General features: G+C 37.7%; 2 protein-coding genes across 7 annotated transcripts; one reads left to right on the top strand and one right to left on the bottom strand.

The window, feature by feature from the left end:
- The first annotated feature begins 21,462 nt into the window (after positions 1 to 21,462).
- Positions 21,463 to 61,143, top strand: LOC114282848 (putative LRR receptor-like serine/threonine-protein kinase RFK1). Of its 6 annotated transcripts, XM_082887590.1 has the most exons (25): positions 21,467 to 21,855; positions 23,574 to 23,748; positions 24,642 to 24,713; positions 24,834 to 24,902; positions 25,011 to 25,082; positions 25,369 to 25,440; positions 25,550 to 25,621; positions 25,708 to 25,779; positions 26,036 to 26,107; positions 26,215 to 26,286; positions 26,380 to 26,451; positions 49,538 to 49,606; positions 50,069 to 50,134; positions 51,906 to 51,968; positions 52,073 to 52,120; positions 52,284 to 52,327; positions 54,518 to 54,906; positions 55,024 to 55,219; positions 58,958 to 59,104; positions 59,341 to 59,459; positions 59,539 to 59,749; positions 59,874 to 60,105; positions 60,212 to 60,362; positions 60,495 to 60,810; positions 61,045 to 61,143. In XM_082887590.1, exons 1-25 carry the CDS (start codon positions 21,708 to 21,710, stop codon positions 61,053 to 61,055), a joined length of 3,030 nt encoding a protein of 1,009 aa, XP_082743716.1. In that variant the 5' UTR covers positions 21,467 to 21,707; the 3' UTR covers positions 61,056 to 61,143. The 6 variants fall into 6 exon arrangements, with proteins under 6 accessions (XP_028081408.2, XP_082743714.1, XP_082743716.1 ...); XM_028225607.2 differs by having other exon boundaries at positions 21,463 to 21,855; positions 60,495 to 61,143; XM_082887588.1 differs by having other exon boundaries at positions 21,466 to 21,855; positions 25,711 to 25,779; positions 60,495 to 61,143.
- LOC145798744 (short-chain dehydrogenase RED1-like) lies at positions 37,350 to 38,244 on the bottom strand. The gene has a single exon (XM_082887593.1). The coding sequence runs from the start codon at positions 38,068 to 38,070 to the stop codon at positions 37,369 to 37,371; it is 702 nt and encodes a 233-aa protein (XP_082743719.1). The 5' UTR covers positions 38,071 to 38,244; the 3' UTR covers positions 37,350 to 37,368.
- Positions 61,144 to 72,089: the final 10,946 nt, after the last annotated feature.

The raw sequence follows: 72,089 nt of genomic DNA, 5'->3' as shown, positions 1-72,089 counted from the left end.
TGGGCAAATCAGTTTCAAAACCTCCGATTCGGAGCAGGCCGTAGAGCCAGTAGCCACGGATATCACCGAACAACCGAGCCAATCTGATTTGGAAGTCGAAGTCGACGAGGCTTTTCACTCAGCGTTTGAAGCAGCTGGCCTTAATCAATCCGATCCTCCCACCATTTCAAGTCGGGGGGAAATCCCCTTCGAAGATATCTTTACTGATTTAGGAGATCTCCTCGGCTCTTATCCTGAGAACATGGCGGGGGAATCGCTTACGTAATTGACACGAAGGAAAAATGTCGAACGGATGGCCGCACGGCACAGAGTCGAGATCATCCGTTCTGAACCTACCATGGCTCAATCCTCTGAGCCTGTTGTCATAGAAGAAACGATGCAGGTTGAGACGGCCGAGACTGAACTAGTAGTCGAACGGCCGATCTCAGAAGATCAGAGGGAGGGAAAACTCCCGCCGACAGCGAGGCCGGCTCTAAGGAAAACCCTATTGATAAACGGCCACGCTTAGAGGAGTCGGATTTGGTTGCTCCTTTTGTTGTTCAACCAAAGATAAAAAAACATGTCGATCTCCTCTAAAGCGTCGGCCTTGAAAGATCTAGCCGTGGCGTTGAGCTTGGCTTCCTCGGTCTTATTGCCGGCTGACAAGGCAACCTTTCGGGCAGAGCTGGACTTGGTGGCAATAGCTTTAGCCGCTCAGTCAGCCTTTCTGGTATGTGACTTGATCCTAACTTCCGCTTTCTACGTATATTGTTTTGGTTTTGTTTTGGTTTTAACTCCCTGTTTTGCAGACGGCCGGAAGGATAGTTGAAATAGGCCACCGCCAGCATGACGCCATTGAAAGAATTGGCTGTTTGAAATCGGAAGTTGAGGGTGAGAGGAGCAGGGCCGAGTTCGAGGCAGCGAGAGCGACAATGGAAAGTGCAAGGGCCAAAGCCGAGGCGGAAAGGGCGCGGAGTTCTAACCAACTCAGATTGGCCACTAAGGAGAAGGCAAACGTGAGCAAAAATTCGCTCAAGTTAGCCAAGGAGGTGATTGCCAAGTTACAGGCCGAATTGGAAGAGTCGAAAAAGGCGAAGGAAATAGTCGACTTCGAGGCTTCCAAGGCGTTCGAGGCTGGAAAGGGTGCCGCCCTTGAAAATTATGTAGAAGAAGTCCCCAAATTCGAGAATCAGGGATTCAAACACGGCTGGCTCAAAGCCCTTGTTGTCGTTGATGTGACATTGGCCATGCCGATTCCATACGAGCAAGTGGATGTTGAGCCGCTTGAGTCTGACCCCGAAGATTCATTTGGGCGATACTTTAGTTTTGTTAGGAATTTTGAATGTATGTTCTTGCAAACATGTTTTGTTTTTTAGTAGACTTCTATTCACTTAGGGTAATCTTCATGTATAAAATGATGACTATCTGTATTCACTTTATAAATGAAAATTTCCCTTGCTTTGCGTTATTGCCTATACTCAATTGTTGTTAATAAAAAGTTTTTCTTTTCACTACTTTGGATAAGATGGTTACTATCTGTTGTGCATGCTAACCATCGATCCGATAGGATGTAGGAACATAAGATGAATAACTTAAACATCCCAAAGAATAGCTGCCGAATACAATTAGTTCATGAAGTGGCTGTGGCACATAAGTAGATCGGTTCCAGGCTTAGATATTGGGCCAATTAGATTAGCGAATCTGCCCTTACCCCAGTCAATACTTGAACTGGAAGGTCGGATGCAACTAGTTCGTGGAGTAGCTGCGGTTCATAAGTAGATCAGCGCCAAGCTTAGATATTGGGCCGATTAGATTAGCGAATCTGCCCTTGCCCCAGCCAATGCTTGAACTGGAAAGCCGGATGCAACTAGTTCGTGGAGTGGCTGTGGCTCATAAGTAGATCGGCGCTAGGCTTAGATATTGGGCTGATTATAATAGCGAATCTGCCCTTGCCCCAGCCAATGCTTGAACTGGAAGGCCAGATGCAGCTGATCGACGCCAGGCTTAGATATGGGGTCTATTAGATCCCTGAGGCTTTTGAAGTCTAGCAGTAATGAGGTTGCCTCGGGGGTGATGCGCCCGTAAGAAATAAATGGGGTGAGTGTCTCGTGCGCGTAGGTTCCATCAGTGTGCTTAAACTCAATAACTCGAACCAGCTTGTTGAGGAAGGTTAGACAAGTGCGGATGTCAAGTAGACTATTTTTCAACAGTAGAGAAGAAAGGAGGACATTGGCTGAGCTGGATACTGAGATGAATCGAAGTGGCGAGCCCATGCGCACGGGAAGTAGGACCTCGAAGGAGCGGGAAAAACGTCAGTCCCCACATCGTTGCAGTAGGTCTCCCCGAAGGGAAAAACAGCAACGGGGCAACTCCCCTCGACCACGACCGAGAGGTGAATCCGGTGCAACACCGCGCTCGTTGAGTTTTGCAGTGATTGTGGGGAATAAACCGATGACTAAAGCGGATTCAATTGTTCACGATCCAAACGTGGCAGTCGAGTTCGCTTGACAGATTTTTCCACCAGAAGTTCAACAGTCGATGGTCGGTTGACAGGACTTCGAAGTGTTTCGGGAGGGCATTGTAGACGTCCCCGAACGTCCCGGGAGGGAATCCCGTTTTGTTCATTGGGCTCACTACAGTTCGGACTCCGTGTCACGGTTCTGAATCTAATCTCACAAAGTGCAATGCAAGATTGATAAATCACCAAAGAGTCCAAATCCGGCAAATCGTTTTGAAAAACAGATTTTTAGAAAGAAGTGCCAAACATGGACTGCTTTGCCAGATACAGAGTCGCCATCCAAATATTTTGTTTTGGGGGGATTTAGGAAACCCTAACTCGTGCCTAAGGCCACATGTTCGTCATCAACAAAGTTGCCTCGACTTGGGAACTTGGGTACGATTGGGGAAGGTCATTTATGAGCACCCCGCTCGCCCGATCAAATATCGGCCTGTACTAAACATGATATCTTCTTTTTGAAAACACATGTGCTCTTATTCCGGTTTATTAGCCTAGAATTACTATGTGATGCGCACAGTATACAAGTATAGACTGGATTGCCTAAGTTGGAACAAAGCATCGCATATCCGTTTGTTTTGAAAATGGATTGAAGTTTGCTACTCGCAAGTAGGCTAAAACACAGGTTTCGATGAATTATTCCAACTCAAGCAACCCAGCCTTCATCCACAGGCATTCAGGCAGTTATATCACATAAGAACATAGCCTCATGGTAAGCATGCTACCATGGCAGTCACTCACACACATGCAAGGATGCTAAAGCATAAACACTTACCGAGTACTCCGAGCCAAAGAAAGAAGCTAATTAGAAATCATGCATGAATCCTAACTATGCTAAGAATGCCTAATGCAACACATGCAAAAATGAAACTACAATAGGCTCGGCTATTCTAAGATGGCATATGAGATGCGACAATCGATACATGTATTCAACTTGGAATTGAAATACAATGCAGTTAGCATGATGCGCCGAGCCCGGTGCATGCAATACAGATGAATGAATGCAAACATGCGAACATATAGATGCTAATTGAAATGTGCCCTAAAACTAACCATCGAAAGTAAGTAAGTAAAAGGGAGAAAGACGTGGGGTTGGAAGACATACATCACACGCACGCACACTTATTACAACATTGCCCTCCTCGGAGGGTTCGAATAAATAATGCACAACCGAATGAATAACGAATTACAGCTAATTATTACACAACCCTAATTAATTAACAAATTAAATAAAATAAATAAGCTAGCATGCAAAACATATGAAATGGACTGCCTCAGCTCGGTCTTGAATGACAAGGAATGCATGCATGCTCGAGTTGCCTTGCCGAAAAATCCATCACAATGCCCCGATTTGCCTCTGTTTGCAACTGGTCCCAGAACACTGTACAAAACTCCAGAAGGCTGAAACTCCACCATGCTGTAGGGATACTACCGACCAGTTTTTGCTGCTGGCTTCCGATTTGCTGCAACAGAGAGCAAGAAAGGGGCATGGCAAAGTATTTTCAACATATGTGTGCACGACCACTCTCCCCGTCATTGCGTAAGCTTTAGGGAGTGTAGTCCTCAATCCTCGTGCCACCAATCACGCATCTCAATGCATGATGGCCGAGGAGTCGAATTGCATGTCTCAATGTCAAATGGATGCACAAATGAACACAATAAGGCCTAAACTCCACCATGGGTAATTAAGAGTGTCGACGACCGGAAATCGAAGCACGTTTCGTCACTTTGAGTACGAAATGTCCCTCATTTCCCGTGTTTGGACTAAACCCTACTTCAAACACTATGCAACAACTAGAATGTCATGGCATGCAAACACAATGTAACAACTAGCATGCAATCCTAAACGAAAATGCAACTAAGACATGCAAATAAAAAAAAAATGACATGCAAAGGTGCAACTACCATACACAATGCTATAAACTACGAATGGCATACTCAATGCACATGACGCTACATGGCATACACAACGCACATATGACGATGGACATACACAAAAGCACAATGCGACGATCAAGCATGCGACAACATGGACATGGCATACACAATGCAAGATGGACTTAAACTAAAATGAATGGGCCTCAGCCACACTCAAATCAGTGGCCAAACATGATGAAATTAGGCAACAAAACACATGCAAACATGCACAAATGCAAGGGACCAAACCTAAGGCACCAAATGCAACTCTATCAAAGCATGGCAAGGGATGAAATATGGCATACAAACACACATTTTCCAGCTCTGAAATGACATGCAAGATGGTCCCGAATCATGCAAACACGTCACACAATGCATGTTAGATGGCCCGAATACCGAAACTAGTGAAGCACATTACACTAGAGGTACATAAAGCAATGCACAAATGGAAAAACCAACCCCAAACAGACCCTAGGCAGGTCCAAGACAGTGGGAAAATGGTCTAAAATGATGGCTCGAAAGGCATGAAAATGAAGCTCATGCAATGGTCTAAAAACGAGGCATACAAGCATGACTCTCAAACGCATTTAAAGAGTAGAAAACATGGGAATATGGCATACATGTAAGCTCTGAAATATGATGCACAATGGTCCCAAAACATGGAAACACCTCAACATAAGCATGCAATAGACTCCAAAACTCAAGGCTAGGCAAGATATTGAACTACAACCATACATAGCAAGCATCATTCGACCATGAGGCCCAAAAACAGAGCTAAGGCAGCCCAAAACATGTACAAAATCAGTTTAAGGCATGGGCAAAAAGTGCTAGAATCAAAGACCAAAATAGCATGCAATACAAGCTAGTGAAGAGGCTTTACACTACAAGTATATGAAGCATTCAAGAGGTCACTAAACCAGCAAAAGTCAGAGGTATGACATGCCAAATAAAGCCTAAAAACTCATTGAAACATGGTCAATGCATGCAAGAATGACATGCTCCTTTGATAGGCTATGAAGAGGGTTATTCTACACATGCAAGAGAGACATCCAAGGTGACAAAACCAACTCTGGACAGAGCTTATGTAGGCCCTAAAAGTCACAGAAAAGGGCCTGAAACAAGCCTTGGAAGCATGCAAACATAGGCTCCTTTGTAAGGCCAAAAATGCTTTTGGCACTCAAAACAGCATGCTAGCCACTGAAAATCCACTGGATTTCAGTGGCTAGAAGGCCAAACAAAGGTCAATGCAAAGGCCCTAATGCATGGCTCAAAATAAGGCAAAATGAAGCATGCAAGGGGGTATATGACCCCCAACAGAAAAATGATCTTAAATAAACATGTTAAGGACCTCAAAATAAGACTTTTTTCTGTTGATGACAAAGCTCAAATATGCTTGCAAATAAGGCTAAGAAATTGATCAAAATAAAGCTCAAAAGAGGGAATAAGTGGGTTACCCTTGTAGCTCAGCAAGACAGCAGTTTTGAGACCAAAAATCCAAACCTTCAACCTCTGAAAATGACCTCCAAGGACCTCAAAGCAATGGTGGAGGTGTTAGGCTAGGAGGTGGTGTGCAAAGGTGCAAGAACCAAGCACTTTCTAAGCCTAAGTGCAGAGATATAGAGAGGGAGATATACTTTTCCTTCAACAAATTTATGAACCCTTGCAAAGGAAGATGAGGCCTTCCTTTATAGACAAGAGGGACTAAAGCTTCTCCAAGAATCTTCAAACCAAGGTGGAAGATCCTCCATATACGTGTATAGAGGATCCAGTCTGTGCCTCCCAGCTGGCACAGCTGGAATCAACTCACTGAGACAAGACAGGAGGAAAGGGGCCGACCAGTTCAGGTGGTCGGCTAGCCAGTTCAAAAGGGTCAACTCAACAAAAAGTGGTCGGCAGCCCCATTTGGTGGTCTCCCAACAGAATGCAAGCTAGTGGTGTAGTGGGAGACCAGTAATTGTGGCCCAAAAATGAGGGAGACCAGTTACCTGACAAGAAAATCGGCCAGCGGGGAAAAGTGGTCTCTAAGGCGAAAAGGTGGTCTCCCACCCTTGTACCACCTTCTAAACAATGAAAATAGGGTCCATACCAAAAATGAACCAAGACGGATGCAAAACGAGGGTTCGGGGGCCACAACGTGCAGCCGGGTGCCTCGAAAACTTACTGTTAAGCATCAAAAGTGGCGTGCGACCACGAAGGTGGTCTCCTGGGCCACAGTGTCCCTCTAGAGAGAGGAAACAAGGTGTGTGCCAAAAATCGGAGCAAACGGAGAAAGTTAAGCGGTCCCGAACCGAGGCGCACGACCGACGGTTCTGAAAATCGAAAACTGGTCTCCAAACGGGAACAGTGGTCTACGACCACGAAAAGTAGCCTACGGCCACTGAGAGATGGTCTACGAGGCCTCTCCCTCCCTTCGGGAAGAGAAAACAGAACCTGGTTCGCAAACTGAGGCAAAACACAAAAGAGTCCTGAAGTCTGGAGACAAGGCTCTCAGCCGAGACTTCGTAACCTCAGAACGAGCACAACATGCACCATCACCGAGCGCTCAATCGATGACGTCTGAGTCTTAAGGTCGGTCAAACATGGGTGTCTACAGGCATCCACGGAGCAGTGAAAAGGCTGTATACTGCCTGTAAAATCGGCATGCGTCTACGTGCCACGCAGCGGGAGATAGAGCAGAAGAACGAACAAATTCGAAACTTGGAGGCTCGCGCAGAGAAAACCGAGTGTGAGCTAAGGAAGGCCAAAACTGCCGAGTCGCGTGCTGCCCACCAATCTAACCCAGTCGTGGAGGAAAGGGTGAGCCAACGGCTGATAAGTCATGCGATTGCCGATCGAGATACGGCAAACATGTTTGCAGTAGAGACCGCGAGGTCTAGTGGTTATGAGAAAGGCTTCCACGACGGCCGGAAGGTGGGGATAGATAAGACCAAGGAGAAACTCGCCGAGGAAGTATGCCGATGCGAGAATCGGGGTTTCAGGCACGGGTGGATTAAGGCTCTACAAGCTGCAGAGGCTCTCTGTGAAACAGGCGTTGAATCGGCGTCGCCGTTATACCAACGTTAGCACTTTCCCTTTGGCGCTTTTGAAATCGAGAAAAGCGACGATGAGGGTGATGCCAAATAAAATTGAACATTTTGTTAACGCTCCAACATAGATTGGATGCAAATTATGTACGTATTGGTCAATTTAATAAAACATCTTGTTTTAAATATTTGCATGTCTCAGCTTAAGCTTATACATTTTGAGCCAATCGGTCAATGTAATGAATCATTTCATTTTAGCTTCATTTTAGATGCTTGCATGTTTCATCTTTTGTCAACAACGCGCGCTTTTTAATCATAACATTCATGAGAAGTACACCGAATCCGGATTACTATTCGGCCTAAGCACATTATGTGCGGATGGGCGCTCCGAATTCGAAGACTTAATCAGCCCAAAAGTCTTACACTTATGGGGCTCCAAGTTCGGAGACTTAAATATTAGCCAATCGTGATATCCACGAAGGGCACTCCAAATCCGGAATATTTATTCGGCCCAAACGTGACGTGCACGGATGGGGCTCCGAATTTGGAGGCTTATCTTGGCCAATCATGATACACAAAGGGCACTCCGAATCCGGAGGCTTAATCGGCCCAAAAGTGTCATGCACTAATGGGGCTCCGAATTCGGAGGCTTTTTTGTCTTGGCCAATCGTGATACACGATGGGCGCTTCAAATCCGGAGGCTTAATCGGCCCAAAAGTGTTCTGTACTAATGGGGCTCCAAATTCAGAGGCTTTTTTATCTTAGCCAATCGTGATACACGAATGGTGCTCCGAATCCGGAGGCTTAATCGGCCCAAAAGTGTCTTGCACTAATGGGGCTCCAAATTCAAAGGCTTTTTTGTCTTGGCCAATCGCGATACACGAAGGGCGCTCTGAATCTGGAGGCTTAATTGGCCCAAAAGTGTCATGCACTAATGGGGCTCAGAATTCAAAGGCTTATCTTGGCCAATTGTGATACACGAAGGGCGCTCTGAATCCGAAGACTTAATCGGCCCAAAAGTGTCATGCACTAATAGAGCTCCAAATTCGGAGACTTATCTTGGCCAATCGTGATACATGAAGGGCGCTCCGAATCTGGAGGCTTAATCGGCCCAAAAGTGTCCTGCACTAATGGGGCTCCGAATTCAGAGGCTTTTTGTCTTGGCCAATCGTGATACACGAAGGGTGCTCCGAATTCGAAGGCTTAATCGGCTCAAAAGTGTCCTGCACTAATGGGGCTCCGAATTTGGAGGCTTTTTTGTCTTGGCCAATTGTGATACACAAAGGGCACTCCGAATCCGAAGGCTTAATCGGCCCAAAAGTGTCATGCACTAATGGGGCTCCGAATTCGGAGGCTTATCTTGGCCAATCGTGATCCACGAAGGGCGCTCCGAATCCAGAGGCTTAATCGGAAGACTTTTGAACTGAATTTCGCAATGAGAAAACAGGAAACTTTGCATTGCAAAAGTGAAATATGTACATGGTGAACCATTCAAAACAAGTATCATGCCCCACATGTCGGGTTTAATGATAAAATTTACGCAAGTGCGTTGAATTCCAAGGCCGTGGCAGACTTCTCCCAGACATATCTTTGAGCCCGATATGCCCCTACTCCCGCGATTAAGTCGATCTGATAGGGGCCGTTCCAGTTACGACCCAATTTTTCATCAGCCGGATTCCTGGCAGCTGGAAGTACTTTCTTTAGGACCAACTCTCCTGGTGTATAGCGGCGCAGCTGAACACGTTGATTATATGACTTAGCAAGCTGCTGCTGGTACCGTGCCATAGATGCAAGGGCACGGTCTCTTCATTTTTCAATCAGAATCAAATCCAAGGCCAGCATCATGTCGTTTCGGCCTATATCAAAAACTTTTGATTTCAAGGTTGGGAGGCCGATCTTTAAGGGGATGATTGCCTGTGTTCCGAAGCACAAAGCAAATAGTGTCTCCCTAGTAGACCGCCTTGGAGTAGTGCAATGGGCCCATAACACACTCGGCAATTCGTCGACCCATCTGTCTTTAGTTTTCTTCAACCCCTTCTTGATGCTGTCCAATAGATTTGTTGGAGGCTTTAGCTTGGCCATCACTCTGAGGATAAGCCAGGGTGGAAAAATAGGGCTGAATACCATACTTGCTGCACAGTTCTCGGTAGACACCGTAGTCAAACTAGGTGTCGTTGTTTGAAATAAGTGCTCTCAGAATGTCGAATCATGTTATGATATTTCTCCATACAAAACGCTTCACATCAGTATCCCGAATGTGCGTTAGTGCCTCCACTTCCACCCATTTTGTGAAATAATCTGTTGCGACAATCAAAAATCGTTTGTTGCCCGGGGCGCGAGGCAATGGTCCGACGATGTCAAGTCCCCATTGGACGAACGGCCAAGGACTGGTTATAAAGCTTAACTCTTCAGCAGGCTGATGGGTTAAGGGAGAAAACTTCTGGCACTGTTCACATTTTTTCACATAACATTCGGCAGCAGCTCTCATTGTCGGCCAATAATACCCCTATGTCACAGCTTGATGGGCCAAAGAGTGCCCACTAGAATGGGCACCAAAGCTACCTTCATGTATTTCAGTTAGGAGTTCCTCGACTTTATCCGGATGAACGCATTCTAGGTATGGGCCAGAAATGGATTTTTTGTAAAGCTTTCCTTACGGATCCAAGTAGTATCATAGGGCTTTGTTTCGCAGCTTGTGTGCTTCTTTCTTATCCGACGAGAGTTGTTCGAAAGATAAGAATGCAGTAATGGAGTCCATTTAATTCGAACCTAACTCTATGACATTGATCTGGACTTTTTCTAAAGGGCCAATGCTCGGCTTAGGGATGAAACCCACTTCAATTGTCCGTTTAATCTCTGAGTTAATGGCGGAGACTAGGCAAGCCAAGGCATCTGCATGTGTGTTTTGATCATAACACGATTCGACATTTCAAGAGCACTTATTTCAAACGCCGAGCACCCAGGAGATGTGCATTCCGCAAGCTAGTTAGCAGGGCTTCGTATTCGGCCTCATTGTTCGATGTTTTGAAGCCGAGTTTGACAGCCTGCTCAATTATTGCTCCGTCGGGAGCCATGATCACTACTCTGGCTCCGCTGCCGCATTGGTTGGACGATCCATCATAGTACAATTGCCAAATGTCCCCAACATAAATTCTTCAGTTTGGCTTAGGTTGAATTTGATCAAACTTCAAGTCGGCAATACCCCCAGTGAATTCGGCTACAAAGTCGGCAAACACTTGCCCCTTGATTGAGGTTCTAGGCAGGAACTGTATATCGTACTGGCTGAGTTCAAGAGCCCACTTTGAAATGCGCCATGATGCCTCTGCACTGCGGAGTACTGCCCGGAGGGGGTAGTCCGTTAGTACCCCGATGGTATGCCCCTAAAAGTAATGCATCAATTTTCTTGCTGCCATGATGAAGGCTAGGATAAGTTTTTCCAACGGAAGGTAACGTGTTTCGGTGTCAACCTTTGCCTTGCTCACATAATACACTGGCCATTGCTCCCCGAGCTCTTCCTTTAACAGTACAGCGCTGACAGCCCGGTCGGAGACTGCCAGATATAAAATGAGCGGGTCACCTGTCGAAGGTGTTGTCAAGAGTGGAACTGATCGGAGGTAGGTCTTCAGACCGTTGAAAGCGACTTCGTACTTAGAGGTCCATTCAAAAGCCTTACCCTACCGTAGGGTGTGAAAGAATTGTCGGCAGCGATCTGTGGAACGACTGATGAACCTGTTGAGTGTGGCGGCCATCCCCATCAACTTTTGAACCTTCTTCACCGATCGAGGGGAGCCGAGTTCCAAGATTACTGTGATTTGCCTCAGGTTGGCTTCGATTCCTCGGTGGTTGACAATATAGCCAAGGAATTTGCCGGATCCGATCCCAAATGCACACTTGAAAGCGTTTAGCTTCATTTTGTACTTTCGCAAAATGCTGAATGTCTCCTCCAGATCGGCTAGATGAGTTTGCTCTTCTTTGGACTTAGCCACCATATCGTCAATGTACACTTCCATAGTATGACCGAGTTGCTCCTTGAACATGGCGGTGACTAGTCTTTGGTAAGTTATCCCTGCATTCTTCAGCCCAAAAGGCATAACCTTATAGCAATAGGTTCCTCTTGGGGTGAGGAATACAGTTTTGTCTTGGTCCTCTGGATGCATGGCGATTTGATGGTAGCTTCTGTAGGCATCGAGGAAGCTGATACGTTGATGACGCGCCGTGGCATCTACAAGTTGGTCTATTATGGGGAGAGGAAAACAATCATTGGAACAAACTTTGTTTAAGTCCGTGAATCCACACAAACACGCCAAGTCCCATTTTTCTTCTTGACAACCACAGTGTTCTACAGCCATGTAGGGTAGGTAACTTCCTGGATTGCCCCAGCATCAAGCAACCGGTCAACTTCCTCAACAACGGCAACAGTGTGTTCTGCGGCTGACCGCCGGCTTTTCTGAATAATCGGCTTGCATTTAGGGTCAACGTTTAAACGGTGCTGCGAAACAAACGGATCCACACCCGGCATCTCATATGGTGTCCACGCAAATACATCAAAGTTACCGAGCAAGAAGGAAATTAGCTGCTGCCTGTCGGCTTCATTCAGGGAGGTGTCGACCATGAAGAACTTGTCTAGATTCCCGTCAATTTCAACTCGATCCAGGGCTTCTGTGGCCTTTTCACTTGGGAGCCGCCCAACATCGTTGAGGCTCTCTCAATCTAGCACCTCAATAGAATTCACTTCCAACTCTTTTGGTGTCTTTGCAACAAGGAGATAACATGCTTGTGTCGATTTCTGGGAACCACAGATTTGCTCAATGCTGCGTTCTATCGAGAAGCGGAGCAGTTGATGATAGGTGCTTGGCACGGCCTGCATGGTATGCAACCAAGTTCGCCCCATGATGAGATTATACAGTGAAGGCAGCTTGACGACCAAGAATTCCACATCCACTATTCAGGAGCCCGCTCGAACTGGTAGTGTGATTTTGCCCAACAGGTACTCCGGATTAGCGTTGAAGTCGAATAATGGATAAGGAGCCGGAGATAGGTCTGACTCGGCGAACCCGAGTTTGATGAAGGTCTTGTAATACATAACCTCTGAAGTACTCCCCTGGTCTATGAGAACACGTTCAACGGTGAATCAGTTCACGCATAGTTCGATGACCAATGGATCAATGTGGGGGAGTGTTACGCCGATCAAATCAGAATCGTCGAAGGTAATATTCGGAGCTTCATGGGGCCGTTTTGTTGGTGTGATTTGCTTTTGGGGGCCTGGATGCGACTGAATTGCATGCACAGTTGGGGTTGTTGGTAGGCTGTATATCATATGGATGACGCCGAGCGGAGGTAAATCCTACCGTAGGGCAACTGTTTTGGTTGAGTTCTTTCGGACATGTTGCTGGCGCCGACCGTCTTGTACCAACTCCTCAAGGTGGTCTTTCAAAGCATAGCAACTGTCGGTATCATGACCGTGATCTTTGTGATATTCGCACCGCCTATCCCGTCTCCTCGTGTCGGGAGGTCCCACCATTTTTTATGGCCATTTGAAGAACGGAAGGTGTTGAACCTTAGCCATAACCACACTGATCGGCTCTGATAACTCCGTATATTTCTTGTCGGCGCGCCTCGCGCGCCTGCTATCTACTTGAAGTTGCTCATTAGCTCGGTATGGACACTGGTCGTTTGATCGACGTGAATCCCGTCTTGTATCTCGCTTAGCCCGATTTCGTGATTTAGGGCTCCGTGGTGGTACAGCGTTTATTGGCTGCACAACTTCAAGCGAGGCCGACTTAGCGGCTTTATGCCTGTCTTTGACCCGAAAGGCATCGTCCTCTACTTTGCAGTATTCCTTAACTTTTTTCATCAACGCCCAAACCGTTTTTGGAGGCCGTCTGGTCAAAGAGCTGCGGAGGGCACTGTCTGGAGGTAATCGCATCTTGAAGGTGGTAATGGCCATGGAGTCATTGCAGGCATCATCTACTAGATTAAAACATTCCCAATACCGCGCCGAATACGCATGAAGGATTTCCCTCGGTTGAATCTGCATTGTCCACAAAGAATCGGCTTGCTTCGGCTGGACCTCATTAGTGATGAACCTTGCCCTGAAGGATTTTTGGAGTTGGTGGAAGCTCTTGATCGAAGCCGGCTTCAGTTTATAATACCACCTGACAACCAATGGTTCTAAACTACTGGGAAATATTCAGCACACGAGGGCCTCATCGTCTGCTTGTAATGTCATGGCTTGCTTGTAGTGACGGATGTGATTGACAGGTCTGATTTTCCATCGTAGAGAGTGAATGACGGAGGTTTGAACTTTTTGGGTAGTACCGCCCTTGCGATCCGTCACACAAAGGGATCATGTTGATCCTGATTGTCCGAGTCATCTCGTCTTCGTTTAGTCCTTGTATGCGGACTCCCTTCGGAAGAACTGGAGACTGTTACTCGTCCATTCTTTTTGGATTCTGGGGATGACAAGTCAGAATCACTACTACTGTCTTGTTTCTGAATTTGGGATCGTCGACCATCTTTTCTTAGAGGTCGTCCCGGGTCTTGACGCGCAGCTTGTTGGGATTTTGCCACCTCCAAGGTCAAATCCTGTGAAAGACGCTCGTTCTCAGCCAACATCTTTTCCAACCTCTATTCGTTTTGCTTTGCTTGCTCCATAATCGCTTGCATTGCCTCATGTACTGATGTCGAGGGTGAATCGAAGTTCAAGGCCCTTCTTGCGGTAATATTCTCTAGCCCAAGCATATTGCTTGGAGTGGTTTCATATTGCAACGTAGGGTCGCCAGCAACTATCGGAGGATCTTCCGTCACGCCTGCCATGGATGTGCTTGAGTATTCCCACAGACGGCGCCAATTGTGGGGGAGTGGTTCTAGAAATACTCTTCTGATCCAACGGGACGCTTGAGATCCTCAGGTAGTCACCTGAAAAAGAATGAACACTCCGATCGGGGGTGTCGGAATTAGCACTCCGACGCTTAAGTCAGTATCTACTCTCTTGGTTACTTCTTTCTTAAGTTAAGTTTACTAGTTCTCACATACCTCTTTTGTGGCTGTTCTTCCTGTATTTATACTTGCCCCCTGGGCCTCAGGGTCTGGCCCACTTTTAATCCACCCTATCAATGCTCCTCGACTTTTTCCGTTATAAATCAATTCTCGCTCAGCTCCCCGCTTAACTGGCTCAGGGGCCGATTAAGGCTTTCGTCTTCCAAAAGATGCAAGGTGAGGCCGAATAGGGATGTTCATTCAATAAGCTTCCAAGTATGTACACGGCCCCCTCTGCAGTCCTCAAAACTCGGCTCCCACACGAATTATCCTATATTATTTTAGAAATTACATTTCACCCATTCGAGTTTCTTATTGCATAGCAAATGATATATTTTATTGGTAAATCGTCAATTCAATTAATAATTTTTAATGATATCAAAAATATTTTTAGTTAATAATTTAAATAATTTTATTATATAAAAGAGTATTTAAATATTTTATTTTTCTGTTAATTTTATTAAATAAAATATTCTAGTAAAATTGTATTTTATAATTTCTATAATTATAGAAAATAATTTATATTTTAAGAAAATTTCCAAGAAAGTATTTGTAATTTATCCAAAAAAATCAAACACAAAAATCAAACAAAAATGTTAGAAATCTCAAAAATTTTACCAAACATCTCTTATAGATATGGGATTTATATAGAACCCACAATAAATAAATTATACATCCATATAAAATATTTGATAAAAATTTTAATAAAATTTTTGAGCGGCTAATATTCCTCGACATCAAAACCCTAACAACCTTTGGCCAAATCCAAATGTGAGTCATCATCTAACTTTAATCTAATTGGAGTTTGTTATTGCCTATCACGTGCAAGCAAAAAAATAGTTGAATGACGGCTACAAACAGTGCCTCTCTTTTTAGAACACTTGACTTTAAAATATTATATTTAGGTATTGTTTGATATATATTAAAAAAAATAAAAAATTATTATCTTATTTAAATCATATCATTTTATTTAAATTATATTATTTTTTTATAATATCACTTCAAATTTAATTTATACTCAATTTATATTTCATAAAAAATAAAAAAATATGCTTATTTAGAACATCTCATATCCACCCTAAACTATTTTTTTTGTAGCATGGCAGCTATCAATATATACTTTGACCATGAAAGAGCGGCCTAAACTCCACTAAACATTTTACTTTGTCAAAAGGTTGTCGAAATGAAAAGTCAGTTCAGAAATAAATAAATAAATAAATAAACAAATAATAGTTCCAGAGAGTTTTGAGTGTTTTTTTTTTTAATTTTAAATTTAAATTTTTTTAAAAAAATTGAGAGATCTATGCCACTTACATATCATTGGTCTCTTGTTGTGATAATTTAAATTATTTATTTTGTAAATCTCTCTATTTATGTTATTTATTAAAAAAATTAAATTGATTCGATTATCGTAGTAATTTTATTTTATAGTATTTATTTTTAAAAAATAGATAAATATTTTATTGAAAATAGTCATGAATGATATACATATATATATATATATATAAGAACATACAAAATGAACGGTTCGAACTATCGAAATGAAACTCATAGCAAAATATTAAAAAATTTAAATAAATTATCAAATATTCTACACAATATTAACATGAATTTGAATCTCCTATGATATGAATCTCATACTCATATAAACATTGTATAAAATATTTACTAGACTAGAAGCTTACTAGCGCAACTCTCTAAATTAGATTTGAATGTCAACTCAACTCACATCAAGTTGGTAAGTGAGAGGAAAGTTCTTTTAGTTATTTTTTAGGGCATTGAGTCAAAAGTCCAAAATTGACTTTTTCTCTGTTGATAAGGACCAGTTTCATCAAAATGACCAAATTGCCCCGAGAATATATATATATATATATATATATGCGCCTCATTCTAGAACCAAACCCTAACCCTCATGATGATGATGATGATGATACAAATATAGAACAAATTTTGAGCATATAAGTGAGATTTGGTTCAAATTTTGAACAGATATAAGACAAAGTTGTTCAAAATTTGAGCAGATAATAATAGTTTGTGAATTTTTATGTAATATTTGAGTGTTGGTAGTGGGTAGTTCTAATAGATAGAAAAATTAGTTGTGAATTTCAAACAGATAGGAAAAATGAGCTTCAAAATTTGAGTAATAGATAAGAAATCGTTATTTTAACAGATAAGAAAATTTGAACATATAGATAGAATTTAGGAAAAAAAATTGAATAGATAGATAGAATTAACGAAAAAAATTGAACAGATAAGCATAATTTAAAGGAAAAAAATTGAACAGATAGGAGAAACAATTGAACATATAGATATAAATTTGAACAAATAGACAAAATATTTGAACAAATAGACAAAAAAAATTGAATAGATAGATATAAATTTAAACAGATAGTTAATAAAAAGTCAAATAGACAAGAAAAAGTCAAAGAGTAAAATTGAAAACAAAATGTTCTTTAGGACTTCTCATCAAATTATTTCACAAAATATGAACCTCTCACTAACAAAAAAAATATGCACTGGATCTAATGCCTTATACTTTTCTTAAATTGGATTTATCACAAATTTTCTCTATTTTTTTTTTTTTTGGTAGTAATTTGTTGGTTTTAAATTTGTTATTGTTGACAATTTTGGTTTGACAAGAAGTTGTTTGGTTGATTTTAAACGTTATTGTTCTTTCTTACCTAACCAACTTGAAAAGCTTAAACCAATAGCCCAATAATCCATGGCTTAGCATGTTTCCTTACGGAACATGACTAATTAATGATGATGACAGTATTTCTATAAAATTACTTCGTTATTAAGCAATAATTAATAGGGAGAAATATTAGGGACACCAAACCAATCATAAAATCAATTAATATAACAGAGTTTTGCATTAGTTGATTATTTGGATGGCTTGTATTTTTAGATTTATTAGAATTATTGTGTGACATTTTTACCAAACACCATCACTTTCTGTTTTAGTATAATTTTTTTTTTATTTTAATTTAAATAACCTATAAATAAATCATTTATAGGAGCCAAACAAATTGACAATAACAATCATTCACACTTCACACCCAAAATGAATTTATTTATCTAGACCAAGGGTGTTTGGCAACTTGGTAAAGGCTTGGGGGTTAAGACCCTAGGTCCCAAGTTCAAAACCCCTTGGGGCAATTTCCTGAGCGTAGGACAGTTGGTTAGGAGAGTAGTCTCAAGTTGTTGCTATCACAGAACTTAGTGTGGACCCAATGCTCTCCCGCTGCTCGAGTCCTGACTTAAGCGGAGCTTGTCTCGGGAGGTCGGGAGGTCGGGGCAAGTTCCTAGGTTATAGTCTTCTATCTCGGAACGGACAACAGGACACCTTGGTAATCTCTGCAAGGAGCGCTGGGCGCTAGGAATGGACAACAGGATACCTTGGTAATCTCTGCAAGGGGCGCTGGGTGCTGTCCTGAATCTGTGGGAGAGTGGGAGGATTTTCTATAACTAAAAAAAAAAAAAAATTATTCATACATGATAAAATGTGTCAATAATATTAGGTCATTGATTTAAAATTATCGACTCATATTTAAAAAGTATATTAATACCACCAAAATTTATAGATGAGTATTACAACGGCACAGTTTTTTTTATAACATTTTTTATTGCTTACCCATATCATGTGATGACTGTGAAGTCTACTTTTATTAAGTTGTAAAAAAATATTTAAAAAAAAAAATACGTTTACATAAAAATCTTAATTTATGAATTTGTATTTCATTAAGTCTTAATTAAGATTTTTTGAATTTTTAAGTGTCATTAAATTTTTAATAGTCAAAATTATCTTTCAAATAATGATTGTTCATCATTTATGATTATCTATAAAATTATATGATGATTTGACATTTATTTTGATTTTTAAAACTTTAAAACATCAACTTTCAAGTTGAAAAAACTAAAAAAAAAATTTGTGTAATAAAAAATAATAATAAGTGTATTTGGTTTCAGTTTTCTGAATTCAGTTTTTTAAAAATTGAGTTTTTTTTTTATTTTTCGTATTTTTTTTTTGTTTTTAGTGAATATTTTTAAAATTTTTAGCAATTTTTTTTTTTACTTTTTTAAATGCATTTTACTTAGATGTATCTAAATAGTAAAATATTTGTGAAAAAATATTTTAAAAAATTAATAAATACAAATAATGTATTGATTTTTCAGATTTTTTTTTGTATTTTTGTTATTTAGTGAATTTTTTTAAAGATTTGTTTCACCAATATTATAGTTTTTAAGTGTATTTATGTTAGATGTGTCTAAAAATTAAAAACAAAATTACTTAAAATATTTTAAAAAATTATTGAAAACAAAAAGATATGAAAAATAAAAAGGTAGAATTTTCTGAAAAGTGTTTTTTGAAAACCAAAACCAAACAAGCTTATGCTTTTTTTTAAAAAAAAATTGAGAAAACTGAATTATTTTTTTGGGCAAAACTGAAAATTTTGTATCTATAAAAGAGTATGATGATGGAATAGTGTTGTGCAAAACTGGAAAAAAATTAAAAATGAAAAACTGATAATATTCTCAGTTTTGAAAACTGAAAAAAAAACTGATAATGTTCTTAATTTTATTGAATAGTTGAATCAAACCAATAAGTAGAAGGGCAAAAACGTCTAATCTCATACTCTATTTTTTTTATCAGTTAGTGAAACAATTATCTATGCGAAATTAATAATAATTTTAGTTTTAAAAATTGAAAGAAATTGATAATATTTTCGATTTTACTAAATATGATTTATAAGTTCAATTTTTTTTTAAATAAGACTTGAACTACCATAATATTTGTAAATAAAACTTTTAAATAATTAACTAAAAAATAAATAAAAAAAGTGACAATACCAAAATCTTTATAAATTTTATAATTTTAAATCAATTAAAATTTGTGTTTTCTTCACACATAAATTAAGGATGGTTTTTATTTGAATTATATTATTTTTTTATTTTTTATGTATATTTTTTTTTTATAAAAAATTAAAAAATATATTAAACAAACCTAAACAACTTGTTGCCACCATATCACATCACGGAATTAATTCATTGGTAAACAAAAGCTTAGTCGTAGGGAACATTAATTATCTTATCATACGTACCCGACTAACAACACGACAAAAGCAGTCAAATATTGAATTATACAACGGTGACATGACAGCCAAAAAATGTCCAGAGTCCAAAAAGGTCCTAAACCAATTTGTATATATCATATTCTTGTCCATACAGACAATCCAAGGCGTTCACATATATCGGTGTTCTATGGAAACACTATGGCACGCATTTTCTTTAAAAGATGTGCATTATATATATTTTATAATTTTAAAAAATAATATAATTTTAATTTTTTAAGTTGAAATTAAAAAAATATATTTCATAATTAAACACAATATAAATCATAATTAAAATAATATCATAATTAAAAAATAATAATAATTATAAATAAAAAACAAAATAATATATTAAGATTTTCCATGTTTTAATAGTCTAAGTGGATTGCCGCTGAATCAGGATCTTCTCCTTGATATTCTTACTTGACTTTTTACTTGCTGAGCCATTGGGTCCACTTTTAGGCTTAATTTTGATAATCTGAACCGTTCACATTTTAAGATTTGTTGAGTATATCATACCTGTAAAAAATCAAGTTGATCGGATATCAGAAAGTATTTGTTCAGAAAACTAACTAAAAACTATTTTTTAAAAAAATTTAATAAACAGTTTTCCAAACACATACTTTTTGATATCCGATCAAGTTGATTTTTTACAGGTATGATATATTTAGTAAATCTTAAAATATGAACGGTTCGAATTATTAAAATTAGGTCTAAAAGTAGGCCCAATAACCTAGCAAGTAAGAAGTCAAGTAAAAACCTCAAGGAGAGGATCTTGCTTCCATTGCCGCTTACTCACAATTTTTTAAACATGAGGCAGTTGTTATTGTAAGTTTTGATTTGCTAATTCGAATTATTAAGGTATTGTTTGTCATAATCTTAAAAAGTTAAAAATTAAAAAGTTATTATTTTATTTAAGTCACATCACCTCTCTATCACATCACTTTAAACCCAACCCATATTCCATAATAAGTCAAAAAATACATTTATTTAGATCATCCTAAATCATCTCTTAATTTGTTAGATATTTTGAGTATTTTATTTATATACAAATTAAATTGATTTGATAATAATAATTTATTTAATTTATCGTATTGGTCATTAAAAAATTGAATGATTTATTTTTAAAAATATAATTATTGTTATTTTTTTTAGTGACAAACACGATAAATTAAATATAATATAATTATGGTTTCAATCTAATTTTTTTGGTATAAATGAAAAATACTATTCAAATGATGAAAATAAGATGATAGCTCGCAGACCCAAATTGTGCCCTCCAACCGACTCAAAGAATGCCCTCCAACCAACGATAGATCAAAGGCAATCCACCTGCATTAAAGCATTGCAAAATTCAAACATCACCTTAATCACGGATATCGGTACGAATATTGATATTAGTACATTATAAATACATCGATGTGATAAAATTTTAAAAAATAAGGTATAAATATGACTTGGTATGCTTGTAAAAAAATATGTATTTTTAATTTAGAATAATACAAAAATTAATTAAATGGCTTAATTTGTTAAGATACAACCTATCATTAATATTTAATGTCAAAAGTAAAAGTATAAATTAAAATTAAATCTCAATATATTAAATAATTTACAAATCATAGTTTAATTTTAAAATTATACTAAGCATACAAAAATTAAAAAAAAAAATCTACTAAAAAGAATTTTATCTCTGAAGTAGAAGAAAATATTATTTCAACTGAAGTATGGTACTGCTTGAATATATACCAAGTATATATAGATATATCAAAAATTAAGAAAAAAAATTTAGATACATATTTTATGTGCCCGATATATATACAAAAATACTATACAAAATATCATACACCGATAAATATCAGCTACAATATTTTTTTGGAACACCTATGTTTCATAGATCACCATACTTCCATTCCATATATGGTTACTATTTAGTACTACTAGTACTGCTATTACTACCATGTCTAACAGCTACTTCTATTTTGTTACATTATTCACATCTGTCTCTGGATTGTTCGACTTTCTTTGTTTACTATTTTTCAGATCAGCTCCGGACTCATCTTCACACATGTTGAGTTCACAAATAAGAATGAAGAGGAGGCTGACAATTCTTCATTAGGCTCTTACATGAATTCTCATATACATATATATACAAATATGTATCTATATTATCTAAAAAATTTACTTCCCAGGAACGCTGCTGTGCTTTTGATTATTGGACTAAGTTGCTTCTCGTCATTGAGATTTTCTGAGTCAAAGTTACCACAAGATGAAGGTAAGAAGATTTCCCCATTTTATATGGATGGTTATTTCTGTGTGGGTGCCAAGAAAATGCAAGAAAAAGCAATCAAACTACAGAAATTTTGAGTGTTGGTGTTTCATTGTATGGGTTCAGTTAAAACGTGCCTGCCTCGGCTTTTTGGGTTAGTTTAGTTTGAGTTTGGGGGAAAATCAAAGAAATAGCAAACAAAAGATTTAGAAATTTTATTTTGTTGTGTCTGATTTTCTCGAATCAAATGGAAGACCTCCAGGTTGAGTTTAGGCCTTTTTTTTTTTTAAAACCAATTACAGAGATAGTGGGTTGCTGTGATTGGGAATTAAGGACCTGTGATGTCAGAAACAAGAAGGTTCATTCTGTCTATGAAATCACTACTAAACTTGCTTATTAAATTGATTTTCTTGAATATGCTAACATGCTGCACAGCATGTTGATTGGTTTGGAACCTCTGAATCCAAACTGCTCATAGACTTTTCGATGGGTTTTATCATTGGTTCACCAGAAAAATTTGCTGCGATTCACCTTTTGTTGGAATATTAACTTAAATGATGCACCACCAGAAAAGTGCAAATAGGAAGTAAGATTGACCCCTTTTTTGATTGATTCTTATTAAGGATCTGTTGCTGCATCTTGAATCTTGAATTGAGCATAATTCTCATTTTACATGAATGGTAATGAATTGCAAATTACAGTGTGAAAGGTGCATACCGTATGCTCTTTTGAAACTACACCACAATGATTCGTAACAAAACAACAATGGTTCAAAACTTTTATCATTACAATAGTTTGTAACATTTTAATATTCGTAACATAACCACATTTGGAATGGCAAATAATTAATTATTTAAAAAAAAAATACATGTGTGGGTGGAATGTATACGAGTATAACTAGATTATATAAACTCCATGAATCTTTTACATAATATAAGGATGTTGTGGAAGTTAGATGAGTATACGAGATGAGAAAAGGTTATTTAAGGCAATTCACGTTAGATGGCTTGATATACATTTCTGGACCCATCTCCCAACAACTTAAGATTTTGGGACAATTGGTGATCTACTATGGTATTAGAGCTATAGTTGTTGGAGGTCTTGGGTTCTAGTTTCTCTATTTGCATTCTACTTCTCTGTTTGGTTGTATGTTTGTCTCTTCACGTGCAAGACAGAGTTGCACATGAAGAAAGGACTGATTTGGTTCAAGCTAAGACAAGAGAACAGATAAAAAAATAAAGACAAGTAGTCCATAATTTGATAGAAGACAGAATCCAAACAGAGCATACAAAATATTGTTTGGATGCCCATCACCTACTTCCTAGTATTCAGATAAGGATCCATTTAACTTTGATGAGTTCATTGATAGTTCAGAACTTATTCACATATAATTGGTCATTAACTTCCTTACATATTTTTAATTATTTTGTGAACTTTCCTATTGTCTCACACTGCATCTATTATGTTTTTTTTACCAAAACTTCACAACAATACTGAAGGTTTTTGTTTGCTTAGGATTGATAGAGGGTGATGGTTTGAAGATCAGTGAAAATCACCTCTAATTTCTTGTGATTCTAATTAGCAGAGTCTGCAGTTAAATGAATTGCCTTTTCAACTTATCATCTACTTTTGGAGTAAATTTTTTATATTGTCTGTTTTTGACAAATTTATTTCAGTAATATTGGCTCAATTTTTATGGTTATTTTTTCGCACATGTTGTTTAGTGGATGCCCTCCAGCAAATTGCCATTACAATGGGTGCAAAATATTGGAAGTTCAATGGTGATTCATGCCAAGTTGAACAGGTCGGGGTAACACCACAGGCACCAAGTGGATCTCAGAGCACTGTTTATTGCCCATGCAACTTCACGAATGACATCTATTGTCATGTCACAATGATGTATAATTTCTTTGTCTTATTACTAAAGATGTTTCTCCAAGTCTTCCACACAATTATGTTTAGTGAGATTCTATTTTTATTTTTATTTTTTTAGTAGGTTAAGTTTATTAACCAAAAAGAAACCGCCTTGAAGGGGGTGGACCCTGTACTCTCAAAACTAAAAAGGTATACGTCAAACTCTGATAGAATTCCAAATATTGATGTTATTACATTTGAAATTGACAACATAAAAATTTTTAGGAGGAGACTTAATGTTATGTAGGGTTATGTTCAACATCCTTGACTTCCTTTTAAACTGTGACTGGCCATTGAGACTTTCATTCTGGCTACTCCTAATACACCATGTGCATTGTGCTTCCATCTTCATTAGATCAAATAGCTTATGTCTTCCTAAAGTTCTTAGGTGAAAATGGATGTTATACATTGATCAATTGAACATAAAGCAACAGCAAAAGGTGGTTCATAATATTAAGGAAGTGATGTAGCACCGAAGAACTGAAGAAGCCTGAAAAGAAAAAAAAGAAAAAAAAAGAGAACCAATCCCAAATCAATATCTCAATAATCAATATCCAAAATCTAGATCCTATAGGCATCCTAGGAAACCATTATGAAAAGTTTACTAAAAATAGAACATTACAATAATTAAATTATAATAAAACTTTACAACCCTATAAAATTATAAAATCCAATAATGCCAAATAAATCATTAAATCTAATAATGCCAAATAAATCATTAAATCTTTATCCAACTCCTTTGTGTTCCCCATCAGGAAGTCTCTTTCAGTTTTGTCTTGATCCCAATTTTTGCCATTATATATTGTTGTTAAAATTAATTTTTAATGCCAACCAGGTATGGACTTTAACAATTTCATTTTTCTTTTCCACATATTCAGTGTGCTTAAAGGTTTTAGTCTTCCTGGCGTGCTCCCGCCTGAATTGGTGAAGCTTCCTTATATCCAAACTATGTAAGGGTCTTTCAAATACCAATGTTCCAAAGTTTTGACATTAGATTTATACACGGTTCTCAAAATATGATATAAAAATCTTGGTATATTGAACGTGTTTCATCCTTATCTCTTTTATAGTGATTTTGCATACAATTACCTCAGTGGTACAATTCCACACGAATGGTTTTCTATGCAGTTGAAATCAATGTAATTTCTCTCTCTCTCTCTCTCTCTCTCTCTCTCTCTCTCTCTCAGAGTATCTCAGTGATTATAAGTTTCTCCTTTAACAAAATTAGACATGGAATTTTGATGCAGCTCTGTTCTTGCAAACCGCTTATCAGGGGAAATTCCGAAGGAACTGGGAAATGTTTCCAGTCTCACATTCCTGTATGTTTCTACTGTTTCTTATCAATTTTCTTTCTGAAGAGTGTTGTGATAATTGAAGTCTGTGAAACTGAGGTCAAATCTTCAAAACTAGTATTGGAACTGAAACTGGACTAAGCACACCCTTTATCTCATTTTTAAGTGTGTTTATTTTTCTTAAAATCAACAACATGCTGTGTAATTTTCTTCTCGACAGGGGCATCATTTTGGCCCATGGATTTTCAAGAAAATGTAGCAGTGATATTCCTGTTTTTCTCTTTTAGTAATCTCAATGGAGATTTTGAACCAGGAATCTTGAAGCAAACAAATTTTCTGGCAGTGTTCCTCCTGAACTTGGGAAACTTAATAACTTGAATACTTTGTAAGACGTCTCATTCTTTTTTTACTAATGGTTACTCCTTGAATCAAATTTGTGAAGGATGAAAGAATATCTAACATGTTTGTTCGTCTGCATGACATTGGAACTTCAGGATGTTGTCCTCGAATCAGTTGAGTGGAAAGCTACCAACTTCATTTGCTGAGCTACAGAATTTAACAGATTTGTAAGTTTCTATATTATCTTCCTTGATTTTGCTATTGCAGTTTTGATAATGGCGTCGATTCAGCACCAGTCTCTTGCACAATGTAGTAGGATAAATGATAACAACTTCAGCGGAGCAATACCTGATTTTATACAGAACTGGAAACAACTTCAGAGATTGTAAGATTCTCATCTTCCGAAAAGTGACTCTAGAGATTGACTGGTTACATTTTGGTTTTCCATTTTGGATTTTGTTAACGTGTGCCCTTAGGGCATATGTTAAGAAGTTTAAAGTGATTTTACATTTTTCATGAATGTGCGTGTAATAAAGAATGTACAATCATTTTAAGCTTGCTTAACATGTGCCCTAAGGGCACACTTTGACAAGACCTTCCATTATATATATACCCTTTAATTCTTATTTTTGTCAATGAAGAGAAATGCACGGAAGTGGACTTGAGGGACCCATTCCACAAAACATATCCCTTCTGAATGAGTTAATTAAATTGTGAGTACAAAATATCATTAAATCAACAATGTAGTTCTAATTTGCGTATTTATTTTATTATTAGTGTACTATCAATGGAATTGCTCATGGGTCGTCTCTTTAACCAGGAGAATTAGTGACATAAATGGGACAGCTCGGGAATTTCCTAACTTGGGCAACACCGCAGGGCTAGAAATATTGTATGTTTGATGTTTATATTGTTCAATATTTACACGTGTATATATGTGCATTTCACCCTCCATTAGTTGATGTAATTCAATCTTTGGATTTAGGGTTTTGAGAAACTGCAACATTTCCGGTGAAATCCCTGAATATATTTGGAAAATGGAGAATCTGCAAGTGTTGTAAGTAAAAGCTTTTAAGCTTTGGTGAATGAATTTTATTTGGCTTTCAATGTTTGCATGGGTGTACAATTGACTACATGTCTAAAATGATTATTTTGGATGGAATTACAATGTTAAGGTACTAAAGAGCAAACAAATGCATTGTTTTGTTTTCTCGCAATCCCCAGTCATCGATGAGTTGAATGTCTAGACGTTGAACTTTATTCAAAAGAGTGTGTTGCCTTGCCCACTTGATGATTGAAAATATTTGCTATTTGTTCAGCCTCCTGTGGTGAAGAATACTTGGCTTTTCCCAAATAATTGAAAACAAGCAGCACCAGAAAAAGAATCAAATGATTCCTAGAAATAACAACAGTATAATCAATACAAATGACCATCAAACTTTAGTATCTTAAGTAATGCAATTTCAATTACCACTACTCTGTCTGTCTGTTTATTCCACAGAATAGTTAATGATATTTTTTACATGCCTTTTGATTAATGTCTATAGTCAGCTTGTCCAAGTTGTATTTAGTTTCTTTTTTCCCATCTTCCCTTTGCATAAAAGAATGGAGAGAATTATTTGGTTTACCTTTGAATGAGGTAGAGGCCATGTATATATAACATATTTATGATACAATTTTAGAAAACAATATAAACAAGAAGAGAGATTCCTACAATCAATATAAAAATATTCTAATTCTTATTCTAAACATGATATTCTAGTTTGTATATTCAACACTCCCTTTCAAGCCAGTGTGAAAATATTCAACAAACGCAACTTGTCAATGGAAGACTAGAGCAAAGTTGGTTTCATAGATTTTGTGAACATATCTGTCAACTGCTGAGAAGAAGGGACAAATGATGGACGCACAATGCCAGTCCGAACCTTTTCTCTAATGAAATATATGTCAACCTCGATATGGTTGGTACGCTCATGACGCACAGAATCAGAGGATAACATAATGGCAGATTCGTTATCACAAAATAAAGAGGAAGGAACAGTCTTCTCAAAACCCAACTCTGCCAGAATAGATCGAAGCCAAAAAATCTCACATGTCCCATGTGCCATAACCTGATACTCAACCTCTGCAGAAGACCTAGAAACAGAAGAATAAAAGAATGAATTGGGTTGATCTCAATTGAGGTCAACCCATGAATATATATAGATCAATATATACAATATTAGGAAACTGTACAAGATAGGAAATAATATAGAAAAGGAAATAAAATTAAGACCTAAACAATGGCCATAACGAAAAAGGGTCCTATTCTAGAATATTCTGTGTACTACATTTCAACACTCCCCCTTAAGCTGGCTTGAAGATATTTGATAAACGCAGCTTGGCAATGGATGACTGAAGGAAAGATGGTCCTACGGACTTGGTAAACATGTCTGCTAAATGCTGTGAAGAAGAGAAAAATGATGGATTTACAATACCAATCTGAACCTTTTCTCTAATGAAATATATGTCAACCTCAATATACTTGGTGCGCTCGTGAAGCACAAAATCAAAGGATAACATAATGGTAGACTTGTTATCACAAAATAAAGAGAAAGGAGCAGATTAGCAGTCTCAGTAAAACCCAACTCTATCAAAATAGAGCTAACCCAAAGAAGCTCACATGTTCCTTGTGCCATAGCTCGATACTCAGCCTCTGCAGATGACCTAGACACAACTGCTTGCTTTTTACTTGTTCATGATTTAAGATGATCAGCATAGAAAGTATAGAAGCCAGATGTGGAATGTTGATCAGTTCTAGACCCCTCATAATCGGCATCGGTGAAACAAGAGAATCCAGATTGAAGACCAGCTGTGAAAAACAGTCCCAAGCTAGGAGAAGTCTTCAAATACCTCAAAATATGATGAATTGCGTCAAGATACTCTGTACGAGGTGCATGCATAAATTGACTCACAACGCTAACCGTAAATGTCATGTTAGGTCTAGTGTTGGTCAAATAAATGAGACGCCCTACAAGACGCTGATACATGCCAGGGTCATCCAACAATTCACCAGACTCTGATGTGAGTTTGACATTAAGATCCATAGGAGTAGAAACAGGTTTACACCCTAACATACCAGTATCCTTAAGCAAATCAAGAGTATATTTTCTTTGAGACAAAGAAATTCCTTGTTTTGAGCTTGCAACCTCAATCCCCAAAAAATACTTGAGACTTCCTAGGTCCTTGATATCAAAAGTTTGACCCAAGTTCTCCTTTACTTGACCAATGCCGGCAGCGTCATCACGTGTGAGAATAATGTCATCTACATAAACCAACAAGATGATACACTGTCCTACAGAATTATGCTTGATGAAACAAGTATGATCTGAATGGCACTGAACAAAACCCATGGAGATGATAATAGAACTGAAGTGACCAAACCATGCTCGTGGAGACTATTTTAGACCATATAGTGATTTGCGTAATCGACACACTTTCCCCGAATACTCCCCCTCTGTTTGAAAACCAAGTGGAGGATCTATATAAATCGTCTCAAGTAAATCTCCATGAAAGAAAGCATTCTTGACGTCAAGCTGATGAAGAGGCCAAGAATGTGATGCTGCAAGAGAGATGAGGAGACACACAGAAGTAAGCTTGGCAAAGGGGCAAAGGTGGCAGAAAAATCCTTGCTAGGAATCTATGTGAAACCTTTGGCCACCAAGCGGGCCTTGTAACAATCAACTGAGCCATCTGCAAGATACTTGATAGTGAATACCCACTTGCAACCAACGATGCTTTCCTTCCGAGGTAAAGATATAAGATCCCAAGTATGGCTCTGTTCTAAGACTGCCATCTCAGTCTGCATAGCCACTACCCATTTTGGATTCTGAAGGGCCTCTAACACAGAATGAGGAATAGACTCCGAGTCAAGTTTGCCAAGGAAAGAGAGATAAGAGTCGGAAACCCTGTTATAGGAAAGATATTGGGAAATGGGATGATTATTACTACTCAAATAACTCAAATGAGCCAAAGGGTGTCGAGCCCGAGGTGGGTTACGACGAGGAGGTGGAGGAGGTGTAGGACACGAAGGAGATGAAGAAGAGTTACCTGAGCCAGAAAGCCGAGAGGCGGCAGGGGGCAGCTGAGAGCGTGGGCGACGAGAGTATACCAACAATGGGGGAGAGAAAGAAGGGGAAGGTTGAGGAGAAGGAAGGGGAAACTTAGAAAATATGAGGAAGAAGAACTCCGAAAATATGAGGAAGAAGGAATATATTTCTGTTATATTCAAAACTTCTTATTTTACAAGACCAAATGACACTCCTTATATAGGAGATATTACAAACATCATTATAACCCATTATATGCCACTTACATATTATATATTACCACTATCTACCACTATCATATTATATACATGCCACTATCTACCACCAACACCACTATCATATTCTATACATGCCACTATCTACCACCAACACCACTATCATATTCTATACATGCCACTATCTACCACCAACACCACTATCATATGCCACTATCTTATTATATGCATTAACACAAATTTCCAGCACTCCCCCTCAAGCTGGTTTGAAGATATCTTCCATAGCCAGCTTGCTAGTCAGCTTATCAAATTGCTTCTTGTGTAGTCCCTTCGTTAGCACATCAGCTAATTGTTCACCTGTTGGAAGGTAGGTCATACAGATTATGCCAACATTGATTTTCTCCTTGATGAAATGTTTATCCACTTCTATATGTTTTGTGCGATCATGTAGAACTGGATTATGAGCTATAGATATAGCTGCTTTGTTGTCACAATAGACCTTCATAGGTGTCGGGTGAGAAAGCTTTAATTCTTCAAGAATTCTTTTAATCCACATTACTTCACAGATTCCATGGGCAACAGCTCTGAACTCTGCTTCTGCACTACTTCTAGCTACCACATTCTGTTTTTTACTCCGCCATGTAACTAGGTTCCCACCTACAAAGGAGCAGTATCCGGATGTTGATCTCCTGTCTGTAACACTTCCTGCCCAGTCTGCATCTGTGTATACTTCAACTTGAAGATGTCCATGTTTCTTGAACAGTAAGCCTCTCCCTGGAGTTCCTTTCAAATATCTTAAGATCTTATAAACGGCCTCAAAGTGCTCTGCCCCTGGTGAGTGCATGAACTGACTTACCATGCTGACTGCAAAGGCAATATCAGGCCGCGTATGAGACAAGTAAATCAATTTCCCGACAAGTCGCTGATATTGTTCCCTCTCTTTGACTTCTTCAGCCTTAGCAGCTTGTAACTTCAAGTTAGGCTCGATCGGAGTCTCCACCATCTTACAACCAAGCATACCTGTTTCTCCAAGGAGATCAAGAACATATTTTCTCTGATTAACGAATATACCTTCCTTGGATCTTGCAAATTCCATTCCGAGGAAATACTTGAGGGCTCCCAGATCCTTAATGTGAAATTCTTTTGCGAGTTTCTCTTTGAGGGCTGCTAACTCTGCTTCATCATTACCAGTTAAAATGATGTCATCAACATAAACAATCAAAATTGCAATTTTACTGTTTTTTGAATGTTTATAAAATATTGTGTGATCTGCTTGACTCTGCGAGAAGCCACAACTGATAACTGCCTTCCCAAAGCGTTCAAACCATGCTCTTGGTGATTGTTTGAGTCCGTATAATGACTTGTTCAATCTGCATACTCTGTCGCTTCCAAGTCTCTGCTCAAATCCCGGCGGTAGGCTCATGAACACCTCCTCTTCAAGATCACCATTGAGAAATGCATTTTTAATGTCAAGTTGATGTAGAGGCCAATCTGAATTTACTGCAAGAGATAACAGTACTCTGATGGAATTTATTTTAGCAACAGGAGCAAACGTCTCCTGATAGTCGATCCCATAAGTTTGAGTGAAGCCTTTAGCCACCAGTCTCGCCTTGTATCTCTCAACGCTTCCATCTGCGTTACATTTTATCGTAAACACCCATTTACACCCAACTGTTTTCTTGTCTTTGGGTAGATCAACTATCTCCCAAGTACCACTTCTCCTTAAAGCATTCATCTCCTCCATGACTGCTAATTTCCAATTCGGATCATCCAATGCTTCCTGTATATTCCTTGGAACAAACAAGTGTGAAATCCTAGATGTGAAAGCTCTATGGTTTTTAGACAGTCTTTGATAGGAGAGGTAATTTGCAATAGGATGTTTAATGCAATTTCGGACACCTTTCCTAATTGCTATAGGAACATCAAGGTCGGAAATAGAAGGAATAGGATTACCTAAAATTTCGATGCCAGAACTCGGGTGGACATTCGGGTCATTAGGATGGACATTCGGGTCATTATTCCTCAGATGAAATCGCTTCCTAGTATAAACCTGAAGCTCAGGATTTAGATCATTTTGTAGTACTTCTCCCCCTAAACAAGAATCTTCTTGACTAGGCACCATAGAACTTGGTTCTCCTAAGTGATCATTATCAGACAGATGTGGTTTTTGTGTAGGATAAATGACATTGGGGAGCGGGATAGAAATATCCCAAAAACGGTCTTCTACTCCACTTGTCTCCCCCTGAAGAGAAGTGTTGGGGAAATAGGATTTTGTTTCCACAAATGACACATCCATACTCACATGAAATTTCTTGGTTTGAGGGTCGAAACACTTATACCCCTTTTTGTTTGAGGAATAACCCAAAAAAACACATTGTATAGCACGGGGGTCAAGTTTTGAACGAAATTGACTAGGAACATGAACATAGGCAGTACATCCAAAAACTTTGGCGGGTAAATCAGAAAACAACCTCGTGTCAGGAAAAAAAGTTTTGAGACAATCGAAAGGCGTTTTGTATGTTAACACCTTTGTAGGCATCCTGTTTATCAAATAAGAGGCTGTTAAAATTGCTTCACCCCATAAATATTTAGGAACATGCATGTAAAACATTATAGCACGTGCTACTTCAAGTAGATGTTTATTTTTTCGTTCTGCAATGCCATTTTGTTGAGGGGTATCCCGACATGTAGATTGATGAAAAATTCCCTTTTTTTCCAAAAACTCACCCAACTGCTCATTGAAATATTCTGTTCCATTATCAGAATGTAAAATACCAATTTTGGTTTGAAATTGGTTTTCAATCATATTGTAAAAATTTGTGAATAAATTTTTCACGTCAGATTTTTTATTCATCAAATAAATCCAACATAAGCGGGTATGGTCATCAATAAATGTAACAAACCATCTTTTACCAGAAAGAGTAGTGATTTTAGAAGGGCCCCAAACATCACTATGAATCAAATAAAAAGGTTTGGAAGCCTGGTAAGGTTTTGGCAAATAAGTAGAGCGATGAAATTTTGCAAAAATGCAACTTTCACAATGAAAAGAAGAACAATCAATCCCTTTAAATAATTCTGGAAATAAATGTTTCAGATAAAGAAAACTAGGATGTCCTAGCCTGTAGTGCCATAGCATTATTTTTTCTCGAACAGAGATTGAACTAGTACTATTAAAGCTCTGAGCTTTTTTATTACTAACAGGTACTTCATCAAAGTAGTAAAGACCTTCAAGCATCCTAGCACGCCCAATCATCATCCCCGAGTTCTGGTCCTGAAATTCACAATGGGATTCAAAAAATGTAACACGACAATTAGAATCCTTAGATAGTTTACTGACAGACAAAAGGTTACAGGCTAAGTTGGGGACGTGAAGAACAGCATTGAGATTAATTTTCTCAGTTAGTTTAATAAATCCTTTTCCTGCAATAGGTGAAAAACTACCATCGGCTATTCTGATTTTGTCATGACCGGAACAAGGGAAATAGGTACTAAATAAATGGGAAAAACTAGTCATGTGATCGGAAGCACCGGAATCTATAATCCACGGAGAGAAGTTTAGGCAAGAGAAGGCTTTAGGATTTCTACCTGTTTGTGCCAACAAAACACTAGGAGTACCGGATGAGGAGTTGGATTTTATCAGCTTTAAGAGTTGATCAATCTGCTCTTTGTTGAAGGGACCTGAATCAGCTTCATTAGTGGTAGGAAAGCCACGATTCTTCTCTCCTTGTTTGCTGCTTTTCCAGTTGACAGGTTTGCCATGGATCTTCCAACACGTTTCACGTGTATGGCGAGGCTTGTTGCAAAAATCACACCAGACCCGTGGCTTATCATCAAACCTGCGCTGGTAATTTGCAGCCTTGTTGGCCGCAGCATCGCTAATTAAAGCAGAAATTTCAATTGATTCACCAGTACCTTTTTTCTTAAGCATGACGCTCCTTCGGCTCTCTTCCCTTCTGACTTCGGCAAATACTTCGCCAATGGATGGGAGAGGAGGTCTGCCAATAATTCTTCCTCGCACTTCATCGAACTCAATGTTGAGGCCGGCAAGAAACTTGTAAATACGGCTGTCTTCCACAGTTTTCTTGTGGTGGTTGCAGTCGTCAACCGATTTCCATTCGTATGTGTTGAAGATGTCAAGATCCTGCCACAACCTTTTCAACGAATTGAAATATTTGGTGACGGAATCATCTCCTTGACGAATCTCTCCCAACTTCAAAGTTAATTCGAAAACTTGAGATTGATTTCCTAGGTCAGAATACATCTGACTAACATTATCCCACAATTCTTGTGCAGTAGGATAGCACATGTAATTAGAGCTTATATCCTCCTCCATGGAATTGACCAACCATGTCATAACCATGGAGTTTTCAGCGTCCCAACTGTCGAACAGCGGATCATTAACAGCAGGAGCCTTCTTGTCACCAGTGATGTAACCGATCTTTCCTTGCCCACGGATATACATCCGGACAGATTGTGACCAGCGGAGAAAATTATCACCATTTAGGCGGATGGTGGTGATTTGGACAGAGTGAGAGTTTGATGTTTTCAACGGAATGGCAGCGGTAGGGGTTGAAGTGGTTTCGGACGTGACTTCCGACATGGCTATGACGGTTTTAGGGCTGCTGTGTTTTTTGTAGCTCTGATACCAACTTAGAAAATATGAGGAAGAAGAACTCCGAAAATATGAGGAAGAAGGAATATATTTCTGTTATATTCAAAACTTCTTATTTTACAAGACCAAATGACACTCCTTATATAGGAGATATTACAAACATCATTATAACCCATTATATGCCACTTACATATTATATATTACCACTATCTACCACTATCATATTATATACATGTCACTATCTACCACCAACACCACTATCATATTCTATACATGCCACTATCTACCACCAACACCACTATCATATGCCACTATCTTATTATATGCATTAACACAAATTTCCAGCAGGGAACAACCTTAGCTTCAACCTCAACCTCATCCAAAATAGGCACCGGACGAACACTAGAAGAAACAGGTGTAGGAGCCTACAAAGGAGGGTTAGTACCAAAGTATGGAACATCTTAACAAAAAGTAACATCCAAAGTATGATGAAAATGATGATACACAGGATCATAGCATCTATACCTCTTGGACATGGAAGAGTGCCCTAAGAAAATATACTGAATGGACGTGTCATCTAATTTAGTGCGAGTGGGACTCCAATTTTGAACAAAACAGGTACACCCAAAGACACGAGGTAATATAGGAAATAGAGTTGTAGTGGGCATAAGAATATGGAACGGAGTAAGACCATGCAACACACGACTAGGCGTTCTATTAATGGGGTAAATAGCAGTGAGGACAACCATATGCCAATAAGATTTGGGAGCATGCATTCCCCGAAGGAGACAACAGACATAATGTGACGGTTTTTGCGTTCAGCAATACCATTTTGTTTAGGGGTCTGAGGACAAGTAAGTTGTTAAAGAATACCAGTTTGATTAAGACGGGAACGAAATTCATTAGTGTAAACAATATTGAAGTATATTATTGATTGATGTATTACAAGATTGATTGAATTACAATTCCTATACAATCTATATATAGAAGAAAATGTGGTAGTAGGTGTAGTGGAGGTGATAGTGGGTTAGGTGAAGTGGAGTGTGTGGTGAAGTGGAGGTAGGTGAAGTGGAGTGTGTAGTGGAGTAGGTGAAGATAAAGATGGGAAATTCTAACAGCCCCCCGCAAACTCAAGGAGGAGAGAAACTAACCAACTTGAGTTTGGAGAGAGTAACAAAACAAGAAAATACATAAAAATAAAAAAGGATAGGAGACACTGTATGGTCGTGTCAGACCGTTGGTGAAGACACTGAATGGTGGTGTCATAACGTTGTAGAGGACACTGTATGGGGGTGTCATAACGTTGTAGAGGACACGGTATGGTGATGTCATAATGGTGTAGAGGACACTGGATGGCGGTGTCAGACCGCTGTAGAAGACAGTTTATGGGGTCATGTCGGACCGTTGTAGAAGACAGTTTATGGGGTCATGTCGGACCGTTGTAGAAAAACAGTTTATGGGGTCATGTCGGACCGTTTGTAGAAGACAGTTTATGGGGTCATGTCGGACCGTTGTAGAAGACAGTTTATGGGGTCTTGCTGGACCCTTGTAGAAACTAACCGGAATCAATGTCGGGACAGTTTACAGAGTCTTGTCGGACCCTTGTAGAAACTAACCGGAATCTATGTCGGGACAGTTTACAGAGTCTTGTCGGACCCATAAAGGAGCTAACCGGAATCAATGTCGGGACAGTTTACAGAGTCTTGTCGGACCCATAAAAAATCGCATCCTCAAAAGGTGCGCTCAATTTTTTTAAAAAGGCGTGCCATCAAAAGGCGTGCCCAATCCATAAAAAAGCGTGCCATCAAAAGGCGTGCCCAATTCATCAAAAGGTGTGCCGGACATGATGGCGAGGCACGTGGGCGCCTTGGCTTGCGTGCCCGTTTGTCGGCTGGTGGCAAGAGGCGCGCGATGCGCGTGGCTGCCTTGGCTATTTAACCAAGACGAAGGCTGAGGCTGAGGCATACCATTCTGAAACCTCTGAAACCAACCCTTCTCTGAAAAACTCTGCCTCTTTGGAGAGAGAAACTGTGGAACATTTTGTAGCCCAGAAAAATGGCTTCGTCTTCCCGCGGGCTGCTCACCCTCTTTCCCGACCTCAACGAGTCAACGAGAGAGAGAACTGGTGCGGTGGCACTGGAAACTCAACCAAGCGCCCCGGAGTTTGCGCCGTTGAACTTTCCGATGCGGTCGGTGGAGCAAAGAATGGCAGTGCAGTCGGATGTGGAGGCCAATCAGTATACTCTGATGGCATGTGTGGAAAGCATGACGGCGGTCACAAACTTGTCGAACCGGCTGCAGAGTAGGACAAATGAGGTGCAGCAGTTAAACTCCCAACTGGCTCTGCTCCAACGCATGTATAAGGATGCGCGAGCAGAGATAAGTGTGCTGAAGGCGGAAAATAAGGAACTGAAACGGAAGGCCACCGTGATGTTCCGATTTGGAGGACCGCCAGATGCTGCAGTGGAGGAGCAGACTGGAGGCAAAAAGAAGAGGCCGGCGGCAGAGTAGAGAAGAAAAATCCCACTGTGGGTGTGGATGGTTTGTGTTGGTTTGTGTTTTTGTTTTTGTCTTTTTTTTTTTTTTTTTTTTTTTTTTTGTTGTTGTAAAATGATGATCGGGATGAGCCCCAATATGAATAAAATGAGTGTGGTAGCAGTTCGTCGTCTTCCTTGGTTTGTTGTTGTTTTTTTTTTTTTTTTTTTTTTTTTTTTTTTAATAAGGAAAATGGATAGAAAAAGAAAGAGAGAATAAATAAAATAAAATAAAAATAGGAGTAGTGAAAATATATGATAATAAATATATATATATATATAGTTAAATAAAAGAAAAGGGGGAAAGAACGTGTGTGCACATGGGTGTGGTTTGATGATGCATTATTTTAAGATATATATATATATTAAAAAAAGAAATGTGAGATGGAAATTGGGTTGGTGTGCAAAGCTGGTGATGCGGTTTTGTTTTCAAAAAGATGGATTAAAATAAAAAAAAAAAAAGAAAAGAAAGTGGAGACCATGATGAAAGGTGGGAACACGTGTGCTGGTGCTGTGTTGTAATAGTCAAAAAGAGAGATAAGAAAATAAAATAAAATAAGTTTCAAGGTGCTGTTGAGGGCTTGCTTGGATTGCTTCATTGAATTGCTTGTATAATTTCCATTCAGGCATTCGACTGTAGCTAGCTGCAGCAGAATTTCCTAGGTTTGATCTAATGGCTCCTGGGACAACATTGATAACATCGATCCCAAATGGCCTAAGTTCCAATCTCAAGGAATCAGTTAGTGCATGCAGAGCAGCCTTAGATGCAGTGTAAGCACCTGCCCATGGTGGAGGGGCCAAAACAGAAACACTTCCCACAGTTACAATCTTAACCTTCTTTCTAGAGGCCATGTGAGGCACCACAGCTTGTATCAATCTCATGGTACCATAAACATTGGTATTGAAAGTAGCTTGAATTGCAGAAAGAGGGATCTCAGCAAGAGGTCCTACGAATTGGACCCCAGCATTGTTGACGAGGACATCGATGCGTCCAAACTCTTGAAGAACATTGGAGAGAACGTTTTGGACGCTCTCATCGGACAACACGTCGAGCTCTTGAAGGAAGAACCTTGAGTCCTCTTCCAGGTCCGCCATGGACGACCGAGACCGACTCGTCGCCACCACCACGCATTTCTCGGCGGCGAAGGCTCGTGCGAGCGCGTGGCATATGCCGCCAGTGGTACAGCCTGTGATGAGGACCACCTGTTTGTTGTAAGACGACTCCATGATCGAGAATAATAGAATGATAGAGATGATAGGGGAATAGGTTGGGATCCGGCGGACGGCTAAGGTGAGGTTGCCGCCCGCCGGTGAAGCTAAAATATTAGGTTCTAAACCTGCTCTGATACCATGTAAACAATATTGAAGTATATTATTGATTGATGTATTACAAGATTGATTGAATTACAATTCCTATACAATCTATATATAGAAGAAAATGTGGTAGTAGGTGTAGTGGAGGTGATAGTGGGTTAGGTGAAGTGGAGTGTGTGGTGAAGTGGAGGTAGGTGAAGTGGAGTGTGTAGTGGAGTAGGTGAAGATAAAGATGGGAAATTCTAACAATTAGAAATATATTGCACACCATTATTAGAACGGATATTCCTAACAATTGCCCGAAATTGAGTTTTAATCATATGTAAAAACCGAACAAAATATTGAGAACACTTTGGACTTACAACGAAGAAGATAGACCCAAGTGCACCGAGTGTAATCATCAATAAAGGTTACATAATATCTATAACCAAAAAAGGTAGTAATCGGGGAAGGCCCTCACATATCAGAATGTATAAGGTCAAAGGCTGCACGAGTCATGTGAAGGATATAGCTAGTAAGAGTATGTTTAGACAGCTCACAAACCACGCAATGAAATTTAAAATCTTTGCAAGCTTTATTAAAAGGCGAAAAAAGCTGACATAAATACTGAAAATTAATATGACCTATACGAGCATATCAAAGTTCTAAAGTTTGAATATTAAAAACATAAGACAAAGAAGCAAGCAAAATAGAGGCTTGGAAACTAGCTAAAGAATAAGTAGAAGGCTCATTCGGTGGGTCCCTAAAGTAGTAAAGCCCATCACGCTCATAGCCCTTGCCAAAAATCCTCTTCGAACTCAGGTCCTGTAAAAGACAAGAAGAGGGTAAGAAGATGACAGCACAATTAAACTGTTTGGCAAGATGACTAATAGATAAGAGATTATATGCAAAATTGGGGACATGTAAAACAGATGGTAAAGTAAGGGTATGAGATAAAGACATGGCACCCTTATGATGAATAGAAGCTGAATAACCATCAGCGAGGAAAACAGATTGGACTATGGTAGTAGGGACTGGAGAAGAAAGAAAGGAAAACTCATCCGTCATATGATTAGGATCCAGAACCTATGAGGGACTGGTAGACTGAACATGGAAAACAGTAGATGTACCTGTAGCAAGGGTAGCAGCAGTGGAAGTGTAATGACCTTAATTTTCTTAAGTCATTACTTATTATTATTATTGTTATTATTACTTTATTTTATTTTTGGTTTTATTAATTGTGTGGATACATGAGAAATTAATGTGATATTTAATTAATTTAATGTGATATTTAATTATAGATAATTAATTTAAATATTTATATATATATATATTTATTACATACATAAAAAGGTGTTATAACATATTATATATGTTGTATTTGTGTTGAATTTATATAGGTGGTGTTTGGGAAGAATGTTAGTTGGGTTTTTTCTCATTTTTTCCACTAAAAGACAAAAATTTTGCAAATTAAAAAAAAATACATCCAAACAAAATATCACATCCAACCCCATAATCATTTCATTTTTTTCTCTCACAAACATCACATCCAACCACAAAAAAACCCAACTATCTTCCCAAACACACAAAAAAATTTCTTCGATAATATCCTACATCTAAAAAAACTTATATAAAAACCCACTTTCCAAACACCATCATAATGTTAATGTGTTATTATATATTGTTATTAGGTTATTTAAACCTAGGTTATACATAATCATAAAGTGGGTGTGAAGTTTTCTTAGAAGAAGAAAAACCCACTTTCCAAACACCATCATAATGTTAATGTGTTATTTATTATATATTGTTATTAGGTTATTTAAACCTAGGTTATACATAATCATAAAGTGGGTGTGAAGTTTTCTTAGAAGAAGAGTAGCCCCCGGGCGCGCGCGAGAGAGAGAGAGAGAGAGAGAGAGAGAGATTAATCAAACAAAAGAGAGAGGGTGCACTGTGACAAATCTAAGAAACAAGGGAAAAGAGAGACGGTGGGTGGAGGAAAAGGAAGGAAAAAAAAGGGTTGGGGTTTTGTTTTGGTAGCTCCATTAGTTCTTCAAATAATTCTTTGATCTTCAAAAAAATATTGTGAGTACAAAACCCACTTTCCTTTATTTATATTTAATTCGTTGTTTTTATTTATTTATTTGATGTTGAATTAATTTCATAGTTGCATTTAGATGATTGATTGATTTAATTATTTTGATTAGTGGTGTATGTAAAGTTTAGGGTTTTTAGATGATTGATTGATTTTAATTACTTTGATTAGTTATGTATGTAAAGTTTAGGGTTTTTAGATGATTGATTGATTTTAATTATTTTGATTAGTTGTGTATGTAAAGTTTAGAGTTTTTAGATGATTGATTGATTTTAATTACTTTGATTAGTTGTGTAGGTAAGGTTTAGGATTTTTATATGTATTTATTTTATGGTTGTAATCACACTCATACATATATGAAATTAAAATAAATTAGGAACCCATAGATAAATTCCTTACACTCCACCATGACTCCATGGATTGTTATTTTATTTGAGTGTTGGTGAGAAAGAGTATAAAAAAAAGTGAGGATTGTGAGATTTATTTAAATGCCTTAGGCTTGGCATTGTTATGTTTGTTCTCATGAGTGAGATGTTTGTATATGTATATTGTTGCCTCGTTCTTATGAGTAGACGAGTGCTTTGATTTACGCGCTTACATATATGCTAACCATCCGGGGAGTGTGAGTCAAACTCAGAACGATATCCCCGTGCAAGTTTGGCTTTGGAGCGGTGTTAGGTATATGGAAGGCACATGGGATATATGTGTAGGCCGGAAGTGGAGGGCCGAAGTAGTGGAGTTAAGGTACAAAGAATTTAATTATGAGTTTATTGTTATAGTGTGTATTGTATTGATTTGTACATGTTGAAAAATAGTAAGTGACCTTGATAAATTATGAAATTTGAGAAGAGGCATGTATACGTGATTCTAGACAACTTTTGTGTTTTAACTTTTTATTAAAAAGATCGATTAGAACTTATAATCGGAGAATCTTAGTTATTGTAGTTTTGATTTATTTTAGCAATGCAGATTTTAGAGGCTATTTTAACCCACGAAACAAGCTCATTTTTATTAGTTTCGCGTAAACTGAAGTAAAACATTATTCTGCACACTTTTCGTGTTTTGAACTTTTTCGAAAAAAATCATCTTAGGGAAGTTTTTGTTTGTTTTCAGCTTTAGATTTTTCGGTTGAAATCTGTCTAGGTTCTTCTATTAAGTTTTTCTCTCAACTTGTTCAGTTTCTACTAAATTCGTTCACGTTGTCTTTTAGGAAATTTGATTCTATACAACTTTTGTTCTTTGAGTTTTGGTCAATTCGAATTATTTAAGTATGAAACGGTGTATTTTTATACTTATTTAATAAGTTACTTATGATTAAATTATACTAACTTTATTTTTTGCAGGATGGTGGGTCTTACTAACTTTTTATGCAGGGCTGACCCACCATATTTTTATTTCTATTTTGTTTATTTTATACTCAATTTATATTTCGTTGTGTACGGGCAAGAAACTAAATGCCACCGTATCTCGGAAAACTACCAATTCGTCTTGGTGCGGTTGGAACTACTTGTCTTGTCCTGTAACAAGAATTAAATGTATTTTTGTTTGTGTCTGGTGGACACGTGGGTGTTAAATCTTGTACTCATACCAGTATACTTGTATACCGACCCGTTTTGTCTCTTGGCAATTTGGGTGCGTTCTGTTTGAACGCAGCCGAGCTTCCTTTGTAGGATTAGATGGGGCTACGGTGGTGACGTGGAATAACTATAGTTGTTGGACATGTCTCTTGGATTTCCTTTGTTTTCTTAAGCTTAGGGTTGATATTAGTTTATGTATTTATTATTTTTTTTATGACTTTAGTATTGTAATGATTTGGCATGGTTTGTAATTGTACTTTATTTAAGTTGTTTTGACTAGTTGTTGCTACCTTAATGTTGAGGTATTGGTTAGTTATGGGATTATGGTGGATGGTTTGGTTGGCGTTTAGTTTTTTTTTTTTTTTTTTTGTTTCATCCCTAGAATTTGGATGACGGAATATTAATTGGGGTTTAGTTCTAATTTAATATTTAATTGTCTAAATTTTGGGGCGTAACAGGAAGGTGATGGGCCATGAGAACTAGCAAGGGATCCAAGCTGAGACTGAGGTTGACCAATCTAAGTTTGTAACTCCTGTAAGTTAGGGATAGCATAAGGCGCAGGGGCAGGTGCAGCTTGCACTAAAGTAGTTATGCGAGGGGTACCAGGACCATGCGGACGAGTAGAACGTTGCCTCAACTCAGGATGAAGTTTGAAGTAGCGCGCCCTTTCACGCCCAGAAGTGCTACAATAATGGCAAGTAATGGAACCCGAAGAACCTCGAGAGCCAGGTTTGGCAGCAAGGGCCATCTGATCAAATAAAACTGGAGAGATTGAAGGAGAGCTTGGCTGAACCAAACGTTGGCGACGCTCATCACTATCAATGGTAGCGAATGCCTCATAGAGGAATGGCATAGGAGAGGTGTTTAAAATCTGAGTTTGAAGAGATTCAAACTCAGAGTTTAAACCCATCAAAAACTGGTAAGTCTGTTGTTAAGCAAGACGTTTGGACACAAGAGAAGCAGCAGTGACGGGTAAATAAGTCAAGGGTTCATATTGAGCCAATTCTTCCCAATGAGCTTGATGGTATCCAAAGAACTTGGACACAGAAAGGCCCAAGGAAGACTAGGAGGCACGAGCTATATCCTGATAAAGCTCAAAGATGCGAGCATCATTATGAGCATAGGCATACATCTGGGACAAGGCACACCAAAGGCTAGGAACTGTGTCGCAATAAAGAAACATGTGATAGATACGGTCCTCCATAGAATTAAACATCCAACCCAAAATAGTGCAATTATCAATATCCCACTGGGTCCGTTTAGGGTCGATCTCATCAGGTTGGGTAGTAGAAGACGAGCCAATAAGCTTTGGCCTTGCCCCTCCAATAGAGTTTAAGGGAACAGCTCGAAGTGGCAAAATTTTTCCCCATTTAGCACCACACTCGTAATGCAATGAACAGGAGTGTGGTGAGAAAGAGAAAAATCAGAACTCATGGGAATAGGTTTAGTGGTCTCAATAGAAGGAGCAGCAGGAGGTGTCTTATTAGTCATGGTGATAGGTTTGAAAGACACACAGTCACAGCAACATAGTCCAAAAAACGAAAGCAAGAGGCCGAAAAAACTCAACGGCCTATCTAATTAAATGCAACCAAATAAAGCCAGTAGCCCACTACACAAATAGGAGGGACAAAAATGCTCAACACATTAACTTGGAGCACCCACACAAGGAAAAAGGGTATAACAAATCCTAGGGACAGAACCGAACCAGTCTCATTCACATAAGAGACTGGTTGACACTCATATAGCCCTCGGTAAGGGTTTCTAGGGATTGCCGAGGGTCAAGGGTTAAGGAAGAGGGGCTGTTGGTTGGTGGGTAGGGGCTGGGAAGGAGTTTCGACTTGCTAGGAGAGGAGAGAGGCTTTCAGCTGGTGGATGGTGGCTGGAAAGAGGATTTGATGGTGGCTAGTTAAGAGAGAGAGGAAAAGAGGATGGCTAGGGTTTTTTAGGCTCTGATACCAAGAAGAATAAAAGAATGAATTGGCTTGATCTCAATTGAGGTCAACCCATGAATATATAGATCAATATGTACAATATTAGGAAACTGTACAAGATTGGAAATAAAATAGAAAAAGAAATAAAATCAAGGCCTAAACAATGGCCATAACAAAAAAGGGTCCTATTCTAGAATATTTTGTGTACTATATTTCAACAAAAACAACTGCTGCTTCTTACTTTTTCATGAGATAAGATGATCACCATAGAAAGTACAGAAGCCAGAAGTGCAATGTCGATTAGTCCTAGATTCGGCATAGTCGGCATCCGTGAAATAGGAGAGCCCAGATTGGAGACCAACTGTAAAGAACAATCCCAAGCTAGGAAAAGTCTTCAAATATCTTAAAATATGATGAATCGCATCAAGGTGCTCTGTACGAGGTGCATGCATGAACTAACTCACAACACTAACTGCAAATGTTAAGTCAGGTCTAGTGTTGGTTAAATAAATGAGGCATCCAACAAGATGTTGACTGTAGCAATCCCAGTTTTGCCACTTCGCTGAGTTTGTCGGGGATCGAGCTGCCTGGTCAGCTCGTGGGGGTCCAGGGGGCAACGCCCCTTGGCGGGTCCTAGGGCAGCGCCCTAGCGGGGATCGAGCTACCCGGTCAGCTCGCGAGGGTCCAGGAGGCAGCGCCCTGGCGGGGTTGAGGGGCAGCTCCCCTGAAGCAAAAATGCAAAATGCATTAGAAGTTGTTTGTCCGCTCGAGCGGAGAATGTTTGGTTCCAGAAGTTTGACCTGTCTGTAAAAGTACTGGGAAGCCATTCGACGCTCGAGCGGGGCTTTCCACGCTCGAGCGGACCATGTATTATATCAGTTCGTGAATCTGATATTTCAGATCACTTTTGTATATCTCTCTCTCTAATCCTCTCCCTTCTCTCTACATTTCCCTACGCCAAATTGGATCAAAACCTTGATTTCTTAAGATCTATTAAAGTTCTTGAATAGGTTCTTCATCAAAGTTGGTTAACTTCTCGAGGGCTTCGTTGTGTGCGGTGAAGATCGAGTTTCGACACCGTTGATTTTGGTTTCATCTCATTTCTTCTTCAGAACTTGAGGTAGGGATTTTCTTACAAGATTTATATAATTTTCGAAATCATCTTTCGATAGCTTTGAAAATTTATTGTTGATTCAAGAAGTTGAGCGATTTTGAAAGTGGGTTTGTCTCTTGTTCTTTTAAAATGATCTTATGGGTTTTGATCTTCGTTGATTGAAGAAAAGATGATTTTAGAAAGTTTTCTTTCAAAAGATTTGAGTTGTATAGTTTTGGTGAGAAAACCTAGAATTTGGGAATTTCTTTTAAAAGAGCCTGAAAATTCATAAATGATATTGTTATATTTATTTTGTGTGTCAAAACAAATAGATGTTTGGAAAATTTCTTGTTTATATTTATATAAATGATGAATTTCAGGAAATATGAGAATTGTTGTTCATTTTGAAAATTATTGTTCAAAACGTTGAAATAGTCTTGAAATGATTAATTGTTGAGGATATTTGAGAAGAGGGAATTGTGTTATTCCTTGAATGATGAATTGGAATAAAAGTATTTATATTCATTTTGTGAAATTGGCATATTAATTCATTTGATTACATTAAACTTTGAAAGTTGATTTGAAAACTTGCATTGAGAAAAGAATGTTGAGAAACAAGTTTTTATGGAATGGTTTTGGAGTAAATACGTTGGTAAGTCTTGATAGGTGGTGTAGATGATATTGAATAAGTTGGTCTGAGAGTCCGGGGTAAAAGACCGAAAACCCGCGCAGATTGGTGTCGAGCCTTTCGGTTAATACCGGTAAAAATGACAATTTGGTAGTACTTGTATAGTCTACTTGCAGATACCGACCTAGGGATTATCAAAGTCGTATTTACCGCTCTTGAAATGAATTGTTAAGTTTTGAAGAATTGAAATTGCATGACATCAATGAGCATGATGGTTTTCAAAGATGAAAATGTGATTTTCTTTCAAAAGGGCATAGCATGGCATGTGCATTTCATCTCTTGAGACTTGTATAAATTGTATATACTTTGTTAAGGATTTCCTACTGGGCTTTATGTTCACCCTACGAGATTTTTGTGCAGGAAAAGATATGGTGATACCGCCTAACTAAAGGCGAGAAAATGTGTGTTGAGAGTACGAGACTCTCATTTTGCTGTGACTCTGTGTGTAAGCCAAGGGCTGTATGTGTGTGGGTTTGAGTAACCGTTTTGTGTAACCAGGTTCAAGTCTTGAAAACTTGTAAACCCTTGGGAGTATTTATTTGTCTATTTACTTGTTGTTGGATTAATGTATTGTTGCATGAAGAACTATTGTATCATGTAATGTAAGTTTGGGGATTTATATTCGGTTTTCCTTGAAAAAGCCATGATTGTTGTATTATCATTTGGGTTAGAAATTTGGGGCGTTACATTGATACATGCCTGGGTCATCCGGCAACGTACCAGACTAATGTGAGCTTGACATTAGGATCCATAGGAGTAGAAGCATGTTTACACCCTAACATACCAGTATCTCTAAGCAAGTCAAGGGTGTACTTTCGCTGAGACAAGGAGATCCCCTTCCTTGAGGGAGCCACCTCGATTCCCAGAAAATATTTGAGACATCCCAGATCCTTAATATCAAAAGTTTGGCTCAAGTCCTTCTTGACTTGACCATCAATAAAAGTTACATAATATCTATGACTAGAGAAAGTAGTGACAACGGAAGGACCCCAAACATCTGAATGTATAAGATCAAAAGCACTAGGAGCCTGAGTCATATGAGAGATATAGCTAGTACGGGTATGTTTAGACAACTCACAAACCACACAGTGAAACTTAGAATCTTTGCAGGCTTATTAAATAAAGGAAAAAATTGACATAAATAGTGAAAATTAATATGACCCATACAAGCGTGCCATAATTCTAAAGTTTGAATATTAAAAACACAAGACATGGAAGTAGACAAAACAGAGGCCTGGAAACTAGCTAAAGAAGAAGAGGAAGGCTCGTCCGGTAGATCCCCAAAGTAGTATAGCCCATTATGCTCATAGCCTTTGCCAAAAATCCTCTTCAAACTGAGGTCCTGTAGAAGGCAAGCAGAGGGTAAGAAGATGACAATACAATTAAATTGTTTGACAAGATGACTAACGGATAAGAGATTATATGCAAAATTTAGAACATGTAAAACAGATGATAAAGTAATTGTAGGGGATAAAGACACTACACCCTTATGATGAACAAAGGATAAAGAACTATCAGCATGACACACAGATATGATTGGTGAAGAAAGAAAGGAAAACTCACTTGTCATATGATCATTAGCCCTAGAATTCAGAACCCATGAGGGACTAGCAGACCGAACATGGAAAGCAATAGAAGTACCTGTGGCAAGGGTGGCAGCAGGGAAATATGATAGGCCATGAGAACTGGCAGTAAGAGATCCAAGCTGAGCTTGAAACTGACCAATCTAAGTCTGTAACTTTTGTAAATTAGGGAGATAAGGAGACCTAGGAGCAGGAGGAGCGGAATTCACTAAAGCCACAGTCCGAGGGGTGCTAGTACCACAAGGGCGAGAAGAACGTGGCCTCAACTTAGGATGAAGTTTGAAGCAATGAGCCTTAACATGACTAGAAGCTCAACAATGATGATAAGTAACTGGACTAGTAGAACCCCGAGAACTTGATTTTGCAGCAAGAGCCGTCAGGTTAGATGAAACTGGAGATAGAGAAGAAGGAGTCGGCTGAACTAGACGCCTACGACACTCATCACTATTAATGGTGGCAAAGGCCTCATAGAGAGAAGGTATGGGTGATGTGTTTAAAATCTGAGTTCGAAGGGATTCAAACTCAGAGTTTAAACCCATCAGAAACTGGTAAGGATTCTAGCAAGCAAGGTGTCTGGACACAAGAGAGGCAACATCTATTGGAAACTCAGTCAAGGGCTTATATTGAGCTAATTCTTCCCAACAATCCTAAAGGTATCCAAAGAACTCTGACAAAGAAGACCCAAGGCAGACTGGGAAGCACAAGCAATATCCAGATAGAGCTCAAAGATGCGAGCCTCATTATGAGCATGAGCATACATCTGTGATAAGGCATGCCATAGACCGGGAACGGTGTTACAATAGAGAAACATGTGATAAATACGGTCGTCCATGGAGTTGAACATCTATCCCAAAATAGTATAGTTATCAATATCCCACTGTGCATGTCTAGGATCTGTTGCAGCAGACTGGGTAGTGGAAGATAAAAGCCAATGAGTTTTTCCCTTGGCGCCTAAATAGAGTTTAAGGGAGCGGCTCTAGGCGACAAAATTTTTCCCATTCAACACCACATTCGTAATACGATGAACAGGAACAGGAGTGTGACGAGAAAGAGAAAAATCAGAACTAACTGGGACAGGCTTGGTGGGTATATCGGATGAAACAACAAAGGATGGATCAGTTATGGTGGAAGAAGAGGGGTTGAAAAGCACACAGGGATAGCAACACAGTCAAAGAAAAAGTAAGAAGTCGAAAAAACTCAACGGCTTATCCAAATTAAACACATAAAAGTGCTTATCACATCAGAACAAGGGGTAAAACTACCCAAAAGGGGCAACCACACTAGACCCAAGCCAAAGGGGGTCTAGTCGGCATCTAAAAATCTGGTGGCAGCAGTTTTGAACGGCTGCCGAGGGGTTGGGAAGGGAGAAGGGTGGTTGTCGGCTAGGGTAGAAGAAGAAGGAGGGGCTATCGAGTGGTTGGGAAGGGAGAAGGGTAGCTATTGGTGAGAAGGGTTGCCGAAATAGAGAGAGAGGGTGGTGGGTGGCTAGGGTTTGGTGGTTCTGATACCAAAAATAATGGGGAGAATTATTTGGCATACTTTTGAATAAGGTAGAGGCCATGTATATATAACATATTCATGATACAATTTTAGGAAACAATATAAACAAGAAGAGAGATTCCTACAATCAATATAAAAATATTCTAATTCCTATTCTAAACATAATATTCTAGTTTCTATATTCAACAAATATCTAGATTGCTAAAAATTTGTTTGGGGTAACAGTTGGCCGAAACAATTGATTATGCACCGATAATAAAATAAAATAAAAAGCAATAGTTGGATTCAGTTGAAGAAATTATTATTTTGAGAAGTAGATGCAGACAGAGTGGAGATTGGTGGCCTTCTCGCCTGGCACAAAAAAATATAAAAAATAAAAAATAAAAAATAAAAGAAGAAAAAAAAATACCAATGTGCTTTCCCTTTGATTAGAGGAGGCTAAAATTAGGATTTTAAATTTTACCATTCTACAATGTCAAATTTGTGATGTGCAAACTGGATTGACTAAGGCATTAGGTGTGACCCATGAAATTATTTTGACATGTTGAACAAAAGGGTTGTTTGATCTTTCCCAGAGCGTGTCTAAACATTTTTTGGTTTACTAGTTGGCGAATTCTTATTGTATTTTTTGGTGAAGAGGTTTATGATCACTTTTTGCATTTTCATAGAATATCACATGTCACCTTAATTCTCTCTGTTCTTGAGTACTTGTGAACAATTACTGCATATGCTGACCAATTGGTTTGTCTTTCCTTTTCCTTTCTCCCCTTCTCACTCTTCTACATTTGTTCCTTCACCCTTAAAGTTCTTCTATTCTTTAGAAAACATGTATAAACGAAGGTTTTATCAAATAAAGTTGACTGTTAAAAAAACTTCTGAATATGGGCTCTTTTTCTCCTCCTTTTTAACTCATTGCGTATTGTGATTTGGACAGGGATGTCAGCTTTAACAGTTTAGTCGGAGAAATTCCAAATGACATAAATGGGAAGAGTTTGAGATTTGTGTAAGTATGAAACCAAAAGTTTAGGATGTATTTGGTTCTGTTGTAAATAGTACTTGAGTGAAATTTTTCCCCACGAATCTGAGAGTTGTGTGGGCTGCTATATATCATCTATATTTTTCATTCTTTTATTACGCAGAGAGTATATAGCAAGATATCATTTGCATTCATTAATTTCTTAATAATTATCTTCAAACGTGGAAACTAATCATGAGAATCCATGTAGACTATGATACAAAATGGTGACAAAAACCGGTGATATATAGCATTTCTCAAAAGTTGTTAACAACAAGGCGAAGTGTTTCTGTGGAAAAATATTCTTTTACATTTAAATTTCTCTTAAGGTGCCAACAATTTTATGTTATTAATTTCTTTTGATCCGAAATTTGCTAATCTATTGGATTATTTCATTGTTATCATACACCATTTTATAGTATATTAACTATATGGCGTGGCTTTGAATAGGTTTTTGAGTGGCAACATGCTAAGTGGAAATGTGCCAGATTCAATCTTGAAGGATGGACGTAGTATGTATGTTTTTATCTTGAGTGCTTATTTTCAGAAATTTGTATTTGCGTGCATGTTTGTTGTTCATCAAGTTGAGTCACAAATTATTGCAAATTTTAATCTTTATGGTAGTGTTGGGCAAAATAAGTGGTTGAAGTATAGAAGTAAGCAAATAATTAACTATATTTGGTATTATAAGGAAATTTTTTTCCAGTGGATTCAGCATTCACAATGCATTCTCCCAACTGATGTTAGCAAAAGAAAGTTGTATCAGCTGTACATTCTATCTAGAAGCCATGTTTTTTTTTTTTTTTTTCTGAATCTGTAAGCACTTAGTGCTCTTTCTGACTTTCTCTCTGCAGTTATGGCCTTCTTGCATTAACTCACCTTGTATTTGTGGCTCAAAGGGTTCTGTTTTGCATATTAAACCATTTCACTAGTAAATCATTATTAGGAAAGGCTTTTCCCGGTTTCTGATCTCAGGCTTTATAATTTCCACTAATCCATTCAACACTATTGACTAAGCTGTGCATGTTACATGAGTGGTCGTCACAATCAATAGCCCATCATACTGTTACGCGTAAAAAGTTCCTTCTTTGGAAGCAAAACTGTACATCAGTCCTGCTGTCACTTTTTATTCTATTGACTTAAGAAGCACGGACATGGACACGTGATTGGAAACGGACTCACTGACACAAAATTTTCAAAAAATATAGGACGCAACACGTGGAGTGTAATTTTATATATTTATTATATGTCATATATATGAATATTTAAGTCATAGTTTTGAAGTCGAAGGAGGAGAATGAGTATAACTTTACATTGTTTTTGTTTTATTATTGAATTTCAAGTTATTTTATTCAAATTTGTAATGTGTTTCATGTGCAGTGTTGGGAAGTGTCCAACGAGTGTCATGTCATTACCTTATTAGAAGTATTGACCAAAGCTCCCCCAATTTCCCCTTGTCAATATTCTAATTGGGGTACCTGAATTGGTTTCTCTGAATTTTCATTTTTTTAAATTATTGATTTCTCTAAATTGTCATCGGTTGATATTCAGTCCTGACTATCACTTTTGAAATGCATTTAGTACTTGCTTTCTTTGTAACAAGGAGGAAAACTTATGAAAATTATTGGGAACTTTTATTTTTTGATCAGCAACCAACAAAGAAGAATATTGGGAACTTTGTCTTGATATTTTTTCATACTTATTTAATGGCTTTGTGACTGAAAGAAAGGTTAAATCTTCTCTATCTGCTTCCTTCTAGATTTTTCTCTAGTTTTGTTTTTTGGTGCTAATTGAATTGATTGCTAACCAGCTGCAATACTTTTATTGCACATTTTTCATTAACCATGGAAATTTCCTCACTTTGCTATGTTTCATAAATAACTATTTCCAATGTTAATATTTTTTGTCACATCACTTCCAAAAACTAGTTATCTTACTGCAGCAATGGGAAGAACAACCTGACTAGTATTTATTTTATTGAACCCCCCCTGATCATGCCTGGAATTAGAAAGTACTACTTTTATCTTTGTAACTTCTCATTTTCTCCTCTGTAATTTATGAATGGTCATCATCCTAGTAGTAACACCTTATTTTGCATAAAATATATTATTGCACAAACGGAAGTTGAGTTGCTTGATCAACTGAGCTTTAGTTTGGGATTTAAAGCATTTATGTAAAACCCTGCTATTTGATTGGTCCTTTTAACTTGGTTATACTTCTATTACTAATTTATCATATCTCTATCATTACCAAGATGATAACACCTAACGGTAATGATTTCCCACAGTGATTTTTCCTACAATGACCTTACATGGCAAGGTCCTGATCAGCCTGCTTGTCAGGAGAACATGTAAGAATACTTTTTCTACTTTAGTTTTTGTTCCTGCTATATACTTCCAGTTAAGTGGCAGTTTTTGTAATTTTGACAATTATCTTTATCTTTCATTTTATTAGGAATCTATACATAAATTTGTTTAAAAGCTCTCTGAAGGAGAACCCCTTGTAAGATGCTCCTTTATTTATTTTTTGTTTCCTCATTTTCTAAAGTTTCATAATTAGCTTCTACTTCATCAACTGAAGTAGAAGGAGATTTCAACTTAGGGTAGTCATTTTCTTGCTTAGTGTACAATTCATGCTAATTGTTGTTTGGCTGATTCCATAACAGAAAGAGAATTCTTCCATGTATGAGCGATTTCAATTGTCCAAGATGTAAGTATGTTCTTTTGAAGCATCGGTATTGTGAACTATCTTTATTTTCTTGACGTCGGACAGCACTATAATGATTTTAATACTAAATTTCTGTGGGTTTTTATTGTGTTTTAAAGCTGAAAATCAGTAAGAATTTTAATGTTTCAATTAATGTAGGAATGGCCTAGGTTTAAGGTTGATAAAAATGGGGAAAAGAAGATCAAAACAGGGGCTGTTCAGGAGCTTTGAATAGAGCTTGTGAATAGTAAACTAACTAAACAAAACCAAACCAAGCCTTAAGTCCCATTATCAAATGGGGTCAGCTACATGAATCTTTCTTCTCCATGCGGCCCTATCAAAGGCCATTTCGTTAGTCAAATTAAGTAGATCCATATCTCTAATTACAATGTTAGCCATCGTTAATCTAGACCTACCCCGTCCCCTAACACTTCCATCTATTGTTACAATATCGCATCTGTTCACTATTGCCTCTGTTGGCCTCCGTTGAATATGACCAAACCATCTCAATCGTTTTCTCTCAACTTATCTTCTATCGGTGCTACTCCTATCCATTCCCGAATACACTCATTCCTAATTCTGTTTTGTCTTGTCTAGTCTTGCCACACATCCACCTTAGTATCCTCATCTCATCCACGCTCATCTTATCTACATGTTGTTTCTTGGTTGCCCAACACTCCGTCCCATACAACGTCGCTGGTCTAATAGCCGTTCTATAGAACTTACCTTTTAGTCTAGTGAATATTCATTTATCGCACAGTTCCCCAGACGCAGTTCTCCACTTATACCATCCCGCCTTAATCCTATGGGCCACATCCGCATCAATCTCCCCCGTTGTTGTGACAATCGACCCTAAATAACGAAAATGTTTACTCTTAGGCAGTTCTTGGTTCTCAATCTTCACTTCTCCTCTGCTTTCATTGTTACTGTTACTAAATTTACACTCCGTGTACTCTGTCTTGTGAATAATAAACTGGAAAGAAGAAAAAAAAAAGAAAAAAGAAAAAAAGAAATCTAGGCATCACACCTTGATTCCATATGCATTCCACCTAGGGTTAGGGTTGCATTATACAAACTTGAAAGAGGCTTCAAATGAAAAGTTCATAAAGGCCTCATATGGGAATTGGCCTTTTTAGTGGTTATTTTTTATTTTTTATTTTTTGGCTCTTTTATGAGGTCAAAAAAATTTAATGTGTTTGGGAATAATTATTTTTAGTTGTATCGAAAACTATGAATTACTAAGATGTTTGACCTTTTTTTTATTGGCTTTTTTGGTGATTTTGTTTTACGTTTTGGCTATCCAAAGAGCCAAGTTGCCAAACAGTGCCAAAATATCAACTTCATTAAAGTATACTAAACTTTAAACTTCCAAAACCAATCTAAGACCAAATAAAACCCATAAATAAAAGTCAATTAAATAACTTGATCCACAAGACAACCCATGTAAACAAATCTGAAAATTACCAAAACACTCCTAACCTTAAAACTCACCAGCAGCTTTCTAAACCCAAAATAAACATAAATAAGACTCTATCAAGACTAGAAACATAATTTAGATGGTTCCAATTGATCCCAATTGAATTCGGCTCGAAACCAAGCAATTTCCAAACATGAATACTTCCTTAATTTTGGTATTCCTTGCTCCTATTGTGGATTGCATCATTTCCCGTTAAAAATCAATAAAAATTAACCTCCTATTGTAATGCATAGTTTTAGAACTGCCTTATTTTCAGAACTTAGTATACCTAACCTCCAAGCTTTTGGAAAGAACATGTCCTGGGGGATACCAGACCTGTTATGATGAATATGGTTACCAAAAAGAAGTGAATTCCACGAACTTCTGAATCAAGCTGGTGCTATTTTATATGCTCTCTAATTTGACACAACCTTACTTCTTTTATTTTCATTTTGATCCTGGAAGTCATTTAGATTATATAAAATAAAAAATATATATATAAAAAATTGCAAATTAAGAATTCGAAAAGTTGTCCATAATACTACAGTCTAGTAGGAAACTAAAAGCCAACCTAACCAAAAGCTTAATCTCATAATTAATGTCTCTTAGAAAAAATCATAATGTGTCTAGTGCATCTTATGCCATTTCCACCAATATTTCACTTATTGCAGAGTCTTTATTAAATGCAATTTAAAATTGCATTATGGCATTGTTTATATTTTTTCGTTTTATGGCAGATGGATGTTCGTTACATGTTAACTGTGGTGGAAATGATTTGACTATGAAAGAAAATGATAACATGGTTTTGTACGAAGGAGATGCACAAGTCCTAGGTGGCACAGCAAAATATTTTAATAGTATAAATAGCTATTGGGGTTTAAGTAGCACTGGGGACTTCATGGATGATAACGATTACCAGAATGCACGTTTTACTGAAGTTTCTCCATCAACAAACATCTCTGAATTGTATAGTACGGCGCGCATTTCGCCTCTTTCACTTACTTACTTCCGTTACTGCTTAGAAAATGGGAGTTACACCGTTAGTCTGCACTTTGCTGAAATACTTTTTACAAATGACAATACATATAGCAGTCTTGGGAAGCGAATATTTGATATTTATATTCAGGTAATTTTGTCATGTCCGTAAACATATACCCTTTTTTTTCTTTGTTTTTATTTTTTATTTTTTATATTATTAATTCAAGTTATAAGGAATGCTTAATCAATTTTCTTTTTATCTTAGGGGCAATTAGTTAGGAAGGATTTCAATATTGAAGGTGTGGCTGGTGGGGCTCTAAAGCCAGTGATAGAACAATTCAATACCAGTGTGACAGATAATATTTTGGAAATCCGATTTTATTGGGCTGGCAAAGGGACTACACGTATTCCTAGGAGAGGTGTTTATGGCCCCATAATATCAGCTATTTCGCTTAATCCTAGTAAGTAATTTGTATAGCTTTCTTTCCTTTTTTTTGCTTATGTTCTGGTTACATAATCTGTGTGTACATATATAATTCAAAGTATGCTTTCCCAAAACATGTTATTTTGAGGCCCAAAGGTACTATTGTTTTTATGGAACTAAGTTGCCAAGCTCTTTGTGCCACACCAAAAAATAAAAGGCCATAGAGCATTATAAAGCCAGTACAGATATTCTGTCTCTAATCAGTGTTTGTCATCTGAGAGTCTCTTGAATAGTTTTATCATTTTATTTTTGGCTATTGAAATGCCTAGAACAACTTTGATGCACCGTTAGGCTTAGTTACTCACATGAATGGTGTTGCAGGGATTGCCAGTTTTTACCAAAAAAGAAGAAGAAGGGATTGCCTGTTTTGTCCAAATATGGGTGTAAATCCACCATGCGATGTTCCAAAGCTATGCAAACATGGGCTTGACAACCTGTGATTGCACATGTCCTTCTTGGATTTAATTTTAATATTTGATGAGATCTTTCTTTTTACTGTTGTTGGAACTAGCAGCACATCCTGGGCTGGTGCACTGAAGACCAGCTCATTCATCATGACCTTGCAATATTGTTTAATTGGATTTCATACGATCATTGATCTAGACCATGAATGGACTAGAAGTCAACTATCATTTGGATCCATATCATTTGGTTGCCTAATATTTTTTTATTCATCACCCTCATAGTAAGTGCATGAACCAAATAAAATCAAGTTACAATTCTCAAGCTCTCCTTTTTCCATCTTTGGTTTTCAGTTTGTTTTATTATTATTATTTTTATTGTAAGTCTTAGTTGGTCTTCAATTTTTTATTTTTTATTTTATTTATTTATGAGTCTTATTTGGTTTTTAGATAGGTTTAAAGGGTCAAACCCTTTAGTTTCCAAACAGGAAGTTAAACTTGAGTTCAAAATTTTTGAAGCAATTTTAAAACCTAGGTGTATTTATCGAAAACAAATATCTAATCCTAGGTGTGACGCCTACGGAAATCTACGTGGAATGCCTTGTGTTATGATTCCTTTCTTCTTCTTCATCTCTCTTGCTATTTTAATCCTTTTGATCCTTCTTCTTCAGACTGTGACTATTCATGGAGTATTAGTCATAGCCCGTAATCATCCTCTATTTTCTCCTAATTATAATACTCAAACTCTACCCTTTTTGTTATCCCATAAAAACCTTACACATTTTACATATTTTTTACCACCCTTTGTGCCTCATAAATCATCAATTTGAACCCTAAACTAGAGCAATATATTGTGGCCTCAAATTAGTTGTGGACTTAATTGACATAGAGGGCATTTTTAAGTTATGATGTTAGCAGTAGTATACTATCCTTTCCTCCAAGCTGGCTGGTGCTAGCTTTGAAAGGTCTTAGGGAGGCCTCAGCTATGGATCTTCATCATTGCTTGGTGGTGGGTGGTTGTTGATATCTTACTCCCTTGTCTCTTGGGAATATTGTTGCTTTTTGAGAGACATTGCTGCCGACTTCGAACATCAGCAGATGAGATTAGAAATATCTCTATATCTGTGAGTATGGGAATTTCTCACTTCTGTGCCATCCCCTTTCTCTATTCCTCACTTCTGTGCCATCCCCTTTCTCTATTCCTTTCATTGATTCCTTCATCCTTTATTTCTGTTGTATTCTAGTTTTTGTGTGTGTGTGCGCGTGCGCACGATTCTTAACTTCTTATGTCCCCATGGGACACCCCAACTACTTAGGCCACATTCAATAAAGAGACTCAAGTTCGAGTCACTTTAACTTGCCTATCAAAAAGTAGCCCCCAGCCCCCAAAAAAAAAAAAAAAACTATCAAAAATAAATAAATCTAATTTCTTATAATGACAAGCAAATTAGTGCTTCTATGGATGCTTGAAGTAGCTAGGTTTTAGGCTCCATGTCATTATTGAATGTAGTGCTTATGATATGCTTAAAGGAGATTTGTTTCCCTTTATAGTGAAGAAATTTTCTTACTTCAGACAGCTAAAGAAGGAAAAGGATTCTTAGAGTGAAACACCTATATTGAGATCCTTGATGAAGGTTAGAGCCACCACAATCATATTGGAATTATGAACCAGAGCAGATGCTAGAGTTCTAAATCCATTAAAGTATGCATGAGGTAAATTGCAACAACCTCCCCTGGGGTTTGATATGTCAGCAAAAAGGCCTCCGTAGTTTAAAAACTTATAGAAACTGCCCTGGCATTATGAAAGCTGACAAATGACGGGTAAACTAGTAAAACATAAAATATTAAGTAAATAATCAGAAATAAGATGTTGGGTTGGATTGGATTAAATATATATACCACACATTCTATGCAACTTTGTCATAGCCAATTGCTCAATGGTGCATGGAATACAAGTCAAAAAGCACTAGTACTACTAAACCACTAATCGTAATCTAGTACTAATTGGAATACCCACACCATAGCAAAACCCAAACCAAATGTATACCTCTCCTCTTTATCCGTCTACCAAATTTGTTCCTCTCTCTCTCCACATCACCATGAACCACCCACACACCCATCATCACCACTATCATCGACCATGGCCACCATTGCCCACAATCACCTCTAACCGTCACCATCTCCCTTTCCATCTCTGTGAGACTCATCTATAATTGTCACCACCATTGGCTGATTCACATCCCAACTTAAGGAACCAGTGTCAACTATTGGATGGCGAAGGTTTTGATACCTATCTTAGATTCTTTTGATCTTTCTGGCTTGCTTGGTCTTGTGGTTTGTTTCGGGTCTTGAAACTAAGTTTGGAAGTGACCAAGTCAATCCAGGTGAGGATGGTGATGATGACAACGAGTTGAAGTTGCTCTCAAGTTTGGAATTCTGAGGTTCAGTACTCAATTTTTTGTGTTAACAGTTATTCTTCAAAATATGCATGTAAATATTTATATATGCACAGGGTAAATGGCATTAACAACTCATGGTACTTGTGTGCACTATTTAACCCAAACAGAGGTGGGATAGGGGAGGTAGCAAGGTTTATTAATTTAGTATTATATGGTTCATAAAATTATTATTATATGGTAGTTATAAATGAAGTTAAATAATTTATCAATTTATGAAAGGTGTGTATTATTTTTTCTTATACAGGTTATTAGGATGATATTGTATGGATAATTGTATAGGAAAGTTAGTTAATCTATTAATTTATAATTATTAGTCATTGCGTTGGGTTATAATTATGTGAGCTAGGCAAATATGTCATTTCATTTTCACCTTATGGGTTACTATTGTCAATTTGTACTGTTGTTAAACAGCTTTCAAGGGTAAACTGGCATTTGTGCTTGGTAAACATGGTCAACAGAATTTTTTATTTTAAAAAATTAGCAGGAGATGTATTGCCATTTTTGAAAGTTGAGGTTTTTTTTTGTTTTGTTTTTGTGTGTGTGTGTGCGCGTGTGTTGCCCAAGGCCCAAACCTCAGGGAGCTCGCTGCAATTTACCCACACATATTTGATATTGGAATCATGTTGTTAGTAAATTTTTGGTCTTAGGTTCTCTTTTTGTGTGTCTATCTATTTTCATGCACAGGTGAGAGCATGCTTTCTCTTTGTAAGTGTTTTTGGCAAAGAATATATGCTCTATGAGCGTTAGTTTTTTCCCTAAGCTATCAAATGAATGCGTTCTCTGTTCAAAATTTCGGTTGTGCTCACATCTATTTTTTTTCTCATTAGCATAGTTGTTTGGGTTTGTTTTGGGCAGCTTTCAAATCTTGTTCAGAAGGTAGAAAGAAGGCAGCAGCTACTGCTTATATTGCAGTTGGAGTTGTGGCTATATTCGTTATTTTTCTAATAGTCAGTATCCTTTTGTGGAAAAGATATTTGAAAGGCAGAAAAAAGATTGGAAAAGGTGAGCATTGGATGAAAGTATGCGCTTACTGCTTCTTGTTGATTTATTCTTGTTTTAGTATACTGGCAATACTTTTGTAACTTTCCGAGAAAAATATTGAAGGTTGTGATATCCGAAAACTTCTCTTTTGATCCAATTGTTCAAGGCATGCGTTCATTTTTCTTTCACCCCTCACCCAAAACAAATTATGAGTTAACATGAATTAGAGGCTCATTCTACTTTTCATTCCTGGACAGATTTCGAAGGTCTAGAGTTGCAAACAGGTTCTTTTACTTTGAGACAAATTAAAGCTGCCACTAAAAATTTTGATTCTGCAAACAAGATTGGAGAAGGTGGTTTTGGTCCTGTCTACAAGGTGTTCTAGCTATCCCTATAATAAACCTAGGTTACTGCATAGATTTTATGCATGGATTTTGAATAAATGTTGGATGCAGGGTCTATTGTCTGATGGTACTGAAATTGCAGTGAAGCAACTCTCCTCTAAATCAACGCAAGGAAATCGCGAATTTTTGAATGAAATAGGGATGATTTCTTGTTTGCAACACCCAAACCTTGTTAAGCTTCATGGATGTTGTATTGAAGGGGATCAATTGTTATTGGTGTATGAGTACATGGAAAACAATAGTCTTGCACGTGCTTTGTTTGGTAAGTTTTGTCATTTGCTTGATAGCCACACGCTTTAATGTGAAAATTGTTGACAGTGATTTTATTAGCCACTTATTTTAATTGCCTTACTAATGTTCGAGTGTTGGATAATGTTCAAATCCAGATGACAGACTATTGATACTTGATTGGCCAACAAGGCTTAATATCTGCATTGGAATTGCTAGAGGTCTAGCTTTTCTGCATGAAGAATCAAGATTCAAGATCGTTCACAGAGACATTAAAGCTACTAATGTGCTGCTTGATAAAAACCTAAACCCTAAAATTTCAGACTTTGGATTGGCTAGGCTTAATGAAGATGAAAAATCCCACATTAGCACTCGAGTTGCTGGAACTATGTGAGTCACCTTGTCCTACCCGAAACATAGTTAAATGCTCACCTTGTTCAAATATATATAAGTAACTTTTGAATATTGAATAAGACATCAAAATCTTGATTTGTAGAGGATATATGGCCCCAGAATATGCACTGTGGGGTTACTTGACCTACAAGGCAGACGTTTATAGCTTTGGTGTTGTGGCTTTGGAAATTGTTAGTGGGAAGAACAACAACAATTACATGCCGAGTAACAATTGCATTTGTCTGCTAGATTGGGTACTTGAGGACTTCCTTTCTTCTTCAATAGTTTCCTGTTAAGCTAGGACAACAGTGAACATTCTTGTCAGTCATTTCTTTTCTTCCAATTTTTTTTTTCTTGGAAAATGAAACAAGTTACTTTGAATGTAGGCCTGCCACTTGCAACAAGGTGGAAACTTGGCGGACCTTATTGATTCGAAGTTGGGGACTGAATTCAATAATGTAGAAGTGGAAAGGATGGTTAAAGTTGCACTCTTGTGCACAAATGCATCACCATCGCTTAGGCCTACAATGTCCGAGGTAGTGAGCATGCTTGAAGGCCAAATGAGTATTCCAGAAGTAATCCCAGAACCTAATTCCTACACTGAAGATTTGAGGTTTAAAGCTATGAGAGACTTTCATCGAGAGAAGCAAAACCATAGTTTCAGTGGAAGCCAAAGCCAGAATTCAACAACAATCCGAACAGGTTTTGGTTCTTCCTCTACATCTGTGGACAAATCTCTATGAATCAACAGGGATTAAAAAGTCTGATACAGATTTTCTTCCCCAGTATAGTTGTCCTAGTTGTGCAGTTGCTTTGTTGTTCTAGAATGGACAATGGGTACTTCTACACAGTAAAACTTATAGCTATTTATTAAATTCTTTATTCGTGTTGTTTCCACATATGTATATTGTTTTCAATATAGTGTATATTTTTCAGGGAATGGGTGAACAAAGTGACCGGGCCCATGGGCTCAGATTGAACGTGTCTATGCTGATAGAGACAATTTAATCCTTTTTTTTTTGCTTTTCTTTACTACTACTACCTCTTCTTCTTCTTCATTTTTTTTTTTTTTCTTTTTTGTTTTTTTTTTGGTGATATGGGTTTAAGTAGACTGTCTTTCTTTTTTGCCCTGTTAGATAACACTTCTGAGGGAAATTCATAAGAAAAGCAGATGTCAATACTCTTCTTTTCATAAGTAGAAGTGATTTGGCGCACAGAAGATGTAAGGGTACTCCTACACATAGTAAACTTACAGCTATTTATTAGAATTTTTTATTTTTTATTTTTTGGTATCCAAATTTTGAATATTGTTTTCAATGTAGTATATATTTTTAGGGAACTGGTTAACAAAGTGACCGGGCCCATGGCCTCAGATTGAATTGAACACGTCTATGTCGATAGGGACAATTTAATCTCTTTTTTCATTTTATTATTTTAGTTTGAGATAAAGGAGAAGTATGATGTTTCTTCCTTCTACTCTCTTGGGGGAATTTGTTGTATAATCTCTAAATTTTTTATGACATCAAATACGTAGATTGCCAGTTTCAAAATTACAATAGATGTTTCTAAGTTTCAAAATTTCAATACATGATTCTATATTTCTGTTAAATAAAAATCACTTCATGACGTAGGCCTCATGTTCAGTTGGTCATGTTATAGAAACAGTAAACAAATCTTAGTTTGAAAGGGCAATCAAAGACAATAAGTTCGTTGATGTGTCACAAAGTTAGAGACAAGTTACAATATTGTCAGCAACTAGCTAAAGGAATGTAAGAAATAATGAGGCACAACTATGCATAAGATTTGTACAAAATAAGCTATTTGGTTAAGAAAAAGATTGTATGACAAGCATTAAACAAGGTTACAAAAATGTTGCACAAAAGCTTAGACAATAGCCTAAGAAGAAGTAAAAGCTTAGACAATAGCCTAAAAAGAAGTAATTGTAAGCTTAAGAACTAATCTACTCAATATAGCATTTTAAGCCATTTACAAAGTGTAAAATGAGAGAGAGAGAGAGAGAGAGAGAGAGAGAGAGAGAGAGAGAGAGAGAGAGAGAGAGAGAGAGAGTGTGTGTGTGTGTGTGTGTGTGTGTGTGTGTTCTTTGGTTTTCAAAAAAGAGAGGTAGCTTTGTGGAGAAGAGCCCTTCAAAATTGAAGAGAGTTGGCCTATATTTATAGAGAAAATTAGGGGGCTAAGTAGAGAAAAAGAAAAGGAGTTTGGGCCTTATTGTTATAAAAAGGCCCAAAAACAATAAATCAAAATCGGCAAGGGTCAAACTAGAATAGAGTATGAACTGGAGGAGGACGGTTGTATTATCCTTGGGGTTGAAATGAAAATACAAGAATGAGAGGGGATGATGGAGAAATAAAAAGAAAGGCGTTGGACGTTGACGTCATGATAACATCGTGACATGTGCATGGACATATCAGATTACATCTGAGGGCCATGATTTGAACCACATGTCGCCAGATTGCAATTTTCCACCGTTCAGATGAGTGGTTCAAATTGTGCCACGCATTGCCTGGCAACAACCCTAACACGTGTGCAAACACGTGTGCTAACATCAAATGTCGAGGCGTATGTTGATGCATTCTTTGACATCAACGTCGTGTGCCATGCGCATGTTGACATGGTGTCTATGCCGCGTGTCATTGTATGATTGGTTAAAAGCTATTTTATACTGATTTCCTTGACATTTGAAAAAAAACATACAATAAGTCTTACAAGTTTAATATAATTGTATTGATTTTCTTTTTAGTAAGAGTAAAATAAGCATAACTAACACAGATGATGTATAAAATGACAAAAGTATATATATTTCAGTGTAAAAGAATTGAAAAAATTACTTTTTCATTCATATTATAACAGTATAACCAATGGTGAGAGGAAAAAAGGTTATGATATGTTAAATCTTAGAAAAGTATAGTGTAATTGTACGAAGCATGTGAGGCTTGCTATTCTCTTTCTAATTTTTAGGGAGGTTAGTTTAATTTACCCTAGAGTTAAACTATGAAGTTTTTCATAAAGAGAATGCTAACCACAGCTCTAAAGGCATCAATTAGCTTGGGAATGTGTGAGAAGATTAAGAGTGAGCAAGAAATAAATGATGAAGAGAGAAAAACGAAAGGTAGAGAGAGAAAAAAAGGAAAAGGGAGACCCTTGTTGTTCCTTGTCACCTTAATGGGCACGGGACCCCCACAACTCCTTTATAATCGCTAGTAACAAGCCCTTCCACATTTCAACATTCCTTGTCCCTCATCACCTCAACCAGGGATTGTAAACCTTTCGTACCTTTGCTAGTCGCTAACTAGTCGACCTAATGATCTCTTTCATTGCCCTTTTTTTTTCTTATAAGCTTGAGAACTTTTGAACATATTAATTTGCCTTAGGTGGCTGTAGACACCCCATTTTGACCGCCCGCAAGACTTAGGCCCTTGGTTCTATACACTCGATGATGAAAGTTGAATTGTGTGAGTTGAATTGTGTGCTTTGAATTCACAGCGATTCGGATTTAGTCAGTCTCTCAAAATAACCTCAAATCTTTAACATTTACCTTTGTTTGAACCTTTAAGTCTCATTTTTGGACCTTTTACCACCTTGAGCTGAGTTTGAACCAAAAAATAGGAGAGGGCATCAAGGCCCAGCCGTGCATCAGTGATGGCCGGCTAACCGGGCCTTGGTGACGAGAAACACTGTTTTGGGCGGGAGGTCGCTAGCTGTCTATTTTTGAAGATATTTATGATATTTGTGGCTCAAATTCTATAAAAATGAAGTTGTGTTACTGTTTTATAGGTTGAACAAAATTTAGAAAGCCTATATATACCTTGAGAGCTCCTCCCTCCTCCTTCTTCCATGGCAAGCTACCTTTAAGCTAACCTAGCTCTCTTGTGTCATCTCCGTACACCATACACAACCTTGTCTCACCATCTTAGAGTCTTGGTTGATCTTTGAGAAGCATAATTCAAGTTTGAGAGTGGGTTGAGACTAAGCTTGGATCATAATCAAAAGCTAACTTATTTGCAAGGTATAAGCTTTTTATCTTCCTTTTTGCTTTCATATCTTTCATTTCCTACTTAGTTCCCATTGTTTTGTGTTGCTTTGAGTCTATTCGAAGTGTTTAAGATTGGGTTTGAAGAGTTACCAAAAGAGTAGAGAGAGTTTACTCTCTTTCTATATCTTTACCTACAACTCAAACCTTTCTTTTACACTCATTTTCTTTGCTCCTTGCACCGATTTTTAGAGTTAAAAAAAGGGCTAAAAATCATGCTTTGATGTTTCAAAAGTAAGGGGGGAGGGGGTTAGCCACCCCTCCTTGTTCTTGTTTACTAGCCTTGTTCCCCTTCTTCGTTTTTTAGTTTTTTAAGGCTCTTTTCATTAACTTTGAGCCTCTGTTTTTCATCTAATAAGGGTTGTTTGAGGGCTGTCCTAAGTTGTTTAATTGGTTCAAGCTTTGGTTAATTCATTTGTTGTCTCATAAGTGCGCTTACATAACATGTTATATATTGTTCTAAGCTTTTCTTCAATTTATTTCCATATCTGAAAGTCTAATTTTAACAATCAATCCACCATCTATCTCTTTCACGCTTGAGAATGATTTCAACCAATTGAGGTTGCTCAAAACATGTAAGAGAGACTTCTACCTAATGGCTTAATCTTTTCGGAGATTCATTGTCAACGGTATAGTCTCTCTCTCATGTGTTAGAAGAACCTCTTGTTTGACATTACTTCTTGTTTAGCGGACTTTAACATCACTATGGACAAATGGACTAAAGAATGGCAAGGCTTCATAAAATTGGCTTAAAACTTGGAACAACCCATATAAAGAAAATGGTTAGAATCACTTGAACTTGGCCGGACATTATGCCAAGTTCCTTGTGTCAAGAGTCATCACATGCTAATTCATGGCATTTTGATGATTCTTGAAGCGTTGCAACCTCCCTCTTTGAGCTCACTCTATGACAAGAGGGAGAGGTGGTCTTATTCATTGCATTTATTGACTTTTGTCCAAACTTGTGTCCAGAATCATCAAGCAATCAACTTGCTCGTTGATGGTTTCAGGACCAACTTCATCCTTCTCTCGACCCTCTCCATGACAGAGAAGGAAAGATGGGACAAACAGAGCTTGAGAACACTCTGTCTGCACCAGTTCACCTTAGAACACAAAAATAGAGTTTCGCACCAAATTGAGGCACGGCCAGCCATCTGTAGACCCGACCGGCCATCACTGATGCACAGTCGGCCCTCAGTGTGTGGCCAGTAGTGCAGTTTTGTAGAAAATAGAGACAGTGGCTGAAGGTGAAACAGAGTTGGCTTGGACAGATAGAGTAGCTCTCAGGCGCTGTGCATGCAACCCTCATCCATCTTCACTTACGTCTTTGTCGAACGCGATTAATTGTTTCATTGGTGTTATAATTATCATAGTTGTAAATTAATCTTATTGTACTTAGTATTGTTCTAATAAAGTAGTTAATTAGCTTAGTTAATTGGTATAGCTAGTTAAATTGTTGTAATAAAGTAGTTAATTAGCCTAGTTAAGTAAATTCTTATTCATTCGCCCAGTTTTGTAATAGTTAGTTAATTCGGATTTTCGGACATTGATTCGCACCCTCCTGCGTAAGGGAACAAATGTTGTAATAATGTGTATGTCTTCCAACCTTGCGTCTTTCTCCCTTTTATTTATTCTCTTACGATGATTAGTATAGAGCATCACGTTTCGCTAGCATGCTTATGTCTCACATCCATTTGTCTTGCATGCATATAAGGTTCGGCTCATCATGCTAACCCAATATCAAATGTTCAAAATTCATTACTTGAATACGTGCTTTCTCGCATGTCTTGAACGCAATCATATTCCATGCTCATAGTCGAGCCTTTAAAATGCATAATGTGTGCGTTGCATTAGTCATATTGCATTTAATTAGGAGCATGCATATTTTTCTAATTATTTTGCATTGTTTTGGCTCGAAGTACTAGGTGAGCTTTTATCGTTTTAGCATTTTGCATCGGATGTTTGTGTTGCCATGTCTAACATGCTCGCCATGAGGCTAATTGCTTAAATGATTAAATGTTTGAATGCCTGTGGATGAAGGCTAGATGCTTGAATTGGGATGATTTGATTAAGTGTCCATTTTAGCCAACTCTTTCAAAGTGGCAAATTCACAAAACAATTTCAAAACAAAACATGAGATCAAATGTTTCAATTCTTGCAAACTAGTCTATACCTTACGTGTACATCACATAGTAAAATAGCTAATAAATCAGAACAAGAGCATATGATGTAAATAAAAAATACATCATGATTAGTAGAGGCCGATCTTTGATCGGGTGAGTGGGGTGCTCAATTCATGACTTTTCCCTTTTGTACTTAAGTTCCCGAGCCGAGACACTTTGGTGATGACAAACTAATGGCCTTTGGCATGAGTCTTAGGTTTCCTAAATTTTCCAAAAATATTTAGGTGGTGACTCTGAAATCTGGCAAAGCATGTCATTTTTGGCATTTGATTCAAACATCAATTTTCCAAAAAGAATTGCCGAATTTGGACTATTTTTGTGTTTTCACTATTTCACATTGTGAAATCAGATTCAGAACCACAAGTGGAGTCTGAACTGTAGGGCTATTCGCCTTCTGAAAGGAGCACGGAAAGCCGGGCTACAGTTTATGGCGACTCTGCTGGGGAATTAGAGAACTTGACTTGAAACTCATGATGTGACTTTTTATTTACACTTATATGTTTCTTTGTATTTGCATTTGCATTGGTGCGTTTAAAATCACTGTGTTTGCCGACTGCTATTCCTGGACGGTTTGCTGGAGGCTCTCCCGAAAGGCTTGCCAAAAGGCTGACCGGTCATGGGCTCTGCCACGTTGGGAGTACAACCCTTGGATCTGGACTATCATTGTACCGTTTGATCCTCCTTTCACTTCTCGGTGTTAGGTGTGAGAGGTATATTAGGTAATCTTGCCAAGGTATCCTTTTGACAATTCGACCTAGTTGCATATAGGGAAACTATAGTGATTATTCCAATTTATGACAGCATGCCACCCATTTGTAGGATGTTTTGAAACTTCTTGTTTGAAATAGTGCAGCCTAGATCATGCCAAAAATCTAGGACAGAGTAGCCCCATCCCGTCATAGGGGTGTTTTGATTTTTTTTACTTGATATGTGCTTTTACAGTGAGATTGTACAGGATGGTTCATATCAATAAGGTTTGAAAACAGAGTTCAGTGGGGATTACAGTTCAGCTATGTGTCTTGACTGTTGTGGATTGGGACCGGAGTGCTGTCTAATTTTGATTTTGTTTTTCTTTCTTTTTTTTTGCTAGGTAGTTTACCATCATAGCTTCAGAAAGACCCGATATTCCCCAAGTTGTGTGGACTCGTTTTGGTAGGCTGTGCAAAGCTCGAGACCTTGTTGGTGGTCAGCCCGTGCTAGTCTCGCTTCCTCCAATCACTCGACAGAGAAGGAACAGTCGATCAGTAGCTTCAGTACAAAGCACTCCACAAGCACCCACCTGTTCTCAATTAATCAACTCACCAGCATCTAGTTCACCTGGGTTAGTAATGACACAGAACACAACACTAAACGCAGAGGAATTCGCTGTTATGATGATTGCTGTCCAAAGGACTATGGACATTGTAAACCAAAAGATGGCTGCACAAGATGAAGTCATTGTCGATCTGTGGCATACATCTGGGGCACCAGCATCAATTGTGCATCCAGTCCCTACTGCTCAGCCAAACCCGGATCCACCCCCGCCAGCAAAAAATCTACCAGTCCTAGATCCCCAGGACATATTTCTCTCGGCTCCAGCTTATCATCTTCTGGTTTAACCTCCTACAGGGATTTTTCCTTTTGATATCAATGAAATTGATCTAGCCTTGGTCAAAATCGCCAAATTAGAGAAAGCATTGAAGAAATCCCAAGGCTTTAACTCTATTCCAGATATCGAAAATGGGTACACTAAGGCTTCGGTCAAACTACCGGAGAAATTTAAGATGCCCCACATTGAGAAATTCGATGGGAGTGAGGATCCGATTGTGCATGTCCGGTTGTTTTTGGATGTATTGAGGCCCATGGGTTTGTCTCGGGCACAAAAGCTTTCGTTGTTTGGGAGGACCCTATTTGATGTGGCGGCCATCTAGTACGCTAAATTAGAGGATTCTACAAAACGGAATTGGAAGGAGCTATCTGAGGCATTTATCAATCAGTACTCATATAACACTTAGGTAAAAGTAACCATTAGTGAGCTGGAGGCTACTACCCAGAACCCTAAAGAATTATTTATTGATTTTGTCGCCCAGTGGAGAGCCAAGGCAGCCCGAATGACAAATAGGCCTGCTGAAAGAGAACAAGTCCGTCTAGTGGTCCAAAACCTTGAGCCAGACATGTTGCAGAGAATGATAGTGGCACCGTTGTCCACGTTTGCTTCCTTACATGAGCTGGGGGTCCAGATTGAGAGTGTATTAAAAAAGGGTATCATCCACAGAACCAGCGAACCCGCAAGAAGGCCTTTTCTCTCGGAATACCAATGCTAGCAGTAGCACTATTCCGTGGCCTGCGGAAGTCAGTAATGTCGTCACAACGGCCAAGATGGATGATCCTTTTGCTACTGCCACAACATCACAACCTTCACAAAATACCAGTCCACCCCGAAACTGTAGAGTTTTTACCCCCCTCCATATGAGCCCAACTCAAGCCTTCAAGTTATTGATGCAAAAGGGGCATCTCAAGCCTCTCGATCCGCGTCCACTTCCAGATCCATTGCCACCCAAACACGACCCTACCCAATACTGTATCTTTCATCAACAACATGGCCATCCCACAGACATGTGCTATCGCCAAATTTAGCACTACAGGAAATTACACTTTTGGCGACCAAATTTGGCGAATTTAGTCGCCAAAAGTTGTGGAATTGGCGACCAAACATTTTATTAGTCGGCAAAAGTACAAGATTTAGCTACTATTTTTTTGTTAGTCAGGGTATATTGATTATTGGCGACTAAAAAAAATGTAGTCGCTAAAAATGTCACAATTGGCGACGAAAACAATTTTTAGTCTCTAAATATGCCACAATTGGCGACAAAACAAAAAATTTAGTCGTTGTATAGGTACTTTTGGCTACTAAAATTATTTAGTCGCCAAATGAAAAACAAAAATTTACTTTTTAGCTTTGGCGACCAAAGGGTTGGTAGGCAAAAATTTATTTTCAGCGACCAAGTAATATTTTAGTCGCTGTATAGTTAGTTTTGACTACTAAAATTATTTAGTCGCCAAATGAAAAATAAAAAAATAATTTCTATCTTTGGCGACCAATAGTTTGGTCGCCAAAAATGTATCTTTAGTGACTAGAAGAAATTTTAGTCGCTGTATAGTTAGTTTTGGCTACTAAAATTATTTAGTTGCCAAATGAAAAACAAAAAATTAATTTTTATCTTTGGCGACCATGATTTTGGTCACCAAAAATGTATTTTCAACGACTAAAAAAAATTTAGTCGTTGTATAGTTAGTTTTGGCTACTAAAATTATTTAGTTGCCAAATGAAAAATAAAAAATTAATTTTTATCTTTGGCGACCAACAGTTTGGTCTCCAAAAAAATGTATTTTCAGCGACTAAAAAAAATTGTAGTTGCTGTATAGTTAGTTTTGGCTACTAAAATTATTTAGTCACCGAATGAAAAATAAAAATTTAATTTTTATCTTTGGTGACCAACAAGGTTGGTCGCCAAACATTTATTTTCAGCAACTAAAAACATATTTAGTCGCCAAAGAACTAAAATATTTGGAGGGACACATTTCAAATTTTAAATGGATTTATAAAATTAATTAGCGAGTAAAATGTTTAGTCACGAAATGGAGGGATTTATATACTTTGTTTCCAAACCAAAACCCTAAACAAACCAGCGCCTGTCTCTCTCATCAGCGTCTCTATCCCTCTCCCTCTCCATCTCCCTCGCTCCTCTCCCCTCCCTTTTACACCGCCGCTCCACCAGCCACGGAACAACTTTTCTCTGCCGAATAACTACCATAATTTTACTAAAAATCTTTGGTGATTACCTAATTTAGTAGCCAAATATTGATCTTCATTAACCAAAAAACATTTAGTCGTTGTATACTAATTTTTGCCGACTAAAGAAATTTCGTCACCAAAAAACTAACATAAATATTACTTTTAATCTTTGGCGACCAAAAAATTAGTCGCTAAAGATATATTTTTAGTGACTAAAAATATTTAATCACCAAAGATACATACTTTAGCTACTAAAAAAAATCTTGTCGCCAAAGATAGCCACTTTAGCTATGAAATAAAATTGGTCGGCAAAGGTACAATCATCAGCTACTAAATAAAGTTTATTCGGTATTTCTCTTACTTTTGGCGACTAACTAAGCTTTAGTCGTTGAAACTACGATTTTGGGCGATAACTTTTTTTTGGTCCCCAAATGTACAATTTTTAGCTAGTTATAATAATTTAGTCGGTATTTTTATTTTACTTTTGGCGTCTAATTGAATTTTAGTTGTCACAACTAGGATTTTGGGTGACTAAAATCAAATTTAGTCCCTAAAATTATTAATCTATGGGCATGTTTGATTGACAGGATTAGAACATGGAATTAAGATTATTAATTTGTGGACCCAGCAATCCTGTGTTTGTTTTGAAATTTTGTTTTAGGATTATTAATCTTATGGATAATTAATCCAACAAATTTGTAGAATTATTAGTAATGGAGTAGAGGTGAGATTATATATCCTGAGTTGGGGAATAAAATAAAAAAAACTCTTTTACCCTTGACTAAAAATTAAAACACTTATTATTTTCATATAATTTTATATTTAGAAGGCTAAAAATAATTTTTGATATTTATTTTATAAAATTAGTTTATATATTTTTAAAAAAAAACTAAAAAAAAACCAAACATGGCCTTTGTATTTTGTATTTTATTATTTTTTATTTATAATTTTTTTAAAAACCACGTTTATGAAAAAACTTTGATAAAGCAAAGATTGTGAATAAATATTAATGGAGAGTGAGATTGGAAAAGAAGATAAATATAGTTGTAATCCAACATTCATATATTTTCTTATCCAATGCAAATCAAATAATGGATAAGGAGACAATTTATCCTACTAATCTAATTGGACAGTGAATAATACTACACTAATTTGATAGGATTATTAATACTTTTCACTATTAATCTTGTGAACAATGTTTTCAAACCAGGACCGGACCAGCCGGGCAAACCAGTTGAACCAGGAACCGGGCCTTCTAAAGGTTCAAAAAAGCCTCGAAACCCGAACTAGGCCAAAAACCGGTGGTTCAACCGATAAAACCGGCGAACCGGTGCTGGTTCTTGACCAACCCAGGTTTTTTTTTTTCTTTCTTTCTTTCTTATATATTTATATATACATCAAAATTTTGACTAAAAACTCTTACTTCAAGTTTCCTCTCATGAGGAAGAGTCTCATTGGAAGTTTGTAGAAATTATGAAAGTATATTCCTATTTATATTTATAGGAAAAAAAATTGTTCAAAGAAAAGCTAAAAATTCAATGTGGGATTCAATCAAATTATTTGAATCATATTTAATTCAAGGGAGAGTTGAAAATTTTATTTCTCTCCAAAATTAAATCTAACATTTAATCAATTTGCTTGGAGACAATGTTAATTTTTTTTTAATTTCTTTAAAACTAGTGTCTTTTTTTTTTATCAATTATGAATTTATTAAATATTATTAGTAATTATTATGCAACATTTTTTTTATTATTTTAGTAATTATATATATTTTTATTTATTAATAATTTATAATTATATAATATTAATTATCACGTCACGGTTCGACCGTTTTGACCCGTTGGTTGAACTAGTGACCTATCCATCCTATCTTTTTTCCAGTTCGCTCACCAGTCCCAGTTTTCAAGACATTGCTTGTGAATCAAACATGGCCTATAGCTACTAAAAGTAATTTAGTCGATATTTTTCTTACTTT

Source organism: Camellia sinensis, chromosome 9 (assembly GCF_055761805.1).
Source record: "Camellia sinensis isolate YWXY chromosome 9, ASM5576180v1, whole genome shotgun sequence".
Taxonomy (NCBI): domain Eukaryota; kingdom Viridiplantae; phylum Streptophyta; class Magnoliopsida; order Ericales; family Theaceae; genus Camellia; species Camellia sinensis.
The sequence above is the reverse complement of the archived record's forward strand: the minus strand, read 5'-3'. Positions and strand labels throughout refer to the sequence as shown.

Coding starts and splice junctions, on each gene's coding strand:
- LOC145798744 (XM_082887593.1), bottom strand. CDS start 38,070: ATGGAGTCGTCTTACAACAAACAGGTGGTCCTCATCACAGGCTGTACC.
- LOC114282848 (XM_028225607.2), top strand. CDS start 21,708: ATGAATTCTCATATACATATATATACAAATATGTATCTATATTATCTA. Junction 23,749..24,641: donor TATTGTCATGTCACAATGAT/GTATAATTTCTT, acceptor CCACATATTCAG/TGTGCTTAAAGGTTTTAGTC. Junction 25,083..25,368: donor GTTTCCAGTCTCACATTCCT/GTATGTTTCTAC, acceptor ATTTTGAACCAG/GAATCTTGAAGCAAACAAAT.